The sequence below is a fragment of the Cervus elaphus genome, chromosome 2 (genome assembly GCF_910594005.1).
Source record: "Cervus elaphus chromosome 2, mCerEla1.1, whole genome shotgun sequence".
Classification (NCBI taxonomy): Eukaryota; Metazoa; Chordata; class Mammalia; order Artiodactyla; family Cervidae; genus Cervus; species Cervus elaphus.
Window position 1 is genome coordinate 44060795 of NC_057816.1, and position 66298 is coordinate 44127092.

Consider the following 66298-nt stretch of genomic DNA (forward strand, 5'->3'; position numbering starts at 1 on the left):
GTTCTGCATGAAAGCTTATAGGAGTGAGTGTGCCTAGCTGTGTCCGATTCCTTGTGACTCTTTGGACGGTAGCCTGCCAGGTTCCTCCGTCCATGGGATTTTTCAGGCAAGTATACTGGAGTGGATTGCCATTCCCTTCTCCAGGGACTGAACTTATATATCCTGTGTTTCCAACATTGTAGGCAGATTCTTTACCCACTGAGCCATCAGTAAGATAACAGATGTTATCAAAATGGAAAATACGAATCCCAAACAAAGCACATCATAGTCAATTAGCCTATAAGGAAATTAATAGTAGGACTTTTATCTGTGTTTAAATTTATCTCATCCTTTAAATTAAAATTAAAAAAGGTTTATTTTTCTGAATGTGTCACCATATACATATTAGTACAGTGGTGCCTATATACAATATTTGAATGAATAAACATAAAATATAAGCATTAAAAAAAAAAAGAAATTGATGCGTTATCACGGAGCAGGCAGAACCAGAGATGCTTCCCAAGCGTGGGCAGTTAGAAATTAGATTTCGGCAGGGGGTAATCAACAGAGAAGTCAGAGCTGTAGTTAAATATATTTGACTGCCGAAATTCGGAAATCCTGCAGTTCCTGGAAAGAGGTTGGTCAGTAGAGTTTCTTTAGGGGGCATTTTTCAGCGGCCTCCCCGCGAACGCAGACTTTGCCCGGGGTGGACAGAGCGGACGGAGCCTGCCACCAAGAAGGATGTCTCCACCCCCCGCAGGGTCGCCTCAGCCCCGTCGAGGCCCCCGGGCGACCACAGGGACCGCGAGCTCGGGGCCGGCGTCCCTACGCCTTCGGAGCCGCGCGGAGGCCGGCGGGCCCCTGAGGACCCGCCGCGGGGACCGCGCTGGGCGGCCGCCTGGTGGGCCCGCCCGCGCCCGGTCGCGCGCCCCCGGCTCGCCCGCGCCCCCGCGGCGCGCTCCCGGCTCGCCCGCGCCCCCGCGGCGCGCCCCTGCGGCCGGCGCCTCCCGCTGCTGCCCGAGGAAGCCATGGCCCGAGACGCGCGCGGGCGGTACCTGTGGATATGCCTGGCCGCAGCGCTGGCGTCCTTCCTGGCTGGATTTACGGTGGGTAAGTGTGCCGACCCCTGTCCCGGGCGCCAGGCGCCCCTCCCCCTGCGGCCTGCGTGGAGAGAAGCCCGACAGCCGCCGGGGACGGCCGCGGCGCCGCGTCCCAGCCCGACTGCAAGCCGAATGCGGTGCATTCCGGCCTTTCTAGTAAAGGGTGGTAGCAATTCAAGTCTTTAACATGCCGAGCTCCGGGCTTTCCTGGTGGCTCAGCTGGTAAAGAATCCGCCTGCAGTGCAGGAGACCCCATTCGATTCCTGGGTCGGGAAGATCCGCTGGAGGAGGGATAAGCTACCCACTCCTGTATTCTTGGGCTTCTCTGTTGTCTCAGGCGGTAAGGAATCCACTTGCAATGTGGGAGACGTTAGTTCGATCCCTGGGTTGGGAAGATCCCTTGGAGAAGGGAACGGCTACCCACTCCAGGATTCTGGCCTGGAGAATGCCATGCCTATACAGTCTACGGGGTCGCAAAGAGTCGGACACGACTGAGCGCCTTTCACTCAGTCAGGGTACTGTTAAGAGCCGTTGTAAAGAAACTTTAGAGTTGCCATTATTCGCAGGGGTCAAGGAGTTTATTTCGTTTCCAAGAGTCGAAACTTACAACTGCCCTTCTGTGATCATTTATTGCAAAAATCTCTGGGAAATCCTCCCCGTGTGTCAGCCGCTGCGCTGTGAAGCAGACCTCGGTGGGCGAACAAGAAACAGAGGCCCGTGCTCTAATACATAACACGGGGGAATGACAAGATTCTCTCATCTAAAACTCCTTTAACCAACTCAGAATTACAAAGCGGAATTTGAAGGTTTTCTGCATTTAAGTTTGAATTTTTTGTAATGCTCCCCGTGATCTGTTTCCCTGCTGAGGGCTCTTTGTGTTGGGTGGGGGGACCCTTAGTTTTTATAAAATTCAAAAGCACTTATTGTGTCTGTAATATGCATGTGTCTATGTATCTGCTCCCCCCTCCCCCCGCCACAGGTTGGCTTAGTAAGCCCCTCAAAGATCTGGGCACTTCAGCAGACAGTCACCAGAATCTAAGGTGGAAACTGATATCTGAGATGAAAGCTGATAATATAAAATCATTTCTTCGGTAAGTTTGTTTTAAATAATTGATCTTAAAAATAAGAATTTTGAAACAATGCAGAGTGAGAACTGTTTGAAAACTGATTATATTCATGTGGGTAACCTTCTTTGTGTGAAATGATATAATATCATATTAATTCCTGATAGTTTAAATGTCCGTTTATACAACTCTTAAGAGTAAAATCTATTTGAATGTTGCAAAGTCTTTCTTCCCTAACTTCATGTGCAGAAAAAGTCTTTGGTTTCTTTATTAAGAGATGTTCCAACTTCATGTACTTTGGATGGCAGCTGAAGGTTACTCTCTGTTCCCCAGGCCTGAGTTTAATCAGGGAATTTATTTAAATGTCACATTCTATCAGGAAGACTCAGATGGTGGTAAACTTTGATTTAGAGAGAAAGAGATTAAAGTTTCAGATTCTGTTCACCACAAATTAAACCTTTGTCCCATCTACAAACTTAAGGAACATAAAGAGGACAGAATGAAAGCAAAAGGATCAGTGCAAACCCCCCAGTGTCTTAGCAAGAGAAAGAATGACATTCAGGAGAGTGATTATGAAGTGCTTGAAGGCAGCTATTGTGACATTTATTTCACTAAAAACAAACAAACAAACAAACAAAAACAGTTTTATTGAGGTATAAGAAAATTAGAGATACCAAGGGAACATTTCATGCAAAGATGGGCTCAATAAAGGACAGAAATGGTATGAACCTAACAGAAGCAGAAGATATTAAGAAGAGACGGCAAGAATACACAGAAGAACTATACAGTAAAGATCTTCACGACCCAGATAATCACGATGGTGTGATCACTCACCTAGAGCCAGACATCCTGGAATGTGAAGTCAGGTGGGCCTTAGGAAGCATCACTATGAACAAAGCTAGTGGAGGTGATGGAATTCCAGTTGAGCTATTTCACCTACTAAAAGATGATGCTCTGAAAGTGCTGTACTATTTGGAAAACTCAGCAGTGGCCACAGGACTGGAAAAGGTCAGTTTTCAACCCAATCCCAAAGAAAAGCATTGCCAAAGAATGTTCAAACTACCAGACAATTGTACTCATCTCACACACTAGTAAAGGAATGCTCAAAATTCTCCAAGCCAAGCTTCAGCAATACATGAACCGTGAACTTCCAGATGTTCAAGCTAGCTTTAGAAAAGGCAGAGAAATCAGAGATCAAATTGCCAACATCCGCTGGATCATCGAAAAAGCAAGGGAGTTCCAGAAAAACATCTATTTCTGCTTTATTGACTATGCCAAAGCCTTTGACTGTGTGGATCACAATAAACTGTGGAAAATTCTTCAAGAGACTGGAATACCAGACCACCTGACCTGCCTCTTGAGAAACCTGTATTCAGGTTAGGAAGCAACAGTTAGAACTGGACATGAAACAACAAACTGGTTCCAAATAGGAAAAGGAGTGTGTCAAGGCTGTATATTGTCACCCTGCTTTTTTTTTTTTTCACACATACATACAAATTTTTCTTTAAATTTCAGGGACTTCACAGAATCCCCCACCACAGATCCATAGTCCCCACATTCATTCAACTCCCTCAGGTTGCAGATGAGGAAGCTGAGACCCAGAGAGGGAAAGGTACTGGGCCAAGGTCACACAGTGTATATTGGCAGAACCAAGGGGCATATTTCTCCCCATGCCTCTTATAGCTGTATTCAGAGACTTGTCATCCTGGCCAAAAGGTGGGGTCACCTGCATACAGCCTCACCTTTGCCTCCTACACCTGGGGAAATACTAATAGCTGAGCATCTCTCCAACTGCTACAGCCATTTTCACCACTAGGTGGCGCCTGCACCATGTGTTAGGCTGACGTTAACAAACATCCTGGAAAATTAAAGGTGCTCCAAAGACCTACCCCTCTTGATCTGTATCTGAAGCTGGTGAGCCTAGAGACTGCGCTTTGCAACAAGAGAAAGCCCACGCGCAGCAACGAAGACCCAGAGCAATCAAAAATAAATAAATAAATAATATATAAAAAAAGAATCTGTGCAGCATCAGACCTTTCATAGTTTCCAAACTGGCGAAAGCACACTAGTCCTTTGATAACCTGGAGAAATTCTGGGGAGGCCCCCAGCCAGCAGGGCCAGAACTGGAACTCAAACCAGACGGGTGTCCTGACCTCAAGCCAGTGCTGTCACCCTGCTTATTTAACTTACATGCAGAGCACATCATGAGAAATGCTGGGCTGGAGGAAGCACAAGCTGGAGTCAAGGTTGCCTGGAGAAATATCAATAACCTCAGATGTGCAGATAACATCACTCTTATGGCAGAAAGTGAAGAAGCCTCTTGATGAAAGAGGAGAGTGAAAAAGCTGGCTTAAAGCTCAACATTCAGAAAACTCAGATCTGGCATCCGGTCCCATCTCTTCAAGGCAAATCAATGGGGAAACAGTGGCTGACTTTATTTTGGGGGGGGCTCCAAAATCTCTGCAGGTGGTGATTGCAGCCATGAAATTAAAAGATGCTTACTCCTTAGAAGGAAAGTTATGACCAACCTAGACAGCGTATTAAAAAGCAGAGACATTACTTGGCCAACAAAGGTCCATCTAGTCAAGGCTATGGTTTTTCCAGTAGTCATGTATGGATGTGAGAGTTGGACTATAAAGAAAGCTGAGCGCCGAAGAATTGATGCCTTTGAACTGTGGTGTTGGAGAGGACTCTTTTTTTTTTTTTTTGTAATGAAAAAAAAAAAAAGCTTTTATTCTGTAGCCTACTTTTTTTTATATGACAGTTCTATAAAGAGGCTTTGGCTTAATGTATTTGTCTTTCCAATGGTTTCCTTTTTGCTTTCGGGTTCTATTTATTTCTCCTTTCCACTTTTTTTTTTTTTTTTTTTTAGTTGGAGGCTAATTACTTCACAACATTTCAGTGGGTTTTGTCATACATTGATATGAATCAGCCATAGATTTACACGTATGGAGAGGACTCTTGAGAGTCCCTTGGACTGCAAGGAGATCCAACCAGTCCATCCTAAAGGAGATCAGTCCTGAGTGTTCATTGGAGGGACTGATGTTGACGCTGAAACTCCAATACTTTGGCCACCTGATGCAAAGAGCTGACTCACTTGAAAAGACCCTGATGTTGGGAAAGATTGAGGGCAGGAGGAGAAGGGGACGACAGGATGAGATGGTTGGATGGCATCACCCACTCAGTGGACATGAGGTTGGCTAAACTCTGGGAATTGGTGATGGACAGGGAGGCCTGGCGTGCTGTGGTCCATGGGGTCGTAAAGAGTCAGACATGACTGAGCGACTGAACTGAGCTGAACTGAATTTTCATAAAATATACTGCATCCATATAAAGTTTACAATTTGAGAGTAATGACATATGCATAATACACTCAGCCAACCTCCTCAATCAAGAGACAGAAAAAATGTATCAAGGCTTTGCGGTTATTCCTCCTTCACTCTCTTACTATGGATTCCTTTTTATCTTCTAATATTTTATATAAATAGAATCATACAGTATGTGCTTTTTTGTGTCTTTCACTCAGCATCATGTATGATTTTGGAATTCAGCCAGGTTGTTGATTATATCTGTGGAGTACATTGCTTTTTATTGCTGAGTATTATTCTGTTGTATGGATCAGTTCAGTTCAGTCACTCAGTCTTGTCCGACTCTTTCCATCCCGTGGACTGCAGCACGCCAGGCCTCCCTGTCCATTTCTAATTCCCGGAGCTTGCTCAAACTCATGTCTGTCGAGTTGGAAATGCCATTCAACCATCTCATCCTCTGTCATCCCCTTCTCCTCCTGCCTTCAATCTTTCCCAGCATCAGGGTCTTTCCCAATGAGTTAATTGTTTGCATCAGGTGACCAAAATATTGGAGTGTCAGCATCAGCCCTTCCAATGAATAGATTTTATAGATAGACCCCAATATGTAGTTGATGGGTATTGGGTTGTTTCTGGTTTTTGATCATGGTGAACAAAGTTGGAATGAACATGTGTTTATGTATGTTTTCATTTCTCTTGGAATGGCTGTGTTGGGTGATAAGCATATGTTTAACTTTTTAAGAAAATGACAAATTTCAAAAGTGGTATACCATTTTATATTCCTACCTTAGTAATATTGGTTGTTTCATTTTAACCATTTTAGTAGGTGTGTATTAGTGTTGGGCTTCTCAGATGGCACTAGTAAAGGACTCGCCTGAATGTGTGTGAGACATGAGAGATATAGGTTCTATCCCTGGATCTGGAAGATCCCTGCAGGAGGGCATAGCAACCCACTCCAGAATTCTTGCCTGGAAAATCCCATGGACAAAGGAGCCTGGCAGGCTACAGTCCATGGGGTTGCAAAGAGTCAGACATGACTGAAGCGACTTGGCATGCATGCATGTAGCAGTATCTCATTGTGGTTTTAATTTATATTTCCTTGATGGTTGGTGATATTAAGCATCTCCTTGTGTGCTTATTGGACATTTGCATATCTTTTATATGGTCCCTGTTCAATGTTTTTTTTTTCATTTAAAAATTATTTTGTTTTGTTATTGAGTGTAAAAGTTCTTTATACATTCTTTTGTCAGTCATGTGAGTATTTTCTGTTCTATGGTTGGCCTTTTTTATTTTCTCAATGGAGTTTATATGGGGCAGGGATTTTAAATTTTGATAAAGTCCAGTTGAACAATTTTTGTCTTATAGTTCATACTTTTGTGTTCTATCTAATTTAGCCTATGAGAAGTTGTGAAGATTATTTTTGAAGTTTTATGATTGTAGCTTGCACATTTAGGTCAGTGGTCCACTTCAAGGTAATTTTTATGTGCAGTATGATATGAGTTGATGATTTTCTAAATACAAATATGTAATTATTTCTATAAGATTTGTTTAAAAAACTTCCCTTTCCCATTTGAATAGCTTTGATATCTTTGACTAAAATCACTTGACCATAATGGCCTGTTTTTGAATATTATATTTTCTTCTGTCATTGTGTCGCTCAGTCATGTCCGACTCTTTGCAACCCCATGTACTGCAGCCCACCATGCTTCCCTGTCCTTCACTATCTCCTGGAGTTTGCTCAGACTTGTGTCCATTGAGTCAGTGATGCCATCCAACCATCTTATCCTCTGTCACTGACTTCTCCTCCTGCCTTCAATCTTTTCCAGCATCAGGGTCTTTTCCAATGAGTTGGCTCTTTGCATTAGGTGACCAGAATATTGGAGCTTCAGCTTCAGCATCAGTCCTTCCAGTGGATATTCAGGGTTGATTTCCTTTAGGATTTTGTTTTGGTCTTGCTGTCCAAGGGGCTCTCGAGAGTCTTCTCTAGCACCATGGTCCGAAAGCATCAATTCTTCACTGCTCAGCCTTCTTTATGGTCCAACTCTCACATGACTGCAAAAACCACAGCTTGGACTTATATGGACCTTTGTCAGCAAAATATTTTCTTCTGTTGATCTATTAATCTCAGTACCATGTTGTCTTGTTTGGTATAGCTTAATAGTAAGTTGAAAATGAGATAGAGTTGATCCTACATATTTTGCTTTTTAAAAATTGCTTTGACTATTTTATTTGCATTTCCAAATAAATTTTAAAATCAACTTCTTAATTCCTACCAAAGAAAAAAAATGCCTGCTGGAACTTTGATTAAAATTGCATTGAATTTGTGAGCAAATTAGAAAGAGTCTTTTAATCTGTTCATTCATTGTAGGGATGTACTGTGTGTGTTAGTTGCTCAGTCGTGTCCAGCTCTTTGTGACCTCATGGACTGTGGTTCAGTCCCTGCCAGGCTCCTTTGTCCATTAAATTCGCCAAGCAAGAATACTGGAGTGGGTTGCCATTTCCTTCCCCTGGGGAACTTCCCAACCCAGGGATCGAACCCAGGTCTCCTGCGTTGTGGGTGGATTCTTTACTGTCTGAGCAAACAGGAAAGCCCTAGGGATGTACTACAGTTTCCTGAGGAGATCCACCTGCCAATGCAGAAGACACAAGAGAAGCGGTTCAATCTCTGGGTCAGGAAGATCCCCTGGAGGAGGAAATGGCAACCCACTCCAGTATTCTTGCCTGGAAAACTCCATGGTCAGAGGAGCCTGGTGGGCTGCAGCCCACTGGCTCATAAAGAGTAGGACACGACTGAGCGAGCACATACACGCATGCACATGACCGTATTATGTCTGATGAAACAGGAGAAAAATTTAGTTGAGATCCACTACAAAGTTTTCCTCTGTTGAAAGGAACACAAAAGAGGAAATAACTTCTCCTGAACATTGTAGCATGAATATATGATGTGTGGAGCTGCAGTGCCCGTCTTGGGACCATAAGGAGAAATTCAGTAAAGTTGTTCCTTGATGCTTTTTTTTTTTTTGCACTTCTTTCATTTCAGTGGGTTGCTGAAAAGGTGAGAGGCAAACCTTAATGATTAATCCTTCACCTTAAATGAAGGGAATATACTTACCTTACCCCCCTCCCCAGCTGTAAGAATATTATTTATTCACTAAAGGAAATAAAATAATAATGAATTATATGTAGTAGAATTTTAAATATCCCCAGCCCCAGTGGTTTTCTTATGCAAAAGCTTCTGTCTGCAAACACATTAATACTTTTTAAAAAAAATTAGTTTATTTTGCTTGATTGCGTCGGGTCTCAGTTACAGCCCACAGGCTCTTTTCGCAGCACGGGGTCGTCTCTAGTTGTGGCGTGTGGGCTTAGTTGCCCTGTGAAACATGGGCTCTTAGTTCCCTGACCAGGGATCAAACCGGCATTCCCTGCATTGCAAGGCGGATCCTTTTTTTTTTTTCTTGGCTTTCCCTTCATGGGTCTCTGTATTCAAGACCTTTGTTTTGGATTGTCAGCAACTGGCTTGGCCCTTTGAGGCTTCCTGTCAGGAATGCTTTAAGTCAAAGTGCATGTGTGGGAAGGTGGATTCTTAATCACTGGACCATAAGGGAAGTCCTGATACTTTTTCTTCCCCCCACAAATATTGTATGGTATTAAATATCAGTAACTTGCAGCTTTAATTAAATGATAATAGACGTGGAAAGCTTCACAGAAAAGAAAATGATCGAAGTATCATAATGAATGGTTAATAGCTTACAGGCGGGGAAGGTAAATGACTAGGAGAGGTGTACAGCGATATTTACATAAGTAGGATGATACTTTTGTCTAAGAGAAGACCTTGTGCAAAGGCTAAAAAGGGTGATGATTTTAGGAGACCAATTAGCATATTAAAGGATAAGAGTAAAGAAGTTTATAAGGTGAGTGGTGAGAAGTGAAGCTGGAAAGTGGATCAATGAAAAAAAGGGTCCAAATGCTATGTCCAATGTGAACTTTATAATGCAGAATATAAGGAGCCATAGAAGGATTTTAAGCAGTTGATCAGTATGATCAGATGAATGATTTAATTCCTCAATTAAATCAAATCCAGGAATCAAACCCAGGTCTCCTGCATTGCAGGCAGATTCTTTACCGACTGAGCTACGAGGGAAGCCCTACTAAATTATAAGCAACTTATTTAACTGCTCTCCATTTCCTCATTTGCAAAATGGGGACAATGGAAGAAGGGTGATCAGGATTAAATCAGAAAGCCCATGTGAAATACCTCATCGGGTTACTGGCATATAGTAAGTTTTCAGTAAGTACTGATTTTGCTCTACTCTGTCTTTTTTGGTTGTTCTATGATTGACTAAAACACCAGTGTGTAGAAGTATAATTGCCCTACTTACAGAGGGAGGGGGTTTGGGAAACTTTTAAAATATTTACCTCAAGCAAAGCGAATTTCATTTGAAACTGTATGTGAAGTTACTTAACTGTTGCGAATCATTTAGACTCAGAACAAAGAGATCATTCCCCAAACTCAGTTCAGTAAATCTGTATTATGTGATTCCTGGATAACAGGCAAGTACTGAGCCTTTGGAAATACAAACATAAAGCTGCATGGACTTGAACTTCAATGGGATAAATAAACAACTGTATACAGTCGGGTGAAAACAGCACCACAAGTGCATGCTAGCACGGCTGCCCGACTGTGTCTGGCAAACATGATCTTTGTTTGAGAACATCTTCACTTCCTGATAAGCAGCAAGAAGTTAGCACCGGTGGCGTAGGGATGTGCCGTCCTTGCATCGTGTTTTCTTGTCCCCGAGTCCCTGCTGACTGTTCACCACGGGATGTGTTCTTTTCTGAGGAGCACTGTCAGGACCAGCCCAACAGTGAACCAACTGAGGGAGCGGAGCCATAGAAGAATAAAGGAAAAAGAAGACTCAGAAATGAAGTGGGGGACCAGGGGACTGATGCCATTCACAGGCAAAAGCCCAGATCCTAATCCTTGCATGCCTTTTATTATTAACTTCTCCTTCCTTGTTTGGGCCCTAGAGATAGTTCTTTACAATCTCAGATGTCAAACCTTCAGGCCTTTCATGCTTCTGTTTAGCCCTTCGGCTAGTGACGCCCTTTCTCAGAAACCCCCTCAAGGCTCTGGTCACTGCTGGTTTCCCATTAGTCACATCAATACTTCAGCATCTTGTTTTCAAGATGTCTTTCCATGATGTACTTTTTACTGCTCCCAGCCCTTCACCTGGGGGTGATGAGAAAGTCATTCTTATTTTTCAAAGAAGCCCAGTAAATTATAGTACAGGCCTGTGCATAGCATGTTTCCTGCAAGCACAATGTAAAAACTGTAGTTACACACAAATATTTAAAAACTGGCATATCTAGAAATCCCTAGCTGTGTCTTTTATATCTTGATTATAGAAATGATACTTAAGTGTAAAATATGAGTTATGCATCTAGAAGAGTTCCTAGCACATTTTCTGAATATAGTCTTTGAATCCCACTTTAATTTTATTTTCATTTCAGTTCGTTTACAAAGTTACCTCATCTGGCAGGAACGGAACAAAATTTATTGCTTGCCAAGAAAATCCAGAGTCAGTGGAAGAAATTTGGACTGGATTCAGCCGAGTTGGTGCACTATGACGTTCTCCTGTCTTACCCTAATGAGACAGATGCCAGCTACATATCAGTCACGGATGAACATGGAATTGAGGTGACTGATTTATAGTTTAGGTGTACAGCAAAGTGATTCCATTTTATGTAAATTTTTTTCAGATTATTTCCCATTATAGATTATTATAAGTTATTGAATATTGTTCCCTGTGTTACACAGTAAACCTTCGTTGCTTCCCTACTTAATGTATCTGTTAATATCTGTTAGTGTATCTGTTAGTGTATCTGTAAATCCTATAGTGCGTGCTAAGTTGGTTCAGCTGTGTCTGACTCTTTTTGACCCCATGGGTCATACCCTGGCAGGATACTCTGGCCATGGGATTCTCCAGGCAAGAGTACTGGAGTGGGTTGCCATTTCCTCCTTCAGGGGATGTTCCTGACCCAGGGATCGAACCCGAGTCTCTTATGTCTCCTGCCTTGGCAGCAGGTTCTTCACCACTAGCACCACCTGGGAAGCCCCAGAATACGGGAGTAGGTCGCCATTTCATTCTAAGGGGATCTTCCCAACCCAGGGATCAAACCTGTGTCTCCTGCCCGTGTCTCTTGCATTAGCAAGTAGGTTCTTTACCCCTTGAGCCACCTGGGAATTGTGAATCCTTTACTCCTATTTTATTCCTTCCCCCAGGGCTTCCCTGGTGGCTCAGATGGTAAAGAATCTGCTTGCAACGTGGGAGACCTGGGTTTGATCCCCGGGTTGGGAAGATTCCCTGGAGCAGGGCATGGCAACCCACTTGAGTGTTCTTATCTGGAGAATCCCATGGACAGAGGAGCTTGGCGGGCTACAGTCCATGGGGTTACAAAGAGTTGGACACGACTGAGCAGAGCACATCCCTTTCTTCTTTAGTAATCATAAGTTGTTTTCTGTGTCTGTAAACCTTTCTCTTTGTGTATAGATGGATCTGTGTTATTTTTTATATTCCAAATAAAAGTGATGTATTTGTGTCTCTGACATACTTCATTTAGTATGATATTCTCTAGGTCTACCCCTCTTGCTTGCAAATGGCAGTATTCAATACTCCTTTATGGCTGAGTAATATTCCATTGTATATGTAAACCAAATCTTATTAAACCAGTTGTCTGTTAGTGGGCATGTGGCTTGTTTCCATGTCTCAGCTATTATAAATAGTGCTGTTTCAAATCTTTGGGTGCATATACCTTTTCAAATTAAAGTTTTTGTCTTTTCTGTATATATGCCCACGAGTAGAATTGCTAGATCATACAGTAGCTCTGTTTTTAGTTTTTTAAGGCGCCGTCACACTGTCCTGTATGGTGGCTGTACCAATTTATACCCCCACTAATGGTGTAGGAGGGTTCCTTTTTCTCTGCACCTTTTCTAGCATTTGTTCTGCATTCCTCTGATGGTTAGCAATGTTGAGCATCTTTTCATGTGCCTGTTCACCATCTGTATGTCTTCTTTAAAGAAATATCTATTTAGGCCTTTTGCACACAAAATGTATTATTCTTTAATAGCAGTCTGAAATGTTTCTAACTTTATGTGTTTCAATTCTTGCTAGATTTTCAATACATCATACGTTGAGCCACCACCAGATGGATATGAGAATGTTAAGAATATTGTACCACCCTACAATGCCTTTTCACCCCCAGGTGTGCCAGAGGTAAAATAAAAGACACTCAGTTCTTTAAGCCTTTACGTAAAAATACCTATGTAAAGGACTAAAACCAAGGAAATTAGGTGGATCATACATGTTAATTCATACTTTGGGATTCCATCCTCTACATAACCTCCCTAAAAACAATTTTTAGAAAAGAAAAAAAAAAAAAACAAAAACTTGAGAACCAGACCCTGATAAGCACGTGCCACTCTTTGAAATAACTAAGAAACTGCTGAACATGTCTGATTCAGTAAGGGCAGTAGATTTCAAACGTTTTTCCTTTGTTCATTGTCTGACTTTGTTATAGATTTGTAGATCTGAATTGATAAATCATACCACAGAAGTTCTTAATACTATGGTTGGAAATAAATACCATGGTTGGAAATAACGTGGCTACTTTTATTTATACTATTTCCCATAGTTCAGTGTACAGTAGTAATTTCTTCAAACACTTAAACACTGTTTAAATATCTTACATATTGTCTCTTCTTTTTTTTTTTGTTAACTTTCAGGATATTGAAATATTTTAAAAGACTTCTCCAGAATTAGCATGGGTCAGTTTATTAAGCCCAAGACAAGAAAGATAACTTTTTATTATAATGCAGTATTTTGGAGCACACTTCTACATTGGTTTTCTCTTTAGCAGTGTTTTGTATTTTTGTTGTTGTTGTTTGTTTTTATTTTTATTTCCAACAGGGGGAGCTTGTATATGTGAACTACGCTCGTACTGAAGACTTTTTCAAACTAGAAAGAGAGATGAACATCAACTGCACTGGAAAGATTGTTATTGCAAGATATGGGAAAATCTTCAGAGGAAACAAAGTACTTTGTTATTTGCTTTTCTAAGGGAAAAATAGTATATAACCAGTAAATATAAATTGTTTACATTATTTGCATTATGGTTTCCAAAAATTGCCATTGGTTGGTGGAGTCACTAAGTAGTGTCTGACTCTCATGACCCCATGGACTGGAGCCCGCCAGGCTCCTCTGTCCGTGGGATTCTCCAGGCAAGAATACTGGAGTGGGTTGCCATTTCCTTCTCCAACATTGCCATGTATATATTTATAAATTTGTTATTTTCATGGTTGCACAGAAAAATCCTGGGGGTTTATTTCTTTGCTTGTCTTTTGTCATTGTTGTTGTTTTTGCTACCTCGCCTATCTGGAAAGGGAAATTATTCTTCTTAGTTTTACTACCAAAGCTATCTTTTTTTTTATTAAAATGAAATTTTATATAAACTAAAAAATGAAAATCCATATTTTACTCAATTCATTCATTGCCCAGACATAATCAATTCTTAATAGGTCCTTTCAGGCCTAATTTTGTGAAATATGAATGTATGTCTTCATATACTCATTTTACATAATTTCTTTTTTTCTTTAAAACAAAGAGGGCATCAGATACTACATATTGTATGAATTTATTTTTTCACTCAATAATAACTCAGAGGTCAGCACATTGAGAGTTACATAATAAAATGGTTAAGAGTATAGGCTGCTAGATCTGTGTAACCTGGCTTCTTGTTTGGTGTGGGTTCTGGTGCTCTAGATCTTTTACTGTGAGCCAGTTACTTAACCTCTCGGTGCCAGTGTTTCTTCTTACGTGAAATAGGAATGCTAATAATAACATTAATCTCTTAGAATCCACAGTAGGATTTATCAACCTTACATTTGAAAGCACTTAGGATAGTTACTGGTACTGAGTAGTTTCTTGTAACTGCTTATTAAGTAAATACCTCATTTTTTTTTTTTTTTTTTTTTTAAATACCTCATTTTTAAAAAATCTTTATTTGTTTGGCTGTACCGAGTTTTCGTTGCAGCACACGGGATCTCTAGTCACGGCGCTTGAGCTCTTATGAGCAGCATGTGACATCTAGTTCCCTGACCAGGGATCACGCCTGGGCTCCCTGCATGGGAGCTCCAAGTCTTGGCTGCTGGACCATCAGGGAAGTTCCTCCCTCGTCATTTTAGATGGCTATGCAATATTTCACAGAATTATTAAGCAATTTATTTAACCATTCCGCTTGTCTTGTCTTAAATTTGTTACCATTACAAATATTTGTATTGTGAGCATCTTCGTCCATATGTACTTAAACATTTGTGTGAGGATTTTTGTAATATAGATTCACTCCTATAAGCTGAATGGCTAAATCATAGTGTACAGTTGGCTCAAATCTATGGCAACATAGATTTGAACTATGTGAGTCCACTTGTACATGGATATTTTCAATAGTTAATAATAGTATTATTACTATTACTACACGTCAGACCAATTACTACATGGCTTCCCAGGTGGCACAGCGGCCTGCTAATGCAGGAGACACACAGGAGGTATGGGTTCAGTCTCTGGGTCAAGATCTCCTGGAGTAGAAAAGGGCAACCAACTCCAGTATTCTTGCCTAAAAAGTCCCATGGACAAAGGAGCTTGGCAGGCCACAGTCCATAGGGTGACAAAGAGTTGAACAGGAATGGGCAACTATGCATGCATTCACACAGTTTCTACAAGGTCAGAGGTTGGTTGAAACCACAGATGCAGACAAATGGAGAATACAGAGGGCCAAGCCTAAGTTATTCTTGGATTAACCCTGCATTGTTCAAGGATCAATTGTACATTATTTCAAAAGTTTGATGGGCATCATCGATTTGTACTTCAAAAAAGTTGTATCAGATTTTGCTTTTTCTAATCTTTGTCTGAATACTGGGAAGTGTTTTAGCTGATTAATGGTTATCTATCTTTCATTATACTGCTTCTGGTAATCAAGAACTCAGTATCTTACAGGATACATTTTCCTATTTGTGGTCAGTTTGAATTGTTAGAAACATTTACAAAACACTGGGCGATGTTTCAGACACTAAGTTCTGGGTAGATTTTCTTCTCTTCTTTCTCTTCTCCTCTTCTGCCCCAGGCTCTCTGCAGTGAGATTATGGAGTGTTAACCATTGGACCACCAAGGACTTCACCTGTGTAGAATTTTAAATTAACTTTCTTAGTTCCACAGATGTTTGCATCATCTTAAGTCTATGGTCTGGAGGAAGCACAAGCTGGAGATTGCCGGGAGAAATATCAATAACCTCAGATATGCAGATGACACAACCCTTATGGCAGAAAATGAAGAGGAATTAAAGAGCCTCTTGATGAAAGTGAAAGAGGAGAGTGAAAAAGTTGGCTTAAAGCTCAACATTCAAAAAACTCAGATCATGGCATCTGGTCCCATCACTTCAAGGCAAATCGATGGGGAAACAGTGGAAACTGGCTGACTTTATTTTTCTGGGCTCCAAAATCACTGCAGATGGTGACTGCAGCCATGAAATTAAAAGACGCTTACTCCTTGGGAGGAAAGTTATGACCAACCTAGACAGCATATTCAAAAGCAGAGGCATTACTTTGTCAACAAAGGTCTGTCTAGTCAAGGCTATGGTTTTTCCAGTGGTCATGTATGGATGTGAGATTTGAACTATAAAGAAAGCTGAGTGCTTGAAGAATTGATGCTTTTGAACTGTGGTGTTGGAGAAGACTCTTGAGAGTCCCTTGGACAGCAAGGAGATCCAACCAGTCCATCCTGAGGGAGATCAGTCCTGGGTGTTCATTGGAAGGACTGATGCTGAAGCTGAAACTCCAATACTTTGGCCACCTGATGTGAAGAGCTGACTCATTTGAAAAGACCCTGATGTTGGGAAAGATTGAGGGCAGGAGGAGAAGGGGACGACAGGATGAGATGGTTGGATGGCATCACTGACTCAATAGACATGGGTTTGGGTGGACTCTGGGAGTTGGTGATGGACAGGGAGGCCTGGCGTGCTGTGGTTCATGAGGTCACAGAGTTGAACACAACTGAGTGACTGAACTGAACTGAAGTCTGTGGTGTTCTGAACATTGGAGAGTGTGCATGCTCAGTCACCTCGGTCATGTCCAACTCTTTGGGATCCAATGGACTGTAGCCCAGCAAGCTTCTCTGTCCATGGGAGTGTCCAGGCAAGAATAGTGGAGTGGGTTGCCATGCTCTCCTCCAGGGGATCTTCCTGACCCGGGAATAGAACCCATATCTCCTGCGTTGCCTCCATTGCAGGCAGATTCTTTATCACTGAGCCACCTGGGAAACCCCAAACACTAAGGGGTAGATAGTTAAAGTGAGTTAGACAAGGTCCTTGTTCTCAAAAATAGTAGTAGAGAAAAAAGATGTTTAAAAGTTATTTTACAATGCTTTGCTCCATCTTGTAATATAATCATACACAAAATACAGAAGATGTATAGAAAAGAAAGACATTAATTTTGCAGTTTTAGGAATAATAGGAATGCTTCACAGAAAAGGTAATAACGTGTTTGGAGTTATGTTGAATAAATGCGAGTTGTTAAGACTACCTAGGCAGAAATCGAATTCAGGCCAAAAAGAACTGATTGTTACCAGTGTGATAATAAAACAGTGTGTAAGTTTCCATATGTTATTAAATTGGCTTTATCTTACATGGGTAAGTCAGCCTTTCGCCATTTCTACATTATGGATTGCTTATTGCCCCTGAAGGTTAAAAATGCCATGTCGGCAGGAGCCAAGGGAATCATCTTGTACTCAGATCCAGCTGACTACTCTGCTCCTGGGGTACAGCCATATCCCAAAGGGTGGAACCTTCCTGGAACTGCAGCCCAGAGAGGGAATGTGTTAAATCTGAATGGTGCTGGTGACCCCCTCACTCCAGGCTATCCAGCTAAAGGTAACAGATGAGCCTGTTATGGCCCACTCCTTTTTGCAAAAATATTACTTGTCCTTACAGAAGGCATGAAAGTAAGCATCTATAGAATAACATTAAAATTGTGCACAATTGTATTTTGGATTGCCACTGCTAGGAATTTAAAAAGAATTTCGCTTTTATTATTTCAGCTTTAAGTTTCCATGAGGTGTGGACGTGAAGAGGGGGAGTAGACAGTTCAGTTCTCTTCTCCCTTTAGTAGAGGTTGAAGAACACATGTCCAGAGTAATACTATTCTTAGCAAACTAGAACTTAGGGTTTCTGAACTGTGTAATGATTTTATTTTTCTATAGATCGCATATTTCTATTTTTGAAAATACCAATGAGATTTTTGTGTGATTTAATATGTGAAGTGGAAAAGATTTTCACATTTGTGTAACCATATCCACAATCAAGATAATGAATGTGTCCATTACCCCAAAAAGTTTTATCTCATCTTTTTGTGATGCCTTCCTCTCAACCCCCCTCCCTCCCTGCCAATCCCTAGGAATCTTTGTTTTGCCTTCTGTCTAGTATAATTATTTTGAGCTTCAGCTGTGTTGATGTCTGTGTCAATATTTCAGTTCTTTTTGTCCTGGTTGTTGAATGGTATTCCATTGAATATTCTACAGTTTGTTTATTTGTTCAGTTATTCTTGGGAATTTAGATTGCTTTGAGTTTTGGAGATATTACACATAAAACTGCTATGAACAGTTGTATGCAAGTCTTTATATGTATATATACTTTTGTCTCTCTTGAGTAAATGAATAGAAATGGCATGGCTGCATAACATGATATATGATTTTCAAATTGTTTTCCAAAGTGGTTGTACCATTTTGCATTCTAGCAGCAGTATGTGAGTGTTCCATTTGTTGCATCCTTGTCAGTGCTTAGTATGGTTGATCTTTTTAACTTTACATTCTAATTGATATGAAAGTCAAGTTACAATTCTTTTTCAAAGTTTTGGTAGCTATTCTGGTTCCTTCCCATGTGAATTTTAGAACTGGCTTATCAGTTTCTACCAAAAGTCTCCTGGGAGGTTGATTGAGGTTGAATTAAACCTATAGCTCAGTTTTGGGAAAATTGATACTTTAAAATACGGGATCTCCTGACCCATAAACATGGAACAGCTCTCAATTTACTCAGGTATCCGTAACTTTCTCTCAGCACATTTGTTGTTTCACTGTACAGATCATGTGTCTTTTTCACATTTATCCATAATAATTTCATAGTGTTATTTACATTTTAAATTTCAATTTCCAGTTGGCCATTGTTAATAAATGGAAATGTTGTTTCTAGAGGAAACATACTGATCTTATGTATTGATCTTGTATTCTGTAAACTCATCAGTAATTAGTTCTGCTAGGTTTTTGTGGATTCCATCAGCTTTTGCATAGGTGATCATGTCATATGCACATAAAGAGAGTTTTATTTCTTTGTTTCTATTCTGGATGCCTTTTCTTTTTCTTTTCTTATTGTAGTATCTGGTACTTCTAGGACATTGCTTTAAAAAGTTGTTAGAGCAGATATCCTTGCCGTGTTTCTGCCCCAAAGACTGTCCCTGTCTTTCTCTGTTAAGTAGGATCTTAGCTATAGGTTTGTTTTTGTTTTTCTTTTTTTTTTCAGATTTTATAGATTCTTTTTTTATCAGATTGAGGAAGTTCACTTCTATCTTAAAGTGCTATAAATTTTTATCTTAGCATATTTATCTCATTTGACTAGCAATGTGTACTGAATTTTGTCGGATTCTTTTACTGTACCTAATGAAATGATCTTAAATTGTTCTTATCTATGTTTTTTTTTCAATTATATATATTGATTGGAGTGGGGGGATGCACCCCATGCAGCTTATTGGATGTTCTCGAATAAGGTATTGAAGGCAGGCCATGGTTATAAAGACAGAATCCTAATCACTAGGCTACCAGGAAATTCCCCAGATTGATTTTTGAGTGTCAAACCGAAACAATGTTCTAATGGAACATCCTTTTTTTTCTTTTAATTATTTATGACTACGCTGAGTCTTCATGGCTGTGTGCAGGCTTTCTCTAGTTGCAGTGAGCAGGGGCTACTCTCAAGTTGCAGTGCACACGCTTCACGTTGCCGTGGCTTCTCGTCGCGGAGTGCAGACTAGGTACACGAGCTTTAGCAGCCTCGGCATCCAGGCTCAGTAGCTGTGGCTCAGGGGTGTAGCTGCAGCATGTGCGACCTTCCTGGACCAGGGACCGAACCCATGTGCTGCACGGGCAGGCGGATTCTTAACCACTGGACCACCAGGGAGTCCTCATTGTAGTATTCCTCTATGCAATATTGGTGTATTACTGAATTTGTGCTAAAAATTTTGCTAAGAATCTGTCTTTGATGATAACGGATATTGTCCTATCAATTTACTTTCTTGCAGTATCTCTGTCTCATTTTAGTAGCAGTAACATTGACTTCATGGAATGAATTAAAAATCACTTCATCTTCTTCATTTTTCTGCAAGTGTTTGTGTAGAATGGGTTTGATTTTTTTCTGTAAATGTGGCTCAGTGGTAAAGAGTCCACCTACCAATGCGGGAGACTCCAGAGATGCAGGTTTGATTCCTGGGTCAGGAAGATCCCCTGGAGGAGGAGATGGCAACCCACTCCAGTATTCTTGCCTGGAGAATCCCATGGAGAGAGAAGCCTGCTGGGCTATAGTCCATGAGGTCGCAAAGAGTCAGATGTGACTGAGTGACTGAGCGTGACATATGGCGTGATGTAGAATCCTTCAGTGAATTGATAGGGGCCTGGTATTTTGTTGGTAGGAATGTTTTTAACTGCAAATTAAATTTCTTCAGTAGATATATGGCTGTTTAGGTTACGTATTTAATCTTGAGTGAGATTTGCTAGTTTAAAATTTTGTCCATTTCATCTAAGTTGTTAAATTTATGGGCACATAGTTGTTTGTAATGTTCTTCCTTTCTTCTCTCCCTTTTCTGCAGGTACTGGAGTGCTATTCTCTTCTTTATTTCTGATATTGATGGCTTATATCTCTCTTTCTTGATTTGTCTTGCAAGGGATTTATCAGTTTTGTTAATCCACTCAGGGAACCAGCTTTGGATTTCATTGATAATTTCTATCATTTGTCTGTTTTCTATTTCTAACATTTCTGTTCTGGTCTTTAGTAGGATATATCCTTTCTCCTGCTAATTTTTGCTTCATTTGCTCTTATTTTTTCAGTTTCTTAAACTGGAATCTGATGTAACTTGTTTGAAACCTCTCTTTTTTATAAGATAGTTGTTTTAATGCTCTAGAAAACTCTGTTTTGGGTGAAACCACAAGTCCCAATTAGAATTTAAGCCTGACAATACTTTTCATCTTCCTTTAAGGAGTATATTGTTATTATTTGAGTAAGAAATTTTCACTTATTCCCAACACCACTTAGTTCAGTCACTCAGTCATGTCTAACTCTTTGTGGCCCCGTAGACTGTAGCACACCAGGTTTCCCTGTTCATCATCAATCCCGGAGTTTACTCAAACTCATATCCGTCAAGTTGGTGATGCCATCCAACCATCTCATCCTCTGTCGTCCCCTTCTTCTGCCTTCAGTCTTTCCCAGCATTAGGGTCTTTTTCAGTGAGTCAGTTCTTCTCATCAGGTGGTAAAAGTAATTGGAGATCCAGCTTCAGCATCAGTCCTTCCAATGAATATTCAGGACTGATTTCCTTTAGGATGGACTGGTTGCTCCAAGGGACTCTCAAGACTCTTCTCCAACACCACAGTTCAAAAGCATCAATTCTTCAGTGCTCAGCTTTCTTTATAATCCAACTCTCACATCCATACATGACTACCAGAAAAACCATAGCTTTTAACTAGATGGACCTTTGTTGACAAAGTAATGTCTCTGCTTTTTAATATGCTGTCTAGGTTGGTCATAGTTTTTCTTCCAAGGAGCAAGCGTCTGTTAATTTCATAGCTGCAGTCATCATCTGCAGTGATTTTGGAGCCCCCTAAAATAAAGTCTGTCACTGTTTCCACTGTTTCCCCATCTGTTTGCCATGAAGTGATGGGACCAAATGCCATGATCTTAGTTTTCTGAATGTTGAGCTTTAAGCCAACTTTTTCACTCTCCTCTTTCACTTTCACCAAGAGGCTCTTTAGTTCCCCTTCATTTCTGCCATAAGGGTGGTATCATCTGCATATCTGAGGTTATTGATATTTCTCCTGGCAATCTTGATTTCAATCTTTATCCAGCCCAGCATTTTGCATTCCCTTCAGTTCTTTTTTTACAGTTCTTTCTAGTTTCAGAATCTGGGACACATTTTCCAGGTATTTAGTTAACTGAAGCTTCTCTAAAAAGGATTCAGGATATCTAAGGAAATATTCTTGGAAAATTCAAGAGAATTACATGAAATGTCAAAGCAAATATGAGAATCTGTAATTCCTGTAATTTATTTTACATTAAAATGTAAATGATTTAATTTTTTACTGTCAAATTAAATAGACCCCATATTGGATAAAACAGTCACTTTGGGGGAACTTTAAATTTTGGGTATAATATCAAACATATAGCAAATGTGCATTAGTAATAGCAAGAATTCCTTTATACTCTTTGCTCAGATTCCTCAACTGTTTTCCTCTTATGCAATTGGTTTCTGCAGAGTATGCCTTCAGACTTGATGTTGAAGATGGAGTGGGAATTCCCCAAATCCCCGTACATCCCATTGGATATAATGATGCAGAAATACTATTACGGTATAGTTTTCTAGTTGTATTTGAGAATAAGATATATTAAACTAAACATCTATTTTCTCTTCTAAAACCTATGTTAAAAGTGAAGTCTTGTATCAGAATTGACTCCTGAAGTAGGAAATACAGAACACATCTTTTTTTCCATAAGGAAAGAGCAGTTTAATAACTAAGAAATAATAAGAAAACATTCCTGTATTTGCTACAAGTGAAAGTCTCAAAAGGAAAAACTATGTCCAAAGATAAAAATATTGACTTGAGATTTTTCAAGCAGTGAGGTTATCTTAGGTATTTGTATTTGACCTTCATTTCAAAAATGTGGTGATGCCCACAACTCACTAGATGTGTAAAGTTACACCAGTTATTCAGTCTTTCTCTGATTCAGGTTCTTTCTCTGAAATGAAGACAGAACTAGTTTCTGCCTGATAGAGTTTTTATGAGTAGATGAAATCATTATATAAATATCATATGAAAAACATTCAGTCAGTGTTTGCTATTACTGTATTTTATAACTTGTTGGTTCCTTTTCAGATTTCCTAATGTCTGTTTTTTGTTTAATGTATGTACAAATGCAATTCAGTAATTGCTTTTTGAGTGGCTACTGTGTAACCAGCAGCTTTTCTAGAAATTAATTTCTTCTTCTCCTTAATTTCATATGTTTAGGATTTCTTGAACCTAATGCTTCCCTATGTAAATAATTAAAGTCAGAAGCAGAAAGGCTGATGCACTGATGTTTCCCATTTCCCCTCACTATTTTGGTTGTTTTCTCCTTAGCTCTTTTTTTTGGTGGGAGGATGTGCTATGAAGCACATGGGATCTTAGTTCCTCGACCAGGGCTTGAACTCAGGCCCAGGCAGTGAAAGGCCGACTCCTAACCTCTGGACAGCTACAGAATTCCGCTCCTTAGCTCTTAACCACTAGCATATGAACATTTTACTTACGTGTCTCTGTTATGATTCTCTCGCTAGGATGTAAGCTCTGCAAAGGAAGGAAATTTTAGTTCCCAGCACTTAGTAAATCCTCAATATATATTTGTTAAATGTCTGAATAAAACCTCATCAGCTTACTTTGTGATTTCTTTTAGAAATTGTGCTGCTCAGCCTTTTTTTCTGTCATTTTCATTTTCTCTTGACAGCTATTTGGGAGGAATTGCTTCACCAAATGAGAGCTGGAAGGGAGGTCTTAACGTGAGTTACAACATTGGTCCTGGCTTTATAGGACATGATTCTTTCAGGTAATTTTATGTTACTTTAGTATCCCAGAAAAAGTTTACATATTTAATGGAAAAATGTCAAGATAAGTGTTCTGCCAGTTTTGTTTTGCTTATCTTATTTTTCTCATTTTTCATAGTGAGTATTTATCATTTAGAAGTACTTAGAGCTTCCCTTGTGGCTCAGATGGCAATGCAGGAGACCTGGTTTCAATCCCTGGGTCGGGAAGATCCCCTGGAGAAGGAAATGGCAACCCACTCCAGTATTCTTGCCTGGGAAACCCCATGGACACAGGAGGCTGGCAGCCTCCAGTCCAAGAGGCCTGCAAAGAGTTGGACACAACTGGGTGACTAAGCAGAACTACTTATGGAATGATGTATTAAATTCTTCTTCCAACAGGGCTATCACAACATTTGTTTTTTACATCTCAAAAATTGCTACATATGAGTTACAGGTTTAACATTTTAACTCTCCTCTTTTTTTTTCTAAAGTATTTGTTTGGCTCTGCCAGGTCTTGGCTGGGGCAGGTGGTACCGTCCCTGATGGGGGGCTGAGCTGGGGCTGCCTGCACTGGGAGATGGAGTCTCAGCCACTCGACCACCAGGGGAGTCCCTTCACTTCCCTCTTTACCTAATGTTTCTAAATAGCTCTTCAGGTAGTTGTCAAAATGCTATGCATATGAAGCACTAGCTTAACTTAAGGGAAGGAGTAAAAGAGAAAGGTTCCAGCCTTTTACTGATCACTTCCTGTGTGTGGGGGTTAAATAAGTTAAAATGGGTATGCACGTGACTGTTATAAGGCTCTATATACTTTTTTTAGTTATTACTGTTATCAACCGTTGTAGCACTTTTGAGGAGGTGTGATCGCAGAATATGTTTCATTGAGCTTAATTTTACAGAAAGAATAAATTTTCCAGTGGGTCAAATTAGGTAGGAAATGCCGGTAGCAGAGAACAGCTCGTCCGGAGTTGTAGAACATCATGGCATGATCAGAACTTTAAGTACTCTGATTTGCTTGAAAGGTAGAGAGGAAGGGAAACTTAAAAACTGATGAATTGGAGAAAATATAGCTGTATTAAGACAAAATTATTAAGTCAGTCTTGTTTGCTAGAAATTTACTTAACAATATGAAATTGTATTCTGAGAATGTCTTTTAATTTCTGTTAAGAGTTTTATTTCAGAACTTTTAAATTACTGCTGCTGACAAGTGTTCAGCCATGTCCGACTTTGCAACCCTGTGGACTGTAGCCCGCCAGGCTCCTCTGTCCATGGGATTTTTCCAGGCAAGAATACTGGAGTGAGTTGCCATTTCCTTCTCCAGGGGATCTTCCCAACACAAGGATCGAACCTGGGTCTCTTGCATCTGCTACATTGGCAGACAGATTCTTTACCACTAGCACCACATGGGAAGCCCTTTAAAGTTCAGTTTTATTTTATAAACTATTTTATTTTATTTTATTTTATTTATTTTATTTTATAAACTATTTTTATTTTATTTATTTATAAACTATTTTTATTTTATTTATTTTATTTTATAAACTAAAGAGTTCAGTTTTATTTTATAGAAATGTTAGAAATATTTTTATGTACGTGCTTATTTATCTCTGTCTCTCAATTAGAATGGACATCTTTTAATATAAGAGACTTTATTATCTAATTATTAATATGCTCTCGAGGTACACAATGAAAGATATAAGCCTTTCTGATTTATAAACAGAAACATACAAACACAGATAAATCAATAAACACATAGCTACAGTCACAGTTCAAGAGTAAGCTCAGAAACAGAACATCTCCCTGGTGAAGATATCAAAAAGCTTTGCACCATGAGCAAAAAACTCTATTTGATTTGAACTCAAAATGGGCAAATACACAATTTTTTAAAAAATAATTGCTAAAAACAAGACTCTGTGTCATTTCTCATCTAAGAGATCTTAATAATAATGTATTGATCAACTTAAGATTGCCAATGATAAGACCTGAAACCAAATTCTTTACCATTGCCACCACAAATGGGGTGTAACTTACCTGCTGTAAGCAAACTAGAAACATAAACAGAACACAGAATCAGTAGAAAAAAATAAGTTGGAGATACAGAGATTCAGCCAAGTTAAAATTTTATTGCTGCTTGGAATTTACATCTGGGAATCAAGGAAAATATGTCTGGGTTTAAGCTGCCCATTCTTGGCTCTCCAAGAAGAATCCATTGTACATCTCAGTGGGACTTCCAGAAATGATAAAGGATGATTTTTTTTTAAGTAAAACCATAATTCTCATACAAATATAAAATGAATTTGTATAAAAATTTTATTTAATGCAATAAGGGAACCCGAAAGGAGTTAAAAGCTGGTTCAAAGGATAATTCAAAGGTGATACAAAAAATGAGCTCCTTAGGAATGCTGAAGTGCGTATGCTTAATAGCTGAAAAACTGATTTCTTCCACATTAGGAAAGGAAAGTTTATGAGAGAAATTGTGCATTTCAGTGGACATGAATTATTTGTATTATCAGATTTCCACAAGTTAAATTCTGTTTCTGTAGAGTTTTAAAATAGTCTTAAACAAAGACTTTGATAGGCAGAAGTAACTCTGACATGTGAGCTGAATTTTTTTCTCAGATTTCTCCTGTATTTCCCTATATAGGAGGATATTCATTCCTTTCACAATTATTTCTTGAGCATTTACTGTACCCTGGCACCACCTGGGCACTGGGGATTCAGCAGTGTACAAAACAGGCAAAAACCCCTGCCCTCTGGAGTCTATTCTTGAGTTCAGTTTATTTGGAACGTAATGAGTTTGAAGTGATAGCAGGACATTCATTATGGGTCATTGCGTATCATTTAATCTTATAGGCAACATCCCTTTAGTGATTAACTTGTAATAAAATAGGACATATTCTTCCCTGTTACAAGTCAGGGAAGGAAAAGGCCCATCTGAGTCAAATTGCCCCCAGGGCAGGTCTTGTGGCAGTCCCAGATTGGGGGCTCAGGTTTTGGAAAGTTCAGATGCAGCACAGGGGTTCCTTGTGTCTGTATGGCTGCACCCCTGGCTGATGTCACTTTTACTCAGATTCCTGGCCAGCCAAATTCCCTCAGCATAGAGTCCCAAATTGAAGATCAAATTCCTCTGGAAATCATTTCTGTCGATGGTGAAGTAGGAGATGCTCCAAAGTCAATCTCCCAAGTTGTCCAGAATTTCAGGAACTTCATTTGCAGAGCCCACAACGTTCTCACTGACCCCCTGGAAACCATAGCAATACCTCTCTAGGTAATTCAGGTACTTCTGGAGTCAGTGATACTAAAAACTAGGAAAATATAGAGATGAAAAATGTAGATGAGCTTTGAGAATCTGAGCAGATAGCTAGTTTATTTTCGTTTAGATTAAAATAGCTTGTCTTCTCTCATTCCTCATTGTTACAGTATTCTTTTATTTTCTTCATTTAATTACATATGTCAGTGAAGTTGGGTTTCTTACTAATATATCTTAGGCTTATATATTTACAAACATGCTAAAGAATACTTTTGCTTTTTGCTTTTAATTTTTATCATTCAGAAGCAAAAATAAAATCTTTTACCAAATGTCTTAAAATGCAGACCAACACCCATTGATTAGTTTTCCCCTAAAGGCACTTTTTAGTTGAATACTATTCATGAATTATATACACATTCAGAATCACAATGTACTTTTAGGGGGAGAATAACCAGAATCTACACTTTACAATATATGGGATTTGACTTGATAGTTCTTGCATTCAAAAATGAACTAAAAAGTAGAAAGTTCTGGGGTTCCCTATGCACTTCCTATGAGCCTACCATAGATTAAAAATTTTTGTTCCCCTCTGATAAAGAGGGTCAGCATTTTCCCATGTCAGTTTGGCTTTATAAAATGTGAGTGGCATTTTTTTATGATTTTTTTATCTTGATTATACTTTCCTGTGAATTCTGATTTGGTTAGTTACAATTGATGAATGAATATTTAAAAGGCAGGCCCAGATCAGAATCAACAGTGATGGCCTGGAAGAGTTTCCTCATATAGCTGTCTTGTACATTTTAGCAGGTGTTTCTCAAACTGCCATTTAACAGCGGAGTTTATCATGTTCCTTGTAGGCAGCACTCAGACAGCTCTTTAACAGTATCCTGATGGACCATTTTGATAATCTTGGAAAATGTTAACTGAATATCAGGAATTGATATTACTATAAAACAAATTAAAAATAAGCTTCTCTGGAGACTTCCCTGGTGGTCAGTGGCTAAGACTCTGAGCTCATAATGCAGGGGGCCCGGGTCCAGCCCCTGATCAGATCTCACATGCCACCACTAAGATCCGGTGCAGCCAAATTAATAAATATATATAAAAAAAATTAGGCTTCTTTGACCTTTAATAGATAATAGGCTCTCTCCCTTATTTTTGTAATTGTGTAGCATGTATTTAAAAATTTTAGAATTAACGCACAAGCTAATATTAGAATATTTTGAATAATAATAGAATAGAATAATAGAATATTTTGAACTTTAAATATTGACAATAGAGCTATGAGGGAGGAAAAATATAAAATATTGATGTTTGGTTTTTAAAATTTGAATTTAATGTGGATGCTTCAGTACACAGGAGTAAGATGTCATGATATCTGCAACTTACTTGCAAATGGCTCAACAATATTACAATTATTTGAGTTTATGTGGTGGGTATTTGGGAAGTTATTGCCCTGTCATACAATTTTCTGTACTTTTGAGATTTCTTATAATAAAACAGTGGAAGAAAGCTGTTAGACATAATGCTCCATGTGAAGTAATTTGTCCCCTTTGAAATTCTAGGAAGGTTAGAATGCATGTTTATAATATCAATAAAATCACAAGGATTTACAATGTAATTGGAACTATCAGAGGATCTGTGGAACCTGGTAAGTTGATGGATTATTGTAGATGTTTGGCTTTACAAGATTGCAAGAAGAATTTAGTCCACAGCTAATTTTTTCTGGCTGATGTGAAATGACTAACTTTGGAAGAAAAAAGTATAATTCTAAAAGAAGACTCTACCTTATGGTGTTCATTTCTGTGGGGAAACTCGAGGGAGTTGTTTTTTTTCCCCCCCTCGGATTAGAACATAACATTTTTAATATGCTTTATTTTTAGTGCAGTTTTAGGTTCAGAATGAAATTGAGTACTAGGTACAGAGAGCTCACATATAACCCCTGCTCCCCTCAAACCCCACATGTAACATCTTGTACCGTGGTGGTACATTTATTAGAGGAAGAAGTTTAATTTAAAAACATAAATTGTACTCTTTATAAATGTATTCAAAGTTGAAGTTCTTTTGAACACATTTTTTCCCAGACAGGTATGTTATTCTGGGAGGTCATCGGGACTCCTGGGTATTTGGAGGCATTGACCCAACCAGTGGGGCTGCTACTTTGCAAGAAGTTGCCCAGAGTTTTGGGAAACTGCTGAGTAGTGGTAAGTAGTGTTTCTGTGGTAGGTGGTGACAAAAAGTGACCAACTGAAATTTCCTTTGCTTTTAGGCAGATAAACCTAGTTATGTGTGTTAACAATGATTACAGGCTGGAGACCAAGAAGAACAATCATTTTTGCCAGCTGGGATGCAGAAGAATTTGGACTTCTGGGTTCTACAGAATGGGCTGAGGTAAATAAGACAGAAAAGTTCTTGTTTTCTTGGTCAACAGGCAACAAATATTTATATCTCACGACAAGCAACTTAGCATGCATGCATGCATCGGAGAAGGAAATGGCAACCCACTCTAGTATTCTTGCCTGGAGAATCCCAGGGACGGGGGAGCCTGGTGGGCTGACATCTGTGGGGTCGCACAGAGTCGGACACGACAGAAGCGACTTAGCAGCAGCAGCAGGATAGTCACAAATAGGTTCCATTACCTAATATGGTTTTAATTTTGATAAATACTCAAGAGAATTTAGGAATTAGAGTTTGTTCTTACTTTCATAGCAGATTGGCAAAACAGAATATCCTCTTAATTACTGGACTGAACAAATTTATTATTGTCAAAATATTTTAGTTTGTTTTGTGAAAAATCTATATGTTCAGAAAGCAGTTAAAACTAGCAGGCTGTTTCTGACAAATGAATTAACTTATCTAAAAACTGATATAGATTCTTGGAGTTAATTTTCAAGTTTCTGATGTTTCTTTGGATTTCTTCTATCTAAGAAAACATAAGATGTTCTGTTATGGTGACTATATTATAATTTCACGTTTATAGATTTGATACATAATTGTAAACATGGGTTTATTTTACCATTCATGAAAGTGCCTGATTGTGGAGTATAAGATGATAATTTTGTAAATTGACTTATTTTTTGCTTCAGCTATGATTAACTCTGTCACTGACTCTTGATGCTTTAAGCATCTCTCCTAGGCTCCCCTCTGTCATCCTCTTCCCTTAGCCTCCCTCTCCAGTATCTCTAAGTTCTTAAATGTGCAAGGTAAGCTCAGAAGGCAAGTGTGCCAAAAAGTTTCCCTCACCCGTCCTTTATTTTATAAGTCCAGATTTTATAGAACTGCTTTAAAGCATGTCATGTATTTCTTGCCATCTGTTGTTTCCTTCTGACTCCTTTCCTCTTACTTTACTTTAAAATAATATGAATTAAATAAATACGGAAGTAAAATCACACACACACAGTTACTTGGATCACTTATGCTTTGTTCCATTTATATTGTGAAGTTTTATTATTACGCTGGTATTGTGAATATGTATTTTGGAATAGGCTTAACTTTAGATGAATAATTTCTTAGGAATACATGCATGTATAAATATATATATAATATGCCTTGCATTAATTTAAATACATGTTTGTTAAAAGACAGTTTCAATACTGTTTCTAGTTTTCTGCCAAATTCTTGATCACATTCAACAGCATCCTTGCCTTCTTAAATATAGTTTAGGAATCTTCTTTATTTCTACTGTGAATCTGTTATAATGGGGACTCTGACTCTATTTATCTATAGCAGCTGTCACCTGACCTATGTGGGCAGCTACAGAGACAAGAATCCTCATTTGTGTAATAACCACTCACAGCTTTAAATGTTTTTATTGTGACGTGTTCTTATATGGTAGCAAGCTAGAGAGAGAAGTAGAGAGGTCTCTCAGCATACTCTCATATGTGTGTGACACCAGTCTTTCTCTGCTTTATCTTGCAGGGTGAGTGTGTGAAAGAGAGAGAGAAAGAATATCTTGTTAGTCCTGTTGTCCATCCTCTCTCCCTCTAGTTTTTTCTCTATTCTCTGCTTTTTTTGTTCTTTTTCTTCATCATACCTTAAAAAAAGTTTTAGATAAACGGAAATTTTCAACTACTCACTTTAAATGATAAATTTACATGGATATATCCAGTTTCAGTGGATCTCACACTTCTATGTATGTAATGATTGCTAGAGATTCAGGTCAGGCTGGATGAGTCAGCTCTTCGCATCAGGTGACCAAAGTATTGGAGTTTCAGCTTCAGCATCAGTCCTTCCAATGAACACCCAGGACTGATCTCCTTTAGGATGGACTGGTTGGATCTCCTTGCAGTCCAAGGGACTCTCCAGAGTCTTCTCCAACACCACAGTTCAAAAGCATCAATTCTTTGGCGCTCAACTTTATTTATAGTCCAACTCTCACATCCATACATGACCACTGGAAAAACCATAGGTTTGACTAGACGGACCTTTGTTGGCAAAGTAATGTCTCTGCTTTTTAATATGCTGTCTAAGTTGGTCATAACTTTCCTTCCAAGAAGTAAGCGTCTTTTAATTTCATGGCTGCAGTCACCATCTGCAGTGATTTTGGAACCCAAAAAAATAAAGTCAGCCACTGTTTCCACTGTTTCCCCATCTATTTGCCATGAAGTGATGGGACCAAATGCCATGATCTTAGTTTTCTGAATGTTGAGCTTTAAGCCAACTTTTTCACTCTCCTCTTTCACTTTCATCAAGAGGCTCTTTAGTTCTTCACTTTCTGCCATAAGGATGGTGTCATCTGCATATCTGAGGTTATTGATATTTCTCCCAGCAATCTTGATTCCAGCTTGTGCTTCCTCCAGCCCAGCATTTCTCGTGATGTACTCTGCATATAAGTTAAATAAGCAGGGTGACAATATACAGCCTTGACGTACACCTTTTCCTATTTGGAACCAGTCTGTTGTTCCATGTCCAGTTCTAACTGTTTCTTCCTGACCTGCATATAGGTTTCTCGAGAGGTGGGTCAGGTGGTCTGGTATTCCCATCTCTTTAAGAATTTTCCACAGTTTATTGTGATCCACACAGTCAAAGGCTTTGGCATAGTCAATAAAGCAGAACTAATGTTTTTCTGGATCTCTCTTGCTTTTTTGATGATCCAGCATATGTTGGCAATCTGATCTCTGGTTCCTCTGCCTTTTCTAAAACCAGCTTGAACGTCTGGAAGTTCACGGTTCACATATTGTTGAAGCCTGGCTTGGAGAATTTTAAGGATTACTAGCATGTGAGAAGAGTGCAGTTGTGCATTAGTTTGAGCATTCTTTGGCATTGCCTTTCTTTTATTCACTCACAGGGCATCAAGGAACTGTACTCTGAAAATGCTTTTGCCTCAGGGCTCGCTGCTATTGCTATAAACAGTAACTAAGCATCATAATGTTTTTCTTGTTTTAAATGCATTAGTGTTGTCAATCAACCAGTTAACAACATTTTCTCAGAAATTATTGTCAAATTCATGGGTTTTATAAAGGTGTTTTAGACTACTCTTATACTCAATTAATCTATTTCGTTTATATTCCCACAAAATACTGTGAGTTAAGTAACAACTTTGCTTCAACTATAGGAGAATGTAAAAACACTCCAGGAGCGAAGCGTTGCTTATATCAACTCAGATTCATCTATAGAAGGTAAATTTTATTTTTGATTGTTATTAAATAGTATACTATCATTTAAGTCTGTACATTCCGTTTGTAAAACAAGTTTATTCTCTTCCTATGAGATACCTCAATACCTTCATTTTCCATTTTACTAGAGAGAAAATCATTATAATTCAAATGAATCAATGTGATTCATAACTAAACTATTAATCCTAATTTCTTTATATTTACTGTTTGCCTATTTTGAATTGCTAGTATTTAGCAGACTTGATGGGAGGTGGAGAATGGATACATGTATATGTATGGTTGACAATCTTTGCTGTCCACCTGAAACTATCACGACATTGTTACTTGGCTTTAATATGTTTTTTTTTTAAAGAATATTTTTATTAAAATCACTATGTGTTATGAATATGTCAAACCTAAGCCTTCATGTTTGTACTTTTAAGAAAATAATGAAGAACTTCTTTGGAGAGGAGTTAAAATATTGACAATAAATTATTTTTGCTTTCAAAAAAAAAATCACCATGTGTTATGAAGATATGAGATAGTTTAGAGGGTGGTTAACCTTTGTATTGAATAACATTGAATTACTGAGGCGCCAAAAAATGGAAAAGAAAATCTCTAGTATGTCATTACATTCTTCATGTGGAGATAGTAAAAGGACTGGACTAAAATATTTGTGAAGAAATATGTAACAGAATATTTTATACAGAAATACTTCCTGAATGTAATGAAACAGATTGGAAGGGAACAAAATCTGCACACTTCCTTTTGACCCTAATATGTGACATTTGTATCTCTAGGCTTTTGTTGTTATTTCTAGATAGATGTCAGGGCACACTTCCCAGCTGCTGACACGCTCTGGTCTACCATCTGCCGTATACTTTTGTGTTAATGAATGAAGGAATTCCCAGGTGGTCCAGTGGTTCGGATGCCATGCTTACACTGCTGTGGGCCTGGGTTTGATCCCTCGCTGGGGAACTGTAAATGAAGAGAATGAATACTGCGCCTTACCCCTTCCTTGGCCAAAGCCCCCCTAAGTGATGCTGCCTTAGTGAAGAACGGCTCTGACTGTTACTGTCGGAGCTGCCGCCTTAGCAAACTCCAGTATCCTGAGTATGTCCTGCAGCCTCTCTGGCCACTGAAGAATTATTTCCATCCTATTTTTGTTGTTGTCTTAAATAATAGTCTTTATTTTTACACAAAGCACTGCAAAACGAGGCAGTTCCCCAGGGGTGACTTGGAGCTGGAAATACCTTCCCGAGTGTGAAAGGGTTAGTCGTTCAGTCATTTCTGACTCTTTGCAACCCTATGACTGTAGCCCACCAGTCACCTCTCCATGGAGTTCTCCAGGCGAGAACACTGGAGTGGGTGGCCATTTCCTTCTCCATTTCCACCCTATTTTTAATAATCTGGGAATGATGCGTTCAATTTGAAGTTTATAGTGTCTTGTTTGCATCTGGAAAATAAAGTTAGAATTAAATATAGATTGGAGTTTCATTTGGAAGTATTAAAATACATTGTGTCTTGTGTATTTTTCAGGCAATTATACTCTCAGAGTTGACTGTACACCTCTTCTTCATCAATTGGTGTATAAACTGACAAAAGAGGTATGTAGTAGATCTGTCTTAATTTTTTCTGAGGAACAGTAAATAGCTCTTCTTTTCTAAATTGATGATGCTTAGAGTGGAGAAAGGAACGAGAGTATACGTTTGTACGTGTGTGTGTAGTGAGGATAATAAAAAACGTTTATGTGTGTATCCCTCCGTAAGTTCTTACAGTCCCCAGCTAGAAACCTGAGGTCATATAGCTTATTAAAACCCATTGAGTTCCAACATTGTTTAAACATAGACTTTCTGAAATTAACTGCTCCTTTTCACCCCACCTGCCCTGCAAAACCAGGACTCGTTGACAGCTTCAAGCTCAGCTGTTTAATGTCTGTCTGCCGTTCTAAGGCCTCACTGTAGATTGTCTTGGACAGTCTCCTAAGTGCATGGCCAGATTATTAACAAGTACAAATTATAAATGAATAGGAATTTGGGCTGGGATATTTTTTCCCTGCCATTTGCAAAAGCATATTTTTCTATAAAGAGTATATAACACACAAATGTTCATGTAAATAAAGGTAGAAGTTGATGTGAAATAACATGTGGTTTAATATTGGCAAAAATTTAATTGTTCTGCCTCTTTTCTTAATATTTGACTTATCTTTTTCAGATCTCCAGCCCTGATGATGGTTTTGAGAGTAAATCTCTTTATGAAAGCTGGTTAGCAAAGGACCCTTCGTCAAAAAGTAAAACTTTGCCTAGGTAAATCACTTGTATGCACGTTTTCTACCACAGGGTCAGTTGAGTTCCCCTTTGCTCCTTGTTCCTCCAGACATGCAATTCTCAGATGTCCCAGGTTGCCAAATTTGAGAATATTTTTGCAAATATTAAAATTATAAATAAAATTTAAAAAATAGTAAAAGATTATTAGGTATTACTTTGCGTTCTTGTATAAAATTACATTCAGATATGTATTAAATAAGGGCTTCCCAGGTAGTGCACCCTGCCAGTGCAGGAGACGCAAGAGATGCAAGTTTGATCTCTGAGTTAGGAAGATCCCCTAGAGGAGGAAACAGCAACCCACTCCAGTATTCTTGATTGGAAAATTCCGTGGACAGAGGAGTCTGGTGAGCTACAGTTCATGGGGTCACAAAGAGTCAGATATGGCTGAGCACATGAGTTATATGTATTAAATATATTAATAAATATAACTTCAAATGGTAATGATGAAGTGAAAAAAAATGATGGATTATTTATCTCTAAATTTATTAGGGTGCATTATCAGCAACCACCAAGTTATGTCTTTACCTGTAGTTAGTTTAGAATTTATGTAAGGATTAATTTTTATTTCTCATTTATACAGCTGTCTTGCACTTATTTTGTATTTATATTTGTTTTCAACTGCTATGCTATTTCTAAAACTAGCTGTTGGTAACAATTTATAGCAAGTAAGGCTTGTGAGAGTGTAAATGTATCTTCATTATGTTTTATTTGCTTATTCAAAAAAAAAAAAAAAAACACTAGAGTAAAAGATTAAAAAACATCCCAAAGTCTCAGTCTCAAAAGCCCGTCTAATAGTTTGGAAGTATATAGTTAGTTTCTTGATGTATACATAATTTTATATTCTGTTTTACTGACATCATTTTGAGTGAAAATCTTCTATGTCATTACATTATATATAAATATATATGCATGTATGTAGTGGCTTCTTAATTGTATGCAAAGAGATATAATTAGATTTATTTCTGAAATATACTAGGGCACATTTAGAGTCTTCATGATCTTAAATGTAGACTTTCTCATGGCAGTTTTCATACTAGACCACAGTTCTCTAAGGGGAGAGATCATATCTTATTATTTGTTTTTCCCTCAAAAAATGCCTAAGTGCTGAAGCCATAGTTACCAGGTTGCCAAATTTGGTGTCACTGCCCAACTCTGCTTGTAATCAGTGCAGAGTTATAGGTTTATCATAGGTATAAATGTGTGTAATAGGAAAGTTCCTTTTTTTTCACATTTTAATCAACTTTATTTTCTAAAATTTAAAAATAAATTTTAAAATAAATTAAAGTTTATTATTATTTTAAATAATAAATAAAAAAAGTTTTCATTGTTTAAAATCAACGTATCGTCGGGGTATTGTTGTTGTTTAGTTGCTCAGTCTTGTCCGACTCTTTGCAACCCCATGGACTGTAGCCCGCCAGGCGCCTCTGTCCATGAGATTTTCCAGGCAAGAGTACTGGTTGTGGGTTGCCATTTCCTTCTCCAGGGGATCTTCACAGGAAAGTTTTCTTAAGGGTGGTATACCTTTTGTAATTTTTATAAATGTGCCATACACTTCCTTGCAGTTGTTGAGACAGGATTCACTGTCCCATCTATTTATATTATCTATTTTTGCATTTACTTCTTTGTGTGTGTGTGTGTTATATTATACATTTAGAATCAGCAAGCTGGGATCTGGAAGTGATTTTGAAGCCTATTTTCAGAGACTTGGGATTGCTTCAGGAAGAGTCCGTTACACTAAGAATAGGGTGAGCCATTTTCTTTATTTTGGATACAGAGCACTTAATCCACATTATTTTGTTAGGAATTCTGTCATTTAATGGTTGGGCACCAGGCACTGAATGGACATGTGCCCTCGGAAGGATGCCAGGGATAGAGCTAGACTGCAGGTCCCAGTGTAGATAGGCTGAGAAATAATTTGTATTATTTTGTGAATGTTCACTGCCAGGGTTATTCAGTGAAGTGGTAGTTGACAGAGTTATGCCAGGTGCTTAGCTGGCTATCACTGCCAAGAGGTTTGCATCCTTCTTCTGATGCAGGTGTTGTTGGAAAATTTAATTCTTTTCTGATCTGCCCCATTGCTTCTCCAGCACATTGATGATATGCAAGTATATGGGTTATGCAAACCTATGCAAATCTATACCTATATTTTTGTCTATGTTATAAGTTATGTCATAAATCATACTGAAGATTACATCAGTACACTTAGGTTTGTCAAAGATTTTACTAATTTTCTGATAAGTGCAATACACCAACATCACGCTTGTCTAGAATACATATCCCTTGCAAATTTGACTATCCAGAATACAACTAAGAACAGGGAAGTAAGCAAAAACAGCTGTAGAATAACCCAAAATAAGTGTGTAAATCAGTATACTGATACTCATTATACTTCATTCATAAGAGATGTACTTTTGGGAATTCCCGTCAGTCAGACTCCATGCTTCCCCTACAGAGGGCACAGGTTAGATCCTTGGTTGGGGAATAAAGATCCCACATGCCATGTGGCCCAGCCAAAAATTTTCTTTTAAAAATTAAAAGACAAAAACAAAAACTCACCACAGTGTACACTTAATGCTGATGAATGTTATTAAATTACACTTCATTAAAGCTGCCTTTAAAAAAAGAAAAGAGATGCACTTTACCCTCTTTCAAAGCCTGTTCACTTTTATACTCTGTCTCATTCTGAACAAAGTGATCTAGTTTCTAAGGCAACACAGATTAAGAGCAGAATGTTAGATAAATGGAAGGAGATAGATACAGGGAGAATTAAAAACAATAAGAATGATAGGTTTATATCAAAGAAGCAGATAGGTAAACTAACATTAAGAAAAGCAGATTTAAGTACTCAAAAATATTTACATGGAGTACCACCCTGTAACAGTTTATGTTTATAATGATAATCCTTAATTTTGTAACAAAGATTAGGTGGCATGTGGATATACACTGCTAGGGAATGCAGGCAAAGGGCTTAAATGTATAGCTGACCTTTAAACAACTCAGGAGACAGGGGTGGAGAAGTTGAAACCCTGGAGAAGTTGAAAATCATGTGTAACTTTACATTTGGGATCCGGTAGTACTGTAGTACGTATTTATTGAAAAAAAAAAAAATCTGTGTATAAGTGAACCCCTGCGGTTCAAACCCATGTTGTTAAAGCATCAACTGAATTACCCTCCGGTTATTATCAATACTGAGCTGCACAGAACCTTTCACTGTCAATCAGTTGATAGATAATTTCTAACTGTGCTGATATTCAATTTGAGTATCTACTCCTTAACTGTCATGAAAACAATGAGGAAAATTTTCAAGACGCAGCATTTTGAATGAAGATTATATGAATTATTAAGTGAATAATGGTAAAATTTTAAGTTGGTGAACATTTCATGGTGAAGTCTTAGTGAATTAGTCTTAACTTTTTCCTTCATTGTGATGAAACTCAGGGTACCATATGTTTTTTAATGGAAGCATTTTATAATTCCATAAAATATTATAATTTGAATATTTAATATTTTTCTATACTTGATCCCTCCCCACCCTTTTTTTTTTTTTCCAGAAAACAGATACTTACAGCAGCTATCCAGTATACCATACAATTTATGAGACATTTGAATTGGTAGAGAAGTTTTATGACCCCACGTTTAAAAAACAGCTTGCTGTGGCTCAGCTACGAGGAGCATTGGTTTATGAGCTTGCAGACTCTAACGTCATTCCTTTCAATATTCAAGACTATGCAAAAACTTTGGAAAACTATGCAAGAAGTATCTATAACTTATCCAGGAAACATGAGCAAGCATGTAGACACCATGGAGTATCATTTGGTAAGAAATGGTTGGGCAGGTATTTTACAGTCATCAAGTTAGAGCTTTAAGATATCATCTCCTGTCATCATCAGTGCATAAAGCTTCATCCTAGAATTTATCCCCACTTCACTTCACCATCCTGACTTCTAGACAAAGAATTTTAAACACCTATTAAACAGTGCCATTTAGTTTGATATGTGTAGGATGAATCCATTGTGCTAAGTTTGTGCTGCAAACATTGGGCTGATAAACATTTTCCCTATATTGCTGCCTTTAAAAATGTTTTTATTTTTATAAGAACAATACTATTGTAGTGTAACAATATTACAGAAAGATTGGGAAGTAGAGAAAGCCACAAATTCCACCACATATATGTATTATAGTTATTATCATTATTATTACAGCATTTACCTGTTAGTGTTTTCCTACATGGAGGATTTTTTTACATAGTTTTCAGCATTCTTTCCTTTTCTATCTTGCCTTTTGGTGGTTGCTGTTTCACACCAAGTCTCTTCTGCAAAGCAGGGATGAAATTTATTATCGCATAGTGTAGTATAGGAGCATTAAGCATTGTATCTTGAAGCAGTTTTCTGGCTCAGATCCTGACTCTAATATTCAGTTACTGTCAGACCTTGCAAAAGTTACTTAGCATCTCTACTGTCTTATTATGAATAAAATAGGAAAATATGTTTCCAAGATTGTTGTGGAGGTTCAGTTGGTTGGTACATAGAAACAGTGGTGACTGACAGTGCTCATAATGTTAGCTGTTATTACTGTTTTATTGTAACCATTCTCTTTTATTATTCTGGGAGTACTTATTCTTTGTACATATCAAAGTTAACAAATATGTACTGAGTGTCTACTATGTACCAAGTACTCTGTTATTTCCTGGATGATAGAAAGAAGTTTAAGAAATAGTCGTTGTCCTCACAGAGCTTACATTCTCGTGGAGAAGGAGAAGACCAAACGCAGAAGATAAGCTATTAGAGGGGTGCACCGAGGGTACTGTAAGGGCCCTGAAAATGCGTACTGGATGGTCAGTAATGGCTTCTGAATATAATCACACAGCAATTAGTAATCTTCAGAAAGAGGATTAGCAGCAATACTAAGATCTAGAAATTGAAGCCAAGAAAAATTTAGAAAACCATGCTTATCATCATTATGATTGTACAGTCACTGCAGTGATGGGGAAAAGGAAGAGAGACGAAATGAAGAAATAAGCAGATCTTGCAGCAGGATGGGTGTTTGGAGTCCTGTGGCCGTCCAGCATCTATGTCTCTTCGTAAATGTCCCGATTTCTTTCTGGTGAATTAGCCTTTACTAATTTTTATTAGGTAGGGTCCAACTGAGAGACAGATTAAACAGTTGCAGCAGCAGGACTGTGCACACAGTTGATGGATCCATCCTTTCTCTGTCCGAGGGCCCTAGGCTGATCTATAAATGCTTTTCTCCCCCTTATTTTCAAGCTCTGTATCTCCACTGGTGCCTCTCCATCAACACTGAATATTCTCATATCTTTTCTATCTTAAAAACATTCTTCTGTGCGATTTGCCCTCCTTCCTTCACAGTTAAAATCCTTCATTTAAGGTCAGGCAATAGTCCCTCAGAAACGTTTTAATGAAGGAATGATGAATGTAACGATGGAGAGATGGATATACAGTTCTCTGCTGCTGCTGCTGCTAAATCGCTTCAGTCGTGTCCGACTCTGTGTGACCCCAGGCGGCAGCCCACCAGGCTCCGCCGTCCCTGGGATTCTCCAGGCAAGAACACTGGAGTGAGTTGCCATTTCTTTCTCCAATGCATGAAAGTGAAAAGTGAAAGTGAAGTTGCTCATTCGTGTCTGACTCTTCGCTACCCCATAGACAGCAGTCTACCAGGCTCCACTGTCCCTGGGATTCTCCAGGCAAGAGTACTGGAGTGGGTTGCCATTGCCTTCTCCAATACAGTTCTCTACATTCTGCTTATCAACTCATTGCATTCTTAATGTTCCTAAGACTCTACTAAAACTGCTCTTTCCAAAGGTTTCATTTACTTGTGCCACTAAATCCTAGGGACACATTTTTTTATTTTTCTCTATTAATATTTTGACTTTTGTGTTTCATTTGAAATTTAAAGTTTCTTCAACACTCTTTTCCCTTAGCTTTCATAATATCTTCTATTAGATTGTTTGATTTGTACATGATATTAAAAGCAGCAACAATAATTCAAGGCCAAAAAAAGACCTTATTTCTTCTACTGAATGTACTGATACTGAATACATTACTCACTAGCTTTGTAGTCTCACAGAGATCCCCTGTTTGGAGCTGTAATGCTTTATCTATAAAATGAATATTGAATCCCCTGCATTATAGGATTAATGGAAGAAGCAAATCAATAATGCATGGTAGTGTCCAGTTTAGAAAAGATGGAAAATGATGAACAGGTTGTTATTAAAAATATGATACACTTTCCTAATCCCTTTTCTTAGAAATTTTGTGAACTAAAGATTGACCAGACCAAACTGGATCCCAGTTCTCAGAGTTTAAATATATCAGCTTGTCTGTCACAGGTTGCCTTAAATAAGATCTTAAATGTACTACTTAAAAACTAAAAATGACATTGTTTTATTCTGTAATAATTATAGGAATGAAGCTCATTTATAGCATCTGGCATACAGTTGTCCCAATAAATAAGTATTGAAAGAATAGTTAAATGAATGCTGAGTTTCTGATAAATAAAGAGGAGTTTTTATGTCCTAGACTCTTGAAATTTGTTATTTCCTTAAGAACAAGTTTTGCCATTTTCAATTTTATACATTATTTCTTTGTTACAAGATTTCCTAATACATTCCAAGGATCTGCAAAAAGACTCAGTAGAAAAATAGTCTCAACTCCTATTTAGTCATAGCAAGCTAGCATGGGGACGGCAGGAAAGTGAAACTTTGAAATATGAAGCATTGTACTTAATAATTTCGCCTCTATTCTTCTATTTTTTAAAAAGAGTCCTTATTTTCTGCTGTGAAAAACTTCTCAGAAGCTGCTTCAGATTTCCACAGAAGACTTTCACAAGTTGATCTGAATAAGTAAGTTTCAAATGTAAAGCTATCTACTGTTTTTAAAAGCAATGTGGTTAGTGGAATGAAGCATTCGGTTCAGAATCATTGCTACTTAAATTATGGTATTCCAACCAGCAGCATCAGCCTCACCCGGGAGCTTGTTAGAAAGGCAGAATATCAGAGCTCGTGCCAGACCCGCTGAGTTAGAATTCTGCAGTAGACTCTCCAGGTAGTTTGTATTCACATTAAAGTTTGAGGCGTGTTGCTATTGAAAGATAAAAAACCCATCCCATGGCAGGGGCTAAGGAGACATGTCTTTTGAAGTTTGCATGGTAAGAATTCTGACTGCTGCTGGTAATTCATAATTCTGTGGGTTTAAGTGCATTTGTAACCCATTTTACTACAGGCCCAAATGGTCCTGTGAACAGTGTAGAAATTCTCTCTTATACTTTTTTTTTTGCATGTCCTTTAACCTCTTGCCACTTGAACGTTGAAAAATAATTTAAGTTACACTCAAAGCATTATTTAACAAGCATAAACTGTACCACCTCACAGTTCATATCACTTTTCTTAATATTTTTTAAATTCATTCAAACAAGTTTTGCCACCTCCCATCCAGGCAGAAAGCTGTGTCAGTCATTGTGAGGGGCCTTTCGCTCTCCCTGGGGTTGTAGGATAACCTAGGGAACTTGTGCGGCACCCCAAAAGATTAAGTTGGCAGCTTCCAAGTGTGGAAGGGACTGCCTGCCCACGAGGTACGGCTGTCTCTCTCCCTGCTTGGAGACCCTTGCAGACTCGCTTCATTCTGTGTTTTTTGTTCTGCTACTTTCCTCCAGGGTGGAGCTGAATGACTTACCAAGAACAGCTTGGCAGTCCACCCTGTCTATCTTTGCAGGGGTCTGGCTCTCCTACAAAAAATTAATAATGTCTTTCACTTCTTTCTGGAAAGTCTGTGGTCTTGAAAAGGAAATCAAACCATTTCCCGATCAGTCTCCTTGCCTATTATAAATAATAGAAAGATGCACCTGCTGTTTTATGCAGCTTACCATGTGAGCCTGGGTGTTTAATATTCATTTTCTTAAAAGTCTGTGATTTAGAAGTTTATTTTCCCCATGCCTTATCCTTATTTAATAGTTTAAAATGCAGCTTCATGGTAAGGGTTTTAATTATCTATTTTTTTATTCTCAAAGCCCCATGGCAGTGAGAAGCCTGAATGACCAGCTGATGTTTCTTGAAAGAGCATTCATTGATCCTCTTGGTTTACCAGGGAGGCCGTTCTATAGGTAAGGAGGCGACAGGTGTTGTACTAAAGGACACCAAGCATGTCACTCTGACCCAAAGCAGCTTCCCCTAGGTCTGCTTTAAACTACTGTCGGATGGGTGGAAAGTGGATGTGTATACTGAAGGAAACACGGGCGAGATTATGCCGGTGGTGCTAGTGGTACGGAACCCGCCTGCCGATGCAGGTAGACGTAGGAGATGGGGATTCGATCCCCGGGTTGGGAAGATCCCCTGGAGGAGGGCATGGCAGCCCACTCCAGTGTTCTTGCCTGGAGAATCCCATGGACAGAGGAGCCTGGCGGGCTACAGTCTCTAGCATCGCAGAGAGTTGGACACATCTGAAGCGACTGAGTATGCATGCATGACAGTGTAATTTTCATTTATTCGGCTGTGCCGGGTCTCAGCCCCGTCCCGTGGGCCCTCTCTCTGTGGCACGCGGGCCCTCCAGTTGTGCCACGCAGGCTCAGGAGTGTGTGCGCGCTGTAGTTGGGGTGCGGAGGCCTCCTTGCTCCACAACACGTGGGATCTTCACTCCCCCACCAGGGATTGAACTCCTGTCCCCTTCATTGCAAGGCTAACTCTTAACCACTGCACCACCAGGGAAGTCCCATAGCAGTGTAATCTGTAATATCAGAAAAATTAATTTCATATCCTGTATTGCTTTGCTATAGGTATAAATGGCAAATGATAGTTGAAAAAGACTCTTTGTGGCAAAATCTAAAAGACAGAATCTTAAAGGGGATCTTAGAGCTCATGTGGTTCAACTTTCTACATGAATCGTTTCTGTAGGATTTCAGGAAAGTGGTTATCCAGCTGCTGTTTGAATCTTCCAATGATGGGAGACTTGCTACCACATGAGGAAGTTCATTCAATTATAAGAAAGATCTACTTAATAGGAAGTTTTCATCATAAAGATATATTTCCCCATAGTTTTCTCCCTCTGACCCTGTAGTGCTCTCCAAGTCAAGTAGAATAGTCTCAATCTATTTCCATATAGCGTTTAGGGTTTCAGAAGATGGTGCCATAGTTTCTTGTAAAGAATTGTACTTTTTTCTCAGTGTTGGCTGCTTGCGGATAGTCTCCAGTTTTTCAAAGTGCCTTTTAAGCTGTGGTTCCTTGGTAAAAATTAGAAAGGCCCTAGAGTCAGAAATCTATGTTCTAGTTCACTTGGCACATGTCTGATTTACAGCAAGTCATATCTAGGGCTTGCTTATCTGAATTAAGAGGGTGATAACAAGCTATTTTACAAGGCTGTTTATAGTCAAAGTGACACAAACAAAAGATAGCTCTACATATTACATTTCTTATAAATATTAGTAATTAGTGTTAACATTTAACTGATTGTAATCCTAGGCATTTAGAACCCATCTCTGCCAAATACCAAGTGTCATCTGGGCAAATTACTTCTCCAAGACTCAGATTCCTCAGCGGTAGATGGAGATTACTGTGCTTATACCCCATAGGTTTATAGATTTAAGGCTTGCAGGAGATTTAGCTCAGAGAGGGATGCACTGAGTAAATAGTTGCTGTTTTTAGTATGTGTGTTGTCGAAGTGAGCGCAATAGTTGCTATTTTTATAAAATCTTAACATCTTGTGAAGATAAATGTTTGTTGGTACAAATAAAATAGCAGCCATCAGTTAAAGTTTTTATATAAACCAAAGATTGAAAGCCAGTTTATAGATTAATCTTTTTTTGCCTATGAGTCCATCTTTATATATATATTCAATTTATATGATTTATAAGCAGAGTATCTCATTTTCAAATTCAGGCTCTATGGAGTTACATAAAATAAAAAAGGGCAGTGCTAATACCTAGATGTTTCTGTTATTTCCTTCAGAGAAAATCAGAGATGAGAGTTTGGTGTTAAATTTTGAATGCAGTTATGTACATGTTTGGTTGGTTATTTTATTTGTGTTTACATAAATGGGACCATATATCACCTTGCAACTGCCTTTTTGGGTAACAACTAATCTTAGAGGTTTTTCTGTGTCAGTATAATATCTTTTAGCTATTCTCATCTGTTTCATTGTTTTCCATTATATGCCTTGCATGTGTAAATTTTTAGTCCTTATTGAGTCTTTAATTAATTTGTTTTTCCCCCAATTACTTACTATTAGAAAAGTACTGCTATAAAATGTCCCCAAGACCTACTTGAACATTTAATATCTCTATATCAGTACCTGGATTTCAGTGTCAAAAGGTTAAATACATTTTAAATTTGATTAAGTAGATGACAAACTGTCCTCCAATTTAAAAAACGTATTGGGAACTGTTCATTGAACACAAAGGCTGTATTCTAAAGTGAGGGAGAGGCAGTTCAAGACGGTGGGGTAAGGAGATGCAGACCTCACCGCTCCCAGACACAGAGTCGACGGCTACAGATGGAATGGTTTCCTCTGGGGAGAAAAACCAAAACCCCTGAAAACTAACTGAGCACCTCCTTCACCTCAGGCAAAGGAGAAGAAGGCCGTGTGGGTGTGAAAGGGATAGAGGAGGCTACTGCCCAGTCTCCCCGCAAATCCTACTGCATGGTGTGGCTGCGGCAGCCGACCGTCAGGAGGGAGCTCACAGACCCGGAGCTTCTCTCTGGGGAGCAAAGGGTTCGTCCCCAAATGAGCCACCTCACCTCACCTGTGCCTGAGGGTGCTCCTCCCTGATATCTGGCTTTGAGAACCAACAAGACTGCATCCATGAAACCAAAGGGATGCACAGAAGCTAGAAACGGCTCAGGTTGAAAGGACTCCACTAGAGTTACCTGCCACCAGCCCCAGCACAGAAGCAGCCCTTGAGTATCCCCCAGATTTTATGTGAAGGAGGTTCATTTGTTGATCTTAAAGCACTGGCTTGAGGGGCGGGGACCGGTTAGGACCCTCTCTGGGGTGGAGGCTGGTGGGTACTCTGCTCTTCCTCTGCCTTGCTGAGGCTGGTGGGCACCGTCTTTCCTCACTTCTTCCCCAAAGGCGATGGTCTTCATGCAGTCCCTCTGCTGAGCTCCAGAGCACCAGTATCTCCAGAGGGAAGCTCTTATCTGCATGTAGTTCGCTGGCTTCTGCATCTGGTGTCCTGGTTTTTCCAGCTGTCGCTGGCAGACACTCCTTGATTGCTTGGCTCAAGGTTGGGAGGGTGAGGGGGGCTTGCATCCCTGAATCCCATGGGGCTGTAACAATTGGAGAGACAGTTCTTGCCAGACCACCACCCCCAAGGCACTGTGCAGACAGCAGACTGAAACACACCCCGGGTCTTTCTGAGGAAGAGCCTCCTTTGTCTGGCCAAGAGCTTCGGCCTGAACGGCACGGTTTCGCTCCAACATGCTTCTAGAAGTCTGCAGGGCTGCCCTCGGGTAGTGAAGGCTGATGGAAGCGCTCTCTGCTCCTCCTCTGCCTCACTCCAGCTTGACCCTCTCTCAGAAGGGAGCTTATACCCTTTTCTGGCCCTCCGATTTTTGAAGCTGCTACTGGGGACGCCTCTACATTTTCTGACTTTGGTGACCAGAGGGAAGTATGCTTGCAGCTCTTAAGGGGGTGGATAGGAAAAGAGAGGCAACAGACCCAGGGGCTGTCTTCTGGGGAGGGAGGCCCATAATCCTCTAAGCACAGCTCCAGGCTGGGGGGCAGGATTCTGATTCCACCGAGGTAAGTGCCGGCTGTAAGGCAGAGACCGAGGAGGGCGGTGCTGTCTTTACGCTCTCTCTCTGCCATGGTCCAGGAAGCCAGCATCTCTTGGGGGAGCTCTTAGAGATGTCTGGTGCCTCAGCTTCTGGGGCTGCTGCCCACGGGGTGCCCTGATCCCCTGGCTCTGGTGGCCAGACAGGATTGCTTCCCTTGGTCCCACAGGGTTACGACGATGATCTGAGGGTCAGTTCGTGGGAGGCTACCACCGGCAGTCACTGCACAGATGAAACACAGCCCATCTTTCTGTAAAAGAGGCCTGTTGGCTTGTCCTAGAGCTTCATCCCAAGGCACGGGTTTTAGGCTTCCCAGGTGACGCTAGTGGTAAAGAACCTGCCTGCCAGTGCAGGAGATGCAAGAGATGTGGGTTCAGTCTCTGGGTCAGGAAGATTCCCTGGAGCAGGGCACAGTAACCCGGTCCAGGATTCTTGCCTGGAGAATTCCATGGACAGAGGGGCCTGGCAGGCTACAGTCCATGGCGTCACGAAGAGTTGGACACAACTGAAGTGAGTTGACACACCCACACCAAATAGAAGGCATGGAGTTGAAAGAAAGAGTACGTTAATGGAATTGAGAAATGCATTGGCGGGCTCACTAGCAGACTGGACAACGCAGAAGAGTCAGTGGCTTGGAACACAGGCAGTGGAACTCACGGAGCAACAAAAAGTAAGAAGGGTTTTCTAGAAGTGGTGACAGTTGAAGGGACCTCTGGGACAACATCAGGTGAAACAACGTGTGTCTTACAGAGGTTCCAGAAGGAAGGAGAGAAGGGGCTGAAAACGTCCCTAACCTGGGGAAGGAGACAGACATCCAGATCAGGAAACCCAGAGAGTGCGAATAAGATGAGCTCAGAAGAAAGCCATCCTAAGACAAACTGTAATTAAAATGTCAGAGGAGGTGTTAACAGGAACAGTGGAACTCCCCTGGTGGGCCAGTGGTTAAAACTTCATGCTCCCTCTACACGAGGCATGTGTTCTATCTCTCATAAGGGAACTTAGATTTCGCGTGCCACGGCAAAGCTGATTTTAAAAAAAAGTCTCAACAAACTGGATACAGAGGCAGTGTATGTCAATATAACATAGCCCGTATATGACAGAACCACAGCTGCATAAGCTCAATAGTGAGAACCCCAAAGCATTTCCTTTAAGATCAGGAACAAGGCAAGTATACCCACTCTCACCATTTTTATTCAACGTGGTATTGGAAGTCCTGGCTGTAACAGTTTGGAAAAATAAACAAAGACATCCAAATCAGGAAGAAGTAACTGTCATTATTGCAGAAGAAAATCCTAATGATTCCACAAATAAACTGTTGGGTTGGCCAAAAAGTTCATTCAGGTTTTTCTGGAAGGTCTGTGGAAAAACTCAAATGTACCTTTTGGCCAAGCCAATATTAGAATAAATGAAATCTGTAAAGTTATAGGACACAAAATCCATGTACAGGAAGCTTTGGTGTTTCTATACAGTGATGATCAGAAGAAAAATTAAGGAAACACCTCGTTTACAATTTTATCAGGTTTTCTTGATTCCTGAATCAATAATATTGTACAATACTCTCCCTCTACAGTTCTCCAAAAGATGTCATATGTATTAAGGAATACCTGTGACCTGTATCTCTAGTATCTCAGCTTATATATAGGTCAGACTATTAATGTTTACAAACAGTTCAGCATGTATACTTGTTTCATTAAGGACGATCCACTCAAGGCCATACTGAAATTCAAAAGACAAAGCAATAAATCCTCATATACTCTGGGAAGTCTAAATGATGACATTATAAATGTCTTTGGTCATTAGTACTTACAGAGAGTTCTATATTTTGTCATACGGTAGCTTTACATTCTGAAGCAGCTCTAGGGTTTGACTGTTAGGCCTAATTCCTTGTTTTTTTTTTTTGAAGAAGGGATCTGAAGCACTGCCCCCAGCCGCCCGCAGCTGCCTTTAATTTACTTTGTCTGCACGGGCGGTCACTGCTGCGAGCAGTGTTTCTCTGGTTGTGGCGAGGGGGCCCCCTCTCTGGTCGCGGTGCCTGGCCTTCTCACTGCGGCGGCCTCTATCTCGTGGAGCATGGCCTCTGGGCTGTGCAAGCTCAGGGGTGAGTGTGGGCCCAGCAGTTGTGGCACACGGGCGTGGTTGTCCCGCAGCGTGTGGAGTCTTCCTGGACCAGGGCTTGAACCCACGTCCCCAGCGTTGACAGGTGGATTTCCTTAATTACCGGACCACCAGGGAAGTCCAGGCCTAATTCTTGATTAGAGTGATTAATCCAATATGTCCCTTTCTGCAAGGTAGAATTCCACACAGTGGGGAGAGAAGTGGCTTGATCTCCTGAGCTACTTATGAGATGAAGTAGGAAATCAGGTGCAGACTTTCCTTCTAGAACGGAATAAGTGTGTCTTTGTGGGCAATCCATATAAAGCTGCTTTACCTTTGTGGAATGGGCTTCATTATCCTTACTAATTATGATATTTTTGAAATACAAGCTACTTTGCTTGTTGCTTTTTAATTCTGAAGAGTATTGGGAATAAATCATTCTTGTGGAATCTTAAAAAAGGCAACACAAATGTAATTATTTTTTAATCTCTTATTAAAAACTATCCATAAATTATCCATGCTTTATGGATGTCTGTGGATGTCTAGGCAGTTAGATAACTAATGCCTGTAACTTACAGGAAAATATCTGCTTATTTCCAGCTGCTTGGGTTGATAACATGATATGATTTGCTAGACACATCTTATCAACTCCTTTCTTTGCTTGAAATTATACCATTGCCTAAGTGCCTCAAACCGACAACATAAGGTTTTACTTTGGAATAACAAAAGTGGATATCAGGAGGAGACACAGTATTTCATTATGAATGTAATCTAACAAAGACACCACAAAAGAGAAAGGAAGAGCATGTGAAATGTAATGTTTGAGTACTCTTTAGCTCAGCCTGTTCTCTGTGTTTTTTCTGCTAGGCACATCATCTTTGCTCCAAGCAGCCACAACAAATATGCTGGTGAATCATTTCCTGGCATCTTTGATGCTATGTTTGATATTGAAAATAAAGCAGATCCTCGTTCAGCCTGGAAAGAAGTGAAGAAACACATTTCTATTGCAGCCTTTACAATTCAAGCAGCGGCAGGGACTCTGAAAGAATCCTTATAGTAAAGTCTCAGGTAACTGGCTGCCATTAAAGGTCTGAGGATAAAGTCCATCTTTCTGATAACACATGAAGCCAGAGTATGCTAAAATTTTGCTTTTCATGTCACGTTTTGACTTTAGACTTCCAGCTTGTTCATCTGTAAAGAGATTTTTGGCTCTGAAAATTTAAAACTTCATCGTCAAAGTGCTAATCCAATAAAACAAACCAAAGAACTTCGTCATTTGTAGTGGAATGGAGTAAGAAATGGCAACCCACTCCAGTGTTCCTGCCTGGAAAGTACCACGGACAGGGAAGCCTGGCTGGCTACAGTCCAAGGACATGACTGAGCACAGATATGCATATGGAGAAAGAGATAAAGTAAATGAAAATTCCCCAGAATAAAATATGGCAAGGAACTTAAACTCTTCAGACATTGTTGTCTAGAATGTAAAACAGTACAACCACTTCAGAAAACAGTCTGAACTGTTTTTATAAAGTTTTTATAAAACTTTTTTATAAAGTTAAATATATACTTATAGCTCAAATTCTACTTCTAGGTATTTACTAAGGAAAAGTAAAAACATGATCACCAAGACTCTTGGCATGTTCATTGCAACTTAATGTGCAAATAATTGTAAGGAAAGATTGAAGGCAGGACGAGGAGGGGATGACAGAGGATGAGATGGCTGGATGGCATCACCGACTCAATGGACGTGAGTTTGAGTAAACTCTGGGAGCTGGTGACGGACAGGGAGGCCTGGCATGCTGCAGTTCATGGGGCTGCAGGGTCGGGCATGACTGAGCAACTGAACTGAACTGAATGTAAACGTCCATCAATAGATGAATGAATAAACTGTTGAATGGACTATGACTCAGCAATAAAATGGAAGAATTGCCAGTCCATGTAACATTATTGGCAGACATTGTCGAGGGCAAGAAGCCAGACGCAAAAGAATGCTTAGTATGAGATTCTACTTAATACACGAAGAAGCAAAACTAATCTATGGTATTAGAAATTAGATCAGTGATTGCATGGGTCAAGTAAGGGTCAGGGAGGTTTGCAGCACAGAGGGAAGTTTCTGGCATTATGGGACTTTTCTCTATCATGATCTGGATGATGTTTACACAGGTATACACATTTGTCAAACCTCATCAAATTGTACACTTAAAATGTATAACAATGATACCTTAATAAATGTTATTACCAAGAAAAAAAATCTGGCAAGGAAATTGGAATAGCTTAGTTTTCCATCTATTCTCATAATTTTTAGTTTAGAAAAAAGTCAGTTATTGAAGAAAATATTGGAATTTTACCTTTCTCTCTGCATTACCAGATCTAATAAATATCTTAAAATTTAGCAGAATACATCATTTTTTTCCTAAAAGCAAAGTAACTGTATTGTCTTCTAGCTTGCTTTCTCTGTATCTTAACATTTAAAAATAAAATTATATAAATATACATGTAATACTGATATATAGGTATATACACATATATAAATATATACATTTTTAAGCTTTAAAAATCCTTCTGTGAATGGAGAGTTTGTGGCTAAATTTATACCCTCCCTGCCTTCCTCCCACTCCCTTACCTTCTCCTGTGAAACCATTATGGAGTACAAATGGTAAAGAAAAGTGTAATAGCTATGCTTTTGATAGCTTCAGCCCTACTGAATAATATGTCTGATGGGTGAAAATAGTTGACCCTTGAAGAACATGAGGGTTAGGGGTGCTGACTCTGTGCCCCTGGAAACCCATGCCAGTTGGTCACCCCATATCCTTGCTTCTGCATGCATGCATGCAACCAACTTCATGCATTCATGAAGTACTGTAGTATGTATTTAGTGAAAAAATCAGGCAAACAGAGCTATGCAGTTGAAACCTGTGTTGTCCACAGGTCCACTGTAGTTGCCACAAATCTTCATACTCAGTCCTGTTGAATAGAATCATACCAGCTTGTACAAACTTTCATGAAGAACCTAATGACTCAGAATTGTGGGTCACTAAGATGAAAGCTTCCTAAAGCTTGCTTATTCAATTATTTTGCCAAAAAGAGAATCAAAATTAGATGAGCCCTCATAGGCAGGCAGGCACACTGACTACAATCAGAAGCTTTAAAGGGCAATTAAAGGTAGTACTTATGAAATATAAATTTATAAAGCATATTAGACCTTTGTAAAAATTATTTTAGCAAATCTAAGGATTTAATTTTCTATGTTACCTTATAACAAAACTCATATTAGGCCACAGGAGTAATTGTATTTTAATTTTCTACTTAAAGCACTGTATTGTAGAGAGAATACTTGGTTATGATCCACAAATCACTTTTCTACTGTCACAGGTGAGTAAATCACTATGTAGAAGACATGTATTACCGAAACATCACATGTGGTTAGTACTGTGAGTTTAGAGGAAAATAGTAACCTTTGCAACTTACTATTTACTTAAGTTATTTTGTTTCTATCATCTTTAATCAACAATTGATTATTCCACTAAAAAAAAAAAATTGATTATTCCAACAGAACAATGCTTATTTTCATGCAATGTAATAAATTAAGGACATTAGATAGTGAATGTGTATGACCACATGTTCCATTCACAAAGTGTTTGTTTGAACTACTTTTTTTTTAAAAGTCTGTTTTTCCTGTAGGTTATTTTATCTATGAGATGTTCATACTTTCAAAACTATATAGAAAAAATTTATAGTAGTCACAAAACATGAAAAACGGGGTAGACTGATCAAATCACCATGGAAAATCATCTTACAAAGGTAGACAGAGTGAAAAAAAGATGGCAGTAAGAAGTACTTACGTAGCAATAATCACTCTGAATAGAATAATTCAGTTCTCTAGTGAAAGGCACAGAGTGGCTGGATGGATTAAAAAGACCTAACTTTTTCAGTTCTAGAGTTACACATAGGCTCAGGGTGAAGAGTTGAGTATAAGAGGATATTCCATGCAATTGGAAACAAAAAGAAAGCAGGTATAGCCAGACAAAATATACTTGATGCCAAAAATGATAAAAGACAAAATGTCCCTGTATAATGATAAAAAGGTCAAAACATCCAGAAAATACAGCAGTCATAAATATAAACCCCACATTGGCACAATGAAATATGTTAAGCAAATTCCAACAGATCAAAAGGGAGAGAAAGATAATGCAATAGTACTAGAGGCTTTCAATATCCCACTGATAAGCGACCACTGATAATCCACATAAAATCAGTAACATATACCGAAATTTAACCATACCTATAACAAATGACCTTAATAGACATATATAACATTTGAAACAAGAGCAGCAGAATATACATCTCAAGTGCACACAGAACATTATCTAGGATAGATCATATGATATGAAAAGAAAGGAAAGCAAAAACACATCTCAACAAATACTGAAATCATGACAACTGTCTTTTTGGATAGCAATGGTGTGAAACTAGAAATCAACAGTAAGAGGAAAGCTGGAAAATCTATACATACATGGAAAATAAACAAGACACTCCTACTAAACAACCAATGAGTCAGAGGGGAAAAAAAATTATCTCACAATAAATGAAAATGGAAATAAAACCTATCAAATCTTATGGAATGCAGGAAAAGCTGTTCTAAGAGGACAGACTATAGCAAATAATTTCATATATTAATTAAATCTCAAAAAAAAAAAAAAAAAAGAAAACACCCTAACTTTACACCTCAAGGGTCTAGAAAAAGTTAACAGGAGGAAGGAAGGAAATAAGATCAAAGTGGAAATACATGAAATAGAGACCAGAGGGGGGAAAAATAGAATTAACAAAATTAGAGCTGACTCCTCGAAAGATAAATGAAACCAACAAAACCTTTAACCAGATTAGAAAAGAAAAGGAAGACACTACAGAAATATTAAAGACCATATGAGACTATTATGAACACTTATATGCCCACAAGATAGCCTAGAAGAAATGGATAAACTTCTATAAACACAAACTACCAAGACTGCATCAGGACAAAGTAGAAAATGTGAACAGGCCAGTAACAAGCAAAGAGGTTAAATCAGTAATCAAAAACCTCCCAACACAACCCCAGGACTGGATGGCTTCATTAGCAAATTCTACCAAACATTCAGAAGAAAATTAATATCAGTCGTTCTCAAAGTCTTTCAAACAGTGAAGAGAAGGAAATATTTCCAAATTCATTTTTTGAGGCCTCTATTACCCTGATTCTAAAGCTAGATAAGAACACTTAAAACAATAGAGCAACATCTCTAAGGAGTTTAGCTACAAAAACATTCAACAAAATCTTAGCAAACAATTCAAAAAGACACAAAGGGGTTACATGTCATGATCAAATGGGATTTATTCCTTGTATGCAAAGATGGTTCAACATGTAAATCAATAAATGTAATACATAACATTAATAAAAGATAAAAACTACATTATTATTTCAGTAAATGCAGAAAAGCATTTGATAAAATATAACATCCTTTAATGATTAAAACTCCCTAGGCAGACTGGGTATAGAGGTACATACCTCAACATAATAAAGGCAATAGATAACAAACCCACAATTAACAAATACTCAGTGAAGAAAAACTGAAAGCTATTCCTCTAAGGTCACGGAAACAAGGCAAGGAGGCCCACTTTCGCTATCCTTTTTCTATAAGGGGTCTCCTGCCCTGGCTAGAACAGATCATTAAGAACCTGAATAGTCAAAACAATCTGAGAAAGAAGAACAGAGCAGGAAGAACCACACTCCCTGACTCCAGCCTATCTTTGTGACCCCATGGACTGTAGCCCACGAGGCTCCTCCCTCCATGGGATTCTCCAGGCAAGAATACTGGAGTGGGTTGCCATTTCCTTCTCCAGGGAATCTTCCCAACCTAGGGATCGAACCTGGGTCTCCCACATTCCGGGCAGACACTTTAACCTCTGAGCCACCAGGGAAGCCCCATATTACAAAGCTACAGTAACCAAAATAGTATGGTACTATCAGAAAAACAGACAAAACACATAGGTCACTGGAACAGCATAGAAAACCCAGAAATAAACCCATGTACTTATGGTCAATTAATCTATGACAAGGGAGGCAAGTGTATACAATGGAGAAAAGATAGTCTCTTCAATAAGTGGTGCTGGGAAAACTGGCCAGCTACATGTAAAAGAATGCAATTAGAACACTCTAATGTCATACACAAAAATAAACTCAAAGTTACTCAAAAAATAAATTCAAACTCTTTGCATTAAAGACCCAAATGTAAGGCTGGATACCATAAAATTCTTAGGAAAATATAGGCAGAACACTGACATAAATCACAGCAAGATCTTTATCAGTCCATGACCTAGAGTAATGAAAATATAAACTAAAATAAAGAAATGGATTAAACTTAAAAGCTATTGCACAGCAAAGGAAACCATAAAATGAAAAGATGATGAGAATGAACCATTATCTTATGCCACTTGTAACTTGAAATATGTCAAAGATTTAAACATAAGGTCTGATAGTTTAAAATTCTTAGAAGAAAACAGAGAGAGGAAACTCCTCAACACTGGTGTTAGCAATGATTTTTCTGGATGTGACAATACAAGCAACAATCAACAAATAGGACTCCATCAAATTTAAAAGATTTTACACAGAAAAAAAAAAAAAACCCAATAAAAACAACCAAATGAAAAGGCAGCCTACAGAATGACGGAAACTTTTTGCAAATCAATTATGATAAGGGGTTAATATCCAAAACAGAGAACTCACATAACTAAGGAACAAAAATGCAAACAATCTGACTTAATAATGGGCAGAAGCCCATGAGAAAGCAGCACTGACATACACTATCACTTATAAAACAGATAATGGGAACTTGCTAAATAACACGGGAGCCCAACTTAGTACTCTGTGATGACCCAGAGGGGTGGGATGGGGGGAGGGAAGAGAGGTTCAGGAGAGAAGGGATATGTGTGTGTGTGTGTGTGTGTATATTAATATTTATATAATTATGACTGATTTGTGTTATTGTAGAGCAGAAGCCAACACAAATTTATAAAGTGACTATCCACCAATTAAAAATTAATAACTTTTAAAAAATTAATAAAAGTGGGCTGAAGACCTACACAGACATTTTCCCAGACATACAGATGGCCAACAGGTACATAAAAAGATGCTCAGTGTCATCAGGGAAATGCAAATTAAACGACAATGAGGAGTCATATCTGTTAAAATGGCTATTATTGAAAAAACAAGAGATAACAAGTGCTGGTGAGAATGTGGAGAAAGGGAATCCTTGGTATACAGTATGGAGGTTCCCCCAGAAATTAAAGGAAGGACTAACATGACCCAGCAGTTCCACTTCTGGGAAGAAAATGAAACCAATAACTTAAAAACATACATGTACTCCAATAGTTATGGTCAGATCATTTATAATAGCCAAGATATGAAAAAACCTTAGTGTCCATCAATGGATGAATAAAGCAAACTCTGCCATTTAATACATACATAATGGGATATTATTCAGCCACAAGGCAGGGCATACTGCCATTTGTGAAAACATGGATGGCCTTGGCACATTATGCTGAGATGTCAGACAGAAAAATACAAGTACTATATGTTATCACTTATGTTTGGAAGTTTTAAAAGTCAAACATGCAGAAACACAATAAAATAGTGATTAACTCAACAAGGTAAGCAGTGGACAAAACTGTTGCTTAGGGTACAAATTTACAATAAATAGTAAAAAAAAAAAATCTCGAGATATAATGCATGCTACAGTATATTGCAATATGATCATCAAAATTGTAATGATGACAATAAACTGTGGAAAATTCTGAAAGAGATGGGAATAACAGACCACCTGACCTGCCTCTTGAGAAACCTGTATGCAGGTCAGGAAGCAACAGTTAGAACTGGACATGGAACAACAGACTGGTTTCAAATCGGAAAAAGAGTATAGGCTGTATATTGTCACCACGCTTATTTAACTTATATGCAGAGTATATCATGTGAAATGCTGGGCTGGAAAAGCACAAGCTGGAATCAAGATTGCCAGTAGAAATATCAGTAATTTCAGATAAGCAGATGACACCATGCTTATGGCAGAAAATGAAGAAGAACTAAGGAATCTCTTGATGAAACTAAAAGACGAGAATGAAAAATTTGGCTTAAAGCTCAACATTCAGAAAACTAAGATCATGGCATCTGGTCCCATCACTTCATGACAAATAGATGGGGAAACAGTGGAAACAGTGACAGACTTTATTTTTTGGGGCTCCAAAATCACTGCAGATGGTGACTGCAGCCATGAAATTAAAAGATACTCCTTCGAAGGAAAGTTATGACCAACCTAGACAGCATATTAAAAAGCAGAGACATTACTTTGCCAACAAAGGTCTGTCTAGTCAAAGTTAAGGTTTTTCCAGTAGTCATGTATGGATGTGAGAGTTGGAATATAACGAAAACTGAGTGCCAAAGGATTGATGCTTTTGAACTGTGGTGTTGGAGAAGACTCTGGAGAGTCCCTTGGACTGCAAGGAGATCCAACCAGTCCATCCTAAAGGAGATCAGTCCTGAATATTCACTGGAAGGACTGATGCTGAAACTGAAACTCCAATACTTTGGCCACCTGATGAGAAGAACTGACTCATTTGAAAAGACCCTGATGCTGGGAAAGATTGAAGGCAGGAGGAAAAGGGGATGACAGAGGATGAGATGGTTGGATGGCATCACCGACTCGATGGACATGAGTGAGTAAACTCTACGAGTTAGTGATGGACAGGGAGGCCTGGCTTGCTGCAGTCCATGGGTCATAAAGAGTCGGACACGACTGAGCAATTCAACTGAACTGACAGTATATTATAATACAATCATCAAAATTGTTGGAGAATTTATTCCAACTTTCAAAAAAAGGATACTAAGGAGACAGAGGTGTTAACTATCATTACAATGGCAATTATGTTACAATGTCAATATGCATCAAATTAACATTTTATGCTTTAAATTTACATGTTACATATCAGATATGTTTTGCAAAAGCTAAACAACAACAACAAAACACTCTGGAAGAGGATGGTGCCTGATTTGAGTACTTTACACCCAGAACAGCACTTCCTTAAGTCAGATTTACACCGTCATAAAGAACATACAATAAACTTCCATTTATCTATCTCCCAGCTCAAAGAATCATCCCCCTGCAAAAAGAAAAAAAAAAGGTTTTTTTTTCCCTTAGCATATCCTATTCAATGGTCCACATCCTTAGTAAGAGATTCTCATAAGGATACTTGTGAAATAGCAAGCAAATAATTTGCTATTGACAAATGTTTTGCCTGTTTTATTCAGTTCAGTTCAGTCGCTCAGTCATGTCTGACTCATTGCGACCCATGGACTGCAGCACACCAGGCCTCCCTGTCCGTCACCAACTCCTGGAGCTTACTCACACTCATGTCCATTGAGTTGGTGATGCCATCCAACCATCTCATCTTCCATTCTCCCCTTCTGCCTTCACTCTTTCCCAGCATTAGGGTCTTTTCAAATGAGTCAACTCTTCACATCAGGTGGCCAAAGTATTGGAGTTTCAGCTTCAGCATCAGTCCTTCCAATGAACATTCAGGACTGATTTCCTTTAGGTTGGACTGGTTGGGTCTCCTTACAGTCCAAGGCACTCTCAAGAGTCTTCTCCAACACCACAGTTCAAAATCATCAATTCTTCAGCACTCAGCTTTCTTTATATTCCAACTCTCACATCCATACATGTCTCCTGAAAAAACCATAGCTTTGACTAGATGGACGTGTGTTGGCAAAGTAACGTCTCAGCTTTTTAATGTGCTGTCTAGGTTGGTCATAACTTTTCTTCCAAGGAGCAAGCGTCTTTTAATTTCATGGCTGCCATCACCATCTGCAGGGATTTTGCCTGTTTTTTAATTATTATATATATTTTTAAGGCCATGCTGTGGGGCTAGTGGGATCTAAGTTCCCCCAACCAGGACCAGGGATCGAACCTGAGCCCTGACAGTGAAAGTGCTGAATCCTAACCATTGAATGGCCAGGGAATCTCCTATTACTGACTTATAAAATTTTTTTATTATTTTTTTCAACACCAAAAGCATTTTCTATTGGCATATAGCCAATTAACGATATTGTGATAGTTTCAGGTGCACACTGAAGTGAGTCAGCCACACATACAATGTATCCATTCTCCCCCAAATCCCACTCCCATCCAGGCCGGCACATAACACTGAGCAAGTTCCATGTGCTATCCAGTATGTTTCTCTTGGTTATCCATTTTAAATATAGCAGTGTGTACATGACCTTCCCAGAGTCCTTAACTGTCCCTTCCCCCCAGCATCCATGAATTCATTTTCTAAGTCTGTGAGTCTCTTTCTGTTTTTTAAGTTCATTTGTATTTCTTTCTAGATTCCACAGCTAAGGGATGTCACAGGCTATTTCTCTTCTGACTTCACTCAGTTTGACACTGTATAGGTCCATCCATGTTGCTGCAAATGGCCTTATTTCTTTCTTTTTTTTTTTGATGGCTGAGTAACATTCCAGTGTGTGTGTGTGTCTGTGTGTATACACCACATCTTAAATCATTACTCTGTCGATGAACATGTAGGTTGTTTCCATGTCTTGGCTATTGTAAACAGTGCTGCAATGAACATTGGGGTGTAGTATCTTTGGGGGCCATGTTTTTCTCTGGATACATGCCCAGGCATGGGATTACAGGGCCAAAGGGTAGCTCTATTTTTAGCTTTTTATGGAACTTCCATGCTGTTCTCCCACAGTGGCTGTACCAATTTACATTCCCACGAACAGTGCAGGAAGGTTCCCTGCTCTCCACACCCTCTCCAGCATCTGTCGTTTGTGAATTTTTTAATGATAGTCATTCTGACCAGTGTGAGGTCACTATCTCATTTGATTTCTGTTTCTCATAGCTAGCAATTTTGAATATCTTTTCATGTGCTTTTTCACATCTCTTCTTTAGAGAAATGTCTATTCAGGTGTTCTGGCCATTTTTTGAGAATGTTGTTTGTTTTTGATGCTAATAAGTGACATAAGCTGCTCATAAATTGTGGAGACTAATCCCTTATCAGTCGCATCATTTGCAAACCCTATTATTGACTTTTAAATTCAAATTTAGAAAAGCCACGAATTTCTATTACAATAATCTCATCATTTAAACATGTTTTTATGTGGAATGACATAGAAGTAAGCCAATAAAAAGCATGTGAAAGGTAGGCATATAGTTTTTTTTTTTCTCTTTTTTCCATTTATTTTTATTAGTTGGAGGCTAATTACTTTACAACATTGTAGTGGGTTTTGCCATACACTGACATGAATCAGCCATGGATTTCCATGTGTTCCCCATCCCAATCCCCCCTCCCGCCTCCCTCCCCATCCCATCCTTCTGGGCCTTCCCAGTGCACCAGCCCTGAGCACTTGTCTCATGCATCCAACCTGGGCTGGTGGTCTGTTTCACCCTTGATAGTATACTTGTTTCAATGCTATTCTCTCAGAACATCCCACCCTCGCCTTCTCCCACAGAGTCCAAAAGTCTGTTCTATACATCTGTGTCTCTTTCTCTGTTTTGCATATAGGGTTATTGTTACCATCTTTTTAAATTCCATATATATGTGTTAGTATACTGTATTGATCTTTATCTTTCTGGCTTACTTCACTCTGTATAATGGGCTCTAGTTTCATCCATCTCATTACAACTGATTCAAATGAATTCTTTTTAATGGCTGAGTAATATTCCATGCTGTATATGTACCACAGCTTCCTTATCCATTCGTCTGCTGATGGGCATCTAGGTTGTTTCCATGTCCTGACAATTATAAACAGTGCTGCGATGAACATTGGGGTGCACGTGTCTCTTTCAGATCTGGTTTCCTCAGTGTGTGTGCCCAGAAGTGGTATTGCTGGGTCATACGGCAGTTCTATTTCCAGTGTTTTAAGAAATCTCCACACTGTTCTCCATAGCGGCTGTACTAGTTTGCATTCCCACCAACAGTGTAAGAGGGTTCCCTTTTCTCCACACCCTCTCCAGCATTTATTGCTTGTAGACTTTTGGATAGCAGCCATCCTGACTGGTGTGTAATGGTACCTCATTGTGGTTTGATTTGCATTTCTCTGATAATGAGTGATGTTGAGCATCTTTTCATGTGTTTGTTAGCCATCTGTATGTCTTCTTTGGAGAAATTTCTGTTTAGTTCTTTGGCCCATTTTTTGATTGGGTCATTTATTTTTCTGGAATTGAGCTGCAGGAGTTGCTTGTATATTTTTGAGATTAATCCTTTGTTTCTTCATTTGCTATTATTTTCTCCCATTCTGAAGGCTGTCTTTTTACCTTGCTTATAGTTTCCTTTGTTGTGCAAAATCTTTTAAGTTTCATTAGGTCCCATTTGTTTATTTTTGCTTTTATTTCCAATATTCTGGGATGTGGGTCATAGAGGATCTTGCTGTGACTTATGTCGGAGAGTGCTTTGCCTATGTTCTCCTCTAGGAGTTTTATAGTTTATGGTCTTACATTTAGATCTTTAATCCATTTTGAGTTTATTTTTGTGTATGGTGTTAGAAAGTGTTCTAGTTTCATTCTTTTACAAGTGGTTGACCAGTTTTCCCAGCACCACTTGTTAGAGAGGTTGTCTTTTTTCCATTGTATCTTCTTACCTCCTTTGTTGAAGATAAGTTGTCCGTAGGTATGTGGATTTATCTCTGGGCTTTCTATTTTGTTCCATTGACCTATATTTCTGTCTTTGTGCCAGTACCATACTGTCTTGATGACTGTGGCTTTGTAGTAGAGACTGAAGTCAGGCAGGTTGATTTCTCCAGTTCCATTCTTCTTTCTCAAGATTGCTTTGGCTATTCGAGGTTTTTTGTATTTCCATACAAATTGTGAAATTATTTGTTGTAGTTCTGTGAAAAATACCATTTGGTAGCTTGATAGGGATTGCATTGAATCTATAGATTGCTTTCGGTAGTATAGTCATTTTCACAATATTGATTCTTCCAATCCATGAACACGGTATGTTTCTCCATCTATTTGTGTCCTCTGTGATTTCTTTCATCAGTGTTTTATAGTTTCCTATATATAGGTATTTTGTTTCTTTAGGTGGATATACTCCTAAGTATTTTATTCTTTTTATTGCAATGGTGAATGGTATTGTTTCCTTAATTGCTCTTTCTGTTTTCTCATTGTTAGTGTATAGGAATGCAAGGGATTTCTGTGTGTTAATTTTATATCCTGCAACATTACTGTATTCATTGATTACCTCTAGCTGGTAGAGTCTTTAGGGTTTTCTATGTAGAGGATCATGTCGTCTGCAAACAGTGAGAGTTTTACTTCTTGTTTTCCTATCTGGATTCCTTTTATTTCTTTTTCTGCTCTGATTGCTGTGGCCAACACTTCCAAAACTATGTTGAATAGCAGTGTTGAGAGTGGGCACCCTTGTCTTGTTCCTGACTTGAAGGGAAATGCTTTCAATTTTTCACCATTGAGGATGATGTTTGCTGTGGGTTTGTCATATATAGCTTTTATTATGTTGAGGTATGTTCCTTCTATTCCTGCTTTCTGGAGAGTTTTTATCATAAATGAATGTTGAATTTTGTCAAAGGCTGTTTCTGCATCTATTGAGACAATCATATGGTTTTTATCTTTCAATTTGTTAATGAAGTGTATTACATTGATTGATTTGCAGATATTAAAGAATCCTTGCATTCCTGAGATAAAGTCCACTTGGTCATGATGTATGATCTTTTTAATATGTTGTTGGATTTTGTTTGCTAGAATTTCATTAAGGATTTTTGCATCTATGTTCATCAGTGACATTGGCCTGTAGTTTTCTTTTTTTGTGGCATCCTTGTCTGGTTTTGGAATTAGGGTGATGGTGGCCTCATAGAATGAGTTTGGAAGTTTGCCTTCTGCAATTTTCTGGAAAAGTTAGGATAGGTGTTAGCTCTTCTCTAAATTTTTGGTAGAATTCAGCTATGAAGCCATCTGGTCCGGGGCTTTTGTTTCCTGGAAGATTTCTGATTACAGTTTTGATTTCTGTGCTTGTGATGGGTCTGTTTAGATCTTCTATTTCTTCCTGGTTCAGTTTTGGAAAGTTATGCTTTCCTAAGAATTTGTCCATTTCTTCCAAGTTGTCCATTTTATTGGCATAGAGCTGCTGGTAGTAGTCTCTTATGATCCTTTGTATTTCAGTGTTGTCTGTTGTGATATCTCCATTTTCATTTCTGATTTTGTTGATCTGGTTCTTCTCCCTTTGTTTCTTGATGAGTCTGGCTAACAGTTTGTCAATTTTATTTACCTTTTCAAAAAACCAGCTTTTAGCTTTGTTGATTTTTTCTGTGGTCTTTTTTGTTTCTTTTGCATTTATTTCTGCCCTAATTTTTAAGATTTCTTTCCTTCTACTAACCCTGGGGTTCTTCATTTATTCCTTCTCTAGTTGCTTTAGGTGTAGAGTTGGGTTATTTATTTGACTTTTTTCTTGTTTCTTGAGGTAAGCCTGTAATGCTATGAACCTTCCCCTTAGCACTGCTTTTACAGTGTCCCATAGGTTTTGGGTTGTTGTGTTTTCATTTTCATTCGTTTCTATGCATATTTTGATTTCTTTTTTTATTTCTTCTATGATTTGTTGGTTATTCAGAAGCGTGTTATTTAGCCTCCATACGTTTGAATTTTTAATAGTTTTTTTCCTGTAATTGAGATCTAATCTTACTGCATTGTGGTCAGAAAAGATGACTGGAATGATTTTAATTTATTTGAATTTACCAAGGCTAGATTTATGGCCCAGGATGTGATCCATTCTGGAGAAGGTTCTTTGTGCACTTGAGAAAAAGGTGAAATTGATTGTTTTGGGGTGAAATATCCTATAGATATCAATTAGGTCTAGCTGGACCATTGTGTCATTTAAACTTTGTGTTTCCTTGTTAATTTTCTGTTTAGTTGATCTATCCATAGGTGTGAGTGGGGTATTAAAGTCTCCCACTGTTATTGTTAATTTCCCCTTTCATTCTTGTTAGCATTTGCCTTACATATTGCTTCCTGGTGGCTCAGACAGTAAAGCGTCCATCTGCAATGCTGGGTTCGATCCCTGGGTCAGGAAGATCCCCTGGAGAAGGAAATGGTAACCCACTCCAGTATTCTTGCCTGGAAAATCCCATGGACAGAGGAGCCTGGTAGGCTATAGTCCATGGGTTCGCAAAGAGTTGGACACGACTGAGCAACTTTACCTTACTTACATATTGCGGTGCTCCTTTGTTGGGTGCATATATATTTATAATTGTTATATCTTCTTCTTGGGTTGATCCTTTGATCATTATGTAGTGTCCTTCTTTGTCTCTTTTCACAGCCTTTATTTGAAAGTCTGTTTTATCTGATATGAGTATTGCGACTCCTGCTTTCTTTTGGTCTCTGTTTGCGTGAATTTTTTTCCAGCCCTTCAATTTCAGTCTGTATGTGTCCCTTGCTTTGAGGTGGGTCTCTTGTAAACAGCATATATAGGGGTCTTGCTTTTGTATCCATTCAGCCAGTCTTTGTCTTTTGGTTGGGGTAAGGTAATTATTGATAAGAATGGTCCATTACCATTTGCTTTGTTGTTTTGGGTTCGTGTTCATACAGCCTTTCTGTGTTTCCTGTCTAGAGAAGATCCTTTAGTATTTGTTGAAGAGCTGGTTTGGTGGTGCTGAATTCTCTCAACTTTTGCTTGTCGGTAAAGCTTTTGAATTCTCTTTCATATCTGAATGAGATCCTTGCTGGGTACAGTAATCTGGGTTGTAGGTTATTCTCTTTCATTACTTTAAGTATGTCCTGCCATTCCCTTCTGGCCTCAAGAGTTTCTATTGAAAGATCAGCTGTTACCCTTATGGGAATCCCCTTTTTGTTATTTGTTGTTTCTCCCTTGCTGCTTTTAATATTTGTTCTTTGTGTTTGATCTTTGTTAATTTGATTAATATGCGTCTTGGTGTGTTTCGCCTTGGGTTTATCCTGTTTGGGACTCTGGGTTTCCTGGACTTGCATCACTATTTCCTTCCCCATTTTGGGAAAGTTTTCAGCTATTATCTCCTCGAGTATTTTCTCATGGCCTTTCTTTTTGTCTTCTTCTTCTGGGACTCCTATGATTCAAATGTTGGGGCATTTCATATTGTCCCAGAGGTCCCTGAGGTTGTTCTCTTTCAATTCTTTTTTCCTCTCTGCTTCATTTATTTCCACCATTTTATCTTCTACCTCACTTATCCTATCTTCTGCCTCTGTTATTCTACTGTTGGTTCCCTCCAGAGTGTTTTTGATCTCATTTATTGCATTATTCATTTTTAATTGACTCTTTTTTATTTCTTCTAGGTCCTTGTTAAACATTTCTTGCATCTTCTCAATCCTTGTCTCCAGGCTGTTTATCTGTCACTCTATTTTGTTTTCAAGATTTTGGATCATTTTTATTATCATTATTCTAAATTCCATTTCAGGTAGATTCCCTATCTCCTCCTCTTTTGTTTGGCTTGGTGGGCATTTTTCATGTTCCTTTACCTGCTGGGTATTTCTCTGCCTTTTCATCTTATTTAGATTGGTGTGTTTGGGGTGGCCTTTCTGTATTCTGGTAGTCTGTGGTTCCTTTTTATTGTGGAGGTTTCTCCCAGTGAGTGGGGCTGGACATTTGGCTTATCGAGCTTTGCTGGTTAGGGAAGCTTGCATTGGTGTTCTGGTGGGTGGAGCCGGATTTCTTCTCTCTGGAGTGCCAGTAGTGAGTGTCCAGTAGTGAGTTTTGAGATGGGTCTATGGGTTTGGTGTGACTTTGGGCAGCCTGTATATTGACAGTCAGGGCTATGTTCCTGCATTGCTGGAGAATTTGAGTGGTATGTCTTGCTCTGGAACTTATTGGCTCTTGAGTGGTGGTTGGTTTCAGTGCAGGTATGGAGGCTTTTGGGTGATCTCTTATTAATTAATGTTCCCTGTAGTCAGGAGTTCTCTGGTGTTCTAGGTTTTGGGCTTAAGCCTCTTGCCTCTGGATTTCAGTCTTATTCTTCCAGTAGCCTCAAGACTTCTCCATCCACACAGCACTGATAATAAAACTTCTAGGTTAATGGTGAAAGGATTCTCCACAGTGAGGGACACCCAGAGAGGTTCACAGAGCTACATGAAGAAGAGGAGAGGGACGAAGGAGATAGAGGTGAGCAGGAGGAGAAAAAGGGGGATTCAAGAGAAGAGAGACAGATCTAGGCAGTACTCCGTTACCTAAGGGTTCTCCATAGCCCAGAACACCCACAGAGATTCACAGAATTGAATTGAGAAGAGAAGGGGGAGGGAGGAAATAGAGGTTATCTGCAGGAGAAAAGGGAGAGTTAAAAGGGGGAGAGAGTGATCAAACCAGTAATCACACTCCTGAGTAAAAATGGGTACTGAAGATTGGATTCTTAAATGTCCAAAATTGATATCAAATACTGAAAAACAAAGATTAAAAATCTAGAGTAGAGGTTAGACTCTTAAAAATACAGTATTAAAAAAACCACAAAAACACAAAAAATTTAAGAAATATATATGAAGTTTGCTTTAAAAATAGGGTCCTTTTTTTTTTTTTTTGGCCAGGTTATCGTGGGTTATAAAAATGAAAATTAAGGAGTAATAGAGGACTTTTTAAAAAAAGAGAAAAAAAATTTTTTTGTAATAAAAAATAATAATAATAGTAAAAATATATCTAGGAATTTCTCTTGAGCTGTTGCAGGCAGTGTGGGTTCGGTTCAGTTTCAGATAGCTCCTCATTCCAGCTTACACTTCTCCATATCTATAGGCCCCTTCCGGTGTAGTTGGTGTTAACTACAGGGATTTTAATCTGTTGCCCCTGTCACTTCTGAAGCGGTTCCCTTTGTTTATTTGGCTTCTGTTTGCAGGTCTCTTCAGTGTCTAATTCCCGC

The 66298-nt window shown here is 38.9% G+C and overlaps 1 protein-coding gene across 3 annotated transcripts; it reads left to right on the forward strand.

Moving 5' to 3' along the window:
• The first annotated feature begins 965 nt into the window (after positions 1-965).
• NAALAD2 (N-acetylated alpha-linked acidic dipeptidase 2) lies at positions 966-50892 on the forward strand. Of its 3 annotated transcripts, XM_043876612.1 has the most exons (20): positions 987-1089; positions 2059-2170; positions 10960-11146; positions 12621-12722; positions 13416-13541; positions 17238-17424; positions 22061-22154; positions 23284-23382; positions 28171-28256; positions 28690-28809; positions 28914-28996; positions 32160-32223; positions 33739-33806; positions 34414-34505; positions 36181-36271; positions 38078-38342; positions 41304-41385; positions 42549-42641; positions 49267-49467; positions 49574-50892. In XM_043876612.1, exons 1-19 carry the CDS (start codon positions 1008-1010, stop codon positions 49454-49456), a joined length of 2223 nt encoding a protein of 740 aa, XP_043732547.1. In that variant the 5' UTR covers positions 987-1007; the 3' UTR covers positions 49457-49467; positions 49574-50892. The 3 variants fall into 3 exon arrangements, with proteins under 3 accessions (XP_043732555.1, XP_043732537.1, XP_043732547.1); XM_043876620.1 differs by having other exon boundaries at positions 966-1085; positions 49267-50892; XM_043876602.1 differs by having other exon boundaries at positions 967-1089; positions 49267-50892.
• Positions 50893-66298: the final 15406 nt, after the last annotated feature.

What these genes read in the sequence shown, in the direction of transcription:
- NAALAD2 (XM_043876602.1), top strand. Translation starts at nt 1,008, where the DNA reads ATGGCCCGAGACGCGCGCGGGCGGTACCTGTGGATATGCCTGGCCGCA. An exon ending in GATGCAGAAATACTATTACG is followed by an intron (nt 22,155 to 23,283) that starts GTATAGTTTTCT and finishes TTCTCTTGACAG; the next exon opens with CTATTTGGGAGGAATTGCTT. An exon ending in CAGAGGATCTGTGGAACCTG is followed by an intron (nt 28,257 to 28,689) that starts GTAAGTTGATGG and finishes ATTTTTTCCCAG; the next exon opens with ACAGGTATGTTATTCTGGGA.